This window comes from Rousettus aegyptiacus, unplaced genomic scaffold (genome assembly GCF_014176215.1).
Source record: "Rousettus aegyptiacus isolate mRouAeg1 unplaced genomic scaffold, mRouAeg1.p scaffold_m13_p_2, whole genome shotgun sequence".
NCBI classification, from domain to species: domain Eukaryota; kingdom Metazoa; phylum Chordata; class Mammalia; order Chiroptera; family Pteropodidae; genus Rousettus; species Rousettus aegyptiacus.
This window is the reverse complement of record NW_023416295.1, coordinates 129,118,962-129,189,198: the sequence shown is the minus strand read 5'-3', so window position 1 is coordinate 129,189,198 and position 70,237 is coordinate 129,118,962. Positions and strand designations below refer to the sequence as shown.

At 46.8% G+C, this 70,237-nt stretch overlaps 3 protein-coding genes and 1 pseudogene across 3 annotated transcripts; all 4 read right to left on the bottom strand.

The window, feature by feature from the left end:
• Positions 1-11,426: 11,426 nt before the first annotated feature.
• KRT5 (keratin 5) lies at positions 11,427-17,532 on the bottom strand. The gene is made up of 9 exons (XM_016142574.2): positions 16,855-17,532; positions 16,077-16,291; positions 15,246-15,306; positions 15,038-15,133; positions 14,286-14,450; positions 13,771-13,896; positions 13,356-13,576; positions 12,569-12,603; positions 11,427-12,133 (listed from the first exon to the last, which is right to left on the bottom strand). The coding sequence occupies exons 1-9, from the start codon at positions 17,449-17,451 to the stop codon at positions 11,769-11,771; spliced, it is 1,881 nt and encodes a 626-aa protein (XP_015998060.2). The 5' UTR covers positions 17,452-17,532; the 3' UTR covers positions 11,427-11,768.
• A 692-nt stretch (positions 17,533-18,224) lies between these two features.
• On the bottom strand, positions 18,225-27,903 carry LOC107509775 (annotated as a pseudogene).
• Positions 27,904-37,703: 9,800 nt separating this feature from the next.
• LOC107509783 (keratin, type II cytoskeletal 71) lies at positions 37,704-46,811 on the bottom strand. Its single transcript, XM_016142575.2, has 9 exons — positions 46,310-46,811; positions 43,313-43,527; positions 42,568-42,628; positions 41,902-41,997; positions 41,370-41,534; positions 41,066-41,191; positions 39,434-39,654; positions 38,719-38,753; positions 37,704-37,915 (listed from the first exon to the last, which is right to left on the bottom strand). Exons 1-9 carry the CDS (start codon positions 46,754-46,756, stop codon positions 37,704-37,706), a joined length of 1,578 nt encoding a protein of 525 aa, XP_015998061.1. The 5' UTR covers positions 46,757-46,811.
• Positions 46,812-58,823: 12,012 nt separating this feature from the next.
• KRT74 (keratin 74) lies at positions 58,824-66,156 on the bottom strand. Its single transcript, XM_016142576.2, has 9 exons — positions 65,633-66,156; positions 64,785-64,999; positions 64,285-64,345; positions 63,693-63,788; positions 63,061-63,225; positions 61,687-61,812; positions 59,943-60,163; positions 59,496-59,530; positions 58,824-59,026 (listed from the first exon to the last, which is right to left on the bottom strand). Exons 1-9 carry the CDS (start codon positions 66,101-66,103, stop codon positions 58,824-58,826), a joined length of 1,593 nt encoding a protein of 530 aa, XP_015998062.2. The 5' UTR covers positions 66,104-66,156.
• Positions 66,157-70,237: the final 4,081 nt, after the last annotated feature.

Below are 70,237 nucleotides of genomic sequence, written 5' to 3'. Positions count from 1 at the left end.
CCTCATCCTTCTCTGGATCCTCATCTATTTTCTGGGATGTGGGGGACAGGAGCAGGCTGCTGTCAACCAGCACAGGTGGCCAAATTGGTTCTTCCCTTAGTGTTGATTCTACCTGTTTTTAGAGTGGGGATAGACTCATCTCTGAATGAAGTATATGATTTAATTGCAGCAGGAACTTCACACTCAATCATTCAGCCTATCAGAGGACTGTTTAACTGCAATATATTATCCAATCTCGAGCTTAGCATGCATGCCAGACTGCACCAGCAATTTCCCAATACGAATATTTCTCCTATTGGTAGATTTATAACACATTCTCGTGTGTGTGTGTGTGTGTGTGTGTGTGTGTGCATACACACACACAGACGTATGTATGTATGTAAATTCCCATCACCACCTGCCAGGGAATGCTGCTCTGGGAACCAATTCCAGTGACCCTGACCATGAATGAGGTCAACTAAGAGAGCTCGTAATAGATGATGAGAGCTCCTAAGGCAGTGGAGAGGGAGCTGGGAAGAAGGAAACCCATGGCAGATCCATTTATGATTTTTTTCTTTCCTAGTCTCACCACCCTTAGAAGGTTAAATTTGTATTTTAGTCACTTGCCCTTGATTTTCTGTATCTTTCTTTGGGTGTGTGGAGGTGTCTGTCATTCCCTAACCTATGTTTAGACTGCCGCCTTGGGTTAAGCTTTACTTCTTTTTCTTCCAGATCCAGCCCTCTGCCCTCTATGCCTGCATTGTCACCCAGGAGAAGGTTATGTTCTTAGGTGGTGGGGACCTACAAATGGTTAGAGAATTGACTTATTGGATGAAATATTTCCAGTGACCCTGAATCATGTTCCATAGCAGAGCCCAGGGGAATTATATTTTCCCAGAGGAGCAGACCTTCATTCATAATAAGATTAGAACAAAGAATGATAGTTCAGGCAATTATGTGAGAGAAACTAAAGCAAGCAGTGGGAGTAATTCCAATGACACCTGGCCTCCTCCCCAGCAGGCTGCTGAACCCAGCCTCTATTCTCTGCCGAGAGAACCTCCATCCAGTCTGGTGCTGTCTCTGATTGCCAGGGAATAAAGGAGGCCTTTGTTTTAGAGCCCAGGGATTAATCTGTACTTTTTACATTTTTCCCAGCATGGCAGAAGGCAGGAGGGAACCCTAGAAGGCTGAGTCCATGGAAAATCTACCTCAAGAGGATTTGTCTTGTCTTTCTGCTTCCCTGGGTGGAGCTGGCTCATGGGAATGAAAGATGGGCTTTTGTCATCATCTGTCAAAAGCTTAAGACTAAGTGCCTAATCTTGCAAGCCTCAGCTCAGTATAAGGCTGTTCAGAGGGAATCCCACAGACCTAGTTCTGTCTCTAGGGAGTATCCATTGAAAGAGAAACATGAAGCCACACGTGTAAAGAATGTAGATTGTGGCACCAAAGTTGGAATGGAAAGCTCAGCCTTCTATGATATACATAATGGTTCTGAAAATATTGAAATGTACAAAATTGCATTATGTAATAACTAGGCTATTTATGAATATGTGGTATGCACCAAGTCGTAGCGCTTCCCTGTACATCTCAATTTTCACAGACACAGTCCACCTATTTTTTGCACAGAACACAGTGACAGTATCACATACCTGGACATGATTCCTGAGTGGCTTTGTCCACATCTGCAGGAGGTTTCTGACAGCTCCGTTTTCCAGGGAGATGAGGCTGTACCTCACTCAAGATAATTGTGTGGTCCAGAAGTCATTGAATGAATGACTTCTAGAGAATAAGATGTACAAACTTACAATTATAACATAAAAAAATCCTGGGATATAATGTATAGCATAGGGATTATAGTCAATAATATCATAATCCTGTACGGCAATGGATAATTACTAGACTCACCATGGAGATCACATCGTAAGGTATATACATGTCGAATCACTATGTTGTCATCTGAAACTAATATTGTATGTCAACTATAGTTTAACAGAGAGAGAGAGAGAGAGAGAGAGAGAGAGAGAGAGAGAGAGGAAGAGAGGAAGATGAGAGAGAGGAGGAGAGAGAAAAGGAAAGGAAAGGAAAGGAAAGGAAAGGAAAGGAAAGGAAAGGAAAGAGAAAGGGAAAGGAAAGGAAAGGAAAAAGGAAAGGAAAGGAAAAGGAAAGGAAAAGGAAAGAAAGGAAAAGGAAAGAAAAAGAAAAAGTTTGGGCCCCATGCAGAAAAGGCAGATCGGCTAATCTAGATGCCATTGCCAATTCACTTCCTTCTTCCACATAGCCACCACAGAAACTTGAAAAGTGAAATAGTCTTTCTCTTTTTAAAAAATATTTGTGTTTATTGAGCTATAATGCCTATACAGTGAAATGCACAGATCTTAAGAACAGAATTCAATCCATTTTGACACATTCATTTATTTCTATAACCCACATAATATCAAGATACAGAACACTTCCATTATTCCAGATAGTTCCTTGTGCCCTTTCCCTATAATCCCATTGCCTCATGCATTACTGTTTTGATTTTTTCACTTTAGATTAATTTATTTTAGAACTTTATATAAATGAGATCATACGACATATACTTTAAATATGTGCATGTGTGTGTGTGTATGTGTCTGGCCTTTTTCACTCAGAAAAATGTTTTTGAGATTCACAACAAATGCTTGTTGTGAATTTTGGCAGTTCATTCTTTTTCATTGCCAAGTGATGTACCATTATATAAATATACCACAGTTTCTTTATCCATTTTGATTGATGGGTTCCTAAATACTTCTAGTTTGGGCTTACCTTCTATAAAATTATTCTGAACTTAATTATGTGTCTCCATGTGGACATATGTTTTCATTTCGCTAAAAATAAATACCTAGAAATAAAATTGCTGTGTCAAGACTAAATGTATAGCTGCTCGGACACGTTGCTTGTGTTACATAATCAGAGCCACAATAAATTCCATTTTTCTCTCTATTTCTCTCTCTCTCTCTCTCTCTCTCTCTCTCACACACACACACACACACACACACACACACAACTAAATGTATATTAGTTGTACCATTTTAAAAAATAGGCTTTAATTTTTAGAGCAGTTTTAGGTTCACAGCAAAATTGAGCAAAAAGTAGAGTTCTGATATACCCCTCCCTGCCACACACAGCCTTCCCTGCTATCAACAACTTCACCAAAGTACACAGTTTTACAGTCGAGGGATCTATGCTGCTATAAACATCATGTGCAGGTTTTTGTGTAAACATAAGTTTTCAGCTCATTCAGGTAAATACAAAGGAGCACAATTGCTGGATCATATGGTAAGAGTGTGTTTAGTTTTGTAAGAAACGGCCGAACTGTCTTCAACATAACTGTACCATTTCACATTCTCACCAGCAGAGAGTTCTTGCTTTACATCCTCGCCAGCATTTGGTATTGTCATAGCTTTGGATTTTCACCATTCTAATAGGTGTTTAGTGGTATCTTGCTGTTTTAACTTGCATATCCCTAATGACATATGATACGGGAGCATCTTTTTCTGTGCTTATCTGCCATCTGTAGATCTTTTTTTTTTTTAACTGATTGATTACGATGCCCTGAACACTCAGTTCCTGGGTTTCCCCTATGCTTACTTTATACTGAAGTGTCTTTTAAGGTGTTTGGTCTATTTTCTAATTGGATTGTTAGCTTTCTTATTGAGTTTTAAGAATTCTTTTTATTTCATATAAGTCTTTTTAACTAATCTGTCTTTTGCAAATATTTTCTCTCAGTCTATAAATTGACTTCTCATTCTCTTGACAGTGTTTTTTTGCAGAGCAGAAGTTTTAAATTTTTATGAATTCTAGCTTATCAATTATTTCTTTCATGAATCATGTCTTTGGCATTGTATCTAAAAAATCATTGCTGGGGTGGCTTCATAGAGTAGTGGTTAGCACGTCTGCTTTACACACAGAAGGTCCTGGGTTCATGCTCCAGGTGGAGCCATGGACCATACCCCGGTTGCGCCAGGCCCCGAGTGCATGCCCCGAGTGTGTGAGATGCCCTGCCTTCACAGATCCAGTTCTTAAGGGGAAACAGTAAGATCCATAGCTCAGAGGTGGAAGTGAGAGAAGAGAAATTAAAAGAAGGGGGAAAGAAAATTAAATAAAAATAAAAAGTCATTGCCAAACCCAAGGCCATCTAGAGTTTCCCTTATCTTCTAGGAGTCGGATAGTTTTTCAGTTTACATTTAGGTTTATGATGAATTCTTAATTAATTTTTTGTGAAGAGTATAAGGCCTGTGATTAGATTCTTTTTTTTTTTTTTGCATGTGATGTCCAGTTGTTCCATGATCATTTATTAAAATGACTATCTTTTCTCCATTGTATCACCTTTGTTTCTTTGTCAAGGAACAAGTGACTATATTTGTGTGGGTTTACTTCTGGGCTCTCTATTCTATTACACTGGGCTCTCTATTCTATTCTTTTACCAATACCACACTGTCTTGAATACTGTAGATTTACAGTAAGTCTTGAGAATGAATAGTGTCGGTCTTCCAACTTTGTTCTCCTTCAATGCTGTATTGGCTATTCTGGGTCTTTGGTTTCTTCATAAAAACTTTATTTTGTCATATCCACAAAATAACTTGCTATGATTTTGATTGGGATTGTATTGAATCTATAGATTACATTGGCAAGAACTGACATCTTGACAGTATCAAGTCTTCCTATCCATGAATATGGAATGTCTCTCCATTTATTTAGTTCTTGGATTGTGTTCATCCAAGTTTTGTTGTTCTCCTTATATGGACTTTGCACATATTTTTGTTAGATTTATACCTAAATGTTTTGTTTTGGGTATAATGTAAATGATGTTGGGTTTTTAAATTCAAATTTCAATTGTTCATTGCTGGTATACAAGGGATCAACTTGTAGATATTAAGTTTTCATCTTGAAACCTTGCTATAATTGTGTATTATTAGTATTTTTTGTCAATTCTTTCAGATTTTCTATATAGACTATCAAGTCATCTGTGAACAAAGATAGTCTCATTTCTTTATTACCAATTTGTATATACCTTTTATTTCTTTATGTATGTGTGTATGTGTGTTTCTAATTGCATTAACAAGGAATTCTAGTACAATATTGAAAGGTAGTGGTGAGAGGGAACATCCTTGGCTCATTCCTGATCATAGCAGGAAAGCTTCGAGTTTCTCACCATTAAGTATGATGTCAGCTGTAGGTTTTTATAGATGTTTTTAAAAGAAATTCCTCTCTATTTCTAGCTTGCCGAGAGTTGTTATCATGAACAGTGTTGGATTCTTAATGCTTTTTCTGCACCTATTGATATGATCATGTGATTTTTGTTTCTATAGCCTATTGATGAATTACTTTTATTGATTTTAAATGTTGAACCAGCCTTACATACCTGGAATAAATCCCATTTTGTCATAGTGTATAATTACTTTTACACATTGTTGGATTTGATTTATTAATATTTTGTTAAGAATTTTTGCATCTATGTTCATAAGAAATATTGGTCCATAGTTTTCCTTTCTTCTAATGTCTTCATCTGGTTTTGGTATTAGGGCAATGCTGGCCACATACAATGATTTATAAATATTCTCTTTGCTTCTGTCTTCTGAAACAAATGTGGGGAATTGATGTAAATTTCTTTCTTGAATGTTTCATAGAATTCACCAATGAACCCTTCTGGGCCTGTTGATTTCTGTTTTGGAATGTTATTAATTATTGATTTAATTTCTTAATACATATAGGCTTATTGAGATTGTGTATTTCCTCTTATGTGAATTTTGGCAGATGGTGTCTTTCAAGAAATTGGTCTGTTTCATCTAGGTTATTAGATTTGTGGGCATAGTAACAGATAATATTCAGATTAGCATGGAGATAGCTCTGACTGGGAAAATATCGTAATATTCAAAAACCATTTTCAGTGTAAACATGTATGGAAATCTTGATAAGCAAAAATAAATGTTGAAGGTTCATTTAAACCTTCCCAGATATCAATGTAAGGATTATAGTTTTTCTTTTAAACAAAAATGGACTATCTTTTAAGCCCTGTTTACACCGGCTTATTCTAGAACCTAGCTAATCAGGTATTTCATAAACAGTCTTATCTGAATACAAAAAAAAAATGAAGAGCAAGGAAAACTTCCATAAGAACAACAATAACCGACTCAGTTATAATAACATTGGCAGAGACTCTCATAAATCAAGTTGCAGTCTAGCCTTATTTCATGGTTGTCTGAAGGTGGGCAAGCATCTTGCTGCTGAGCAGGTCACTAGGCAGAAGCTTGGAGCAGGGGGAGAATTTTGAGGATTAGCGTCTTCTCTACTTTTCTATCATACAGCTGCAGAGTTTGAAGTCAAGGGCGTGGTGGAAACAGAGCTTAGGAACTGCCATGACGTACAAAATCTTAAAAGTTGAGAGGGAAACTTCCAATGAGCCAGGCTAAGACTCTGGTTCTCCCAACTCATGTGAGAAGCTCCGCTTCAGCAGGTCACTTACAGGCCTCCCTCACCACCCTTGAGTGAAGGCCAGCTGAGTACTCAGTTCCATAGATGTCAACTGCATGCCAGCAGGCTTGATACTCAGAGCAGGCATTACTATCTCAGGCACTTATGAATAAGCCATCCAGAGAAAATAGAGGACACCCAGTTAAATTTGAATTTCACATAAAAAATTGTAATATTAAGTATATCCTGAATATTGCATGGAACATATCTATATTAAACAATTATTTGTTATTTATCTGAAATTCAAATTGAACTGCACGGCTTATATTTTTATTTGAAAATCTAGCAATCTTATCGATGAAGTAAATCTGCCTTCATGTTGAACTGTTACTTGGGCTGCTGCTCCATATCTCTTTTGTAAAGGGGCAGACAACAGGCAAGGACCAAACTTAACTAATCCAAACCATCCCCTTATTAACTAATCCATAGGTTATTTAAAAGTATTCTGTTTAGTTTCCAAATAACTAGAATTTTTGAGATATCTTATTGTTTTTATTTCAAATTTAGTATATCATAGTCATAGAACATAGTCTGCATAATTTTAGTCTTTAAAATTGGCTCAGTACCTGGTCTTCGTGAATTTCTCATGCACTCTTTAAAAAAATGTTGTGGACAGTGTTTTGTAATCCTTTGGATGTTCTACATGCAATTTCTTTGAAAGATATATTGTTTTATATATGTCTTTTCCTGGGTTGTGGCTTGATGTTTTGCTCTTTATGCTATTTTATGAGTAGAAGTTTATATTTTTTTAAGGTAAGCAATTTTTATGATGTTCAAGAAATTTTGCCTCCCTTCAGGTCATCATGATAGATTCCACTTTCTTCTAAATACATTATTGTTTTACCTTTCACATATAGGACTATAATAGAGCTGAAATTGATTTTTGTGTATGGTATGAATTAAGACAGTGAAACATTTGTTTTCCTATATAGATAGTCAACTTATCTGGTACCCTTTGTTGTGCAATGTTATTCTTTCTCTATTGCACTGCAATGGCACCTCATTGTTGTAAATCTAATGAGTATGTATGTGGCTTGTTTCTAGATGCTATATGTTGTTCCATTGACCCATTTATCAGTCATTTTCTTAATACCACACTCTCTTAATTACTGTATCTTTAAAATAAGTCTCAATATTTAGAACTATAAAAACTTTTTTTCTTTTTCAAGATTGTTTTGACTATTTCAGAATTTTTTTTCATTATCATAGATATTTTAGAATAAGTTTATCAATTTTCATAAAATACTAGCTGACATTTGTTTGAAATTGCTTTGAATCTATAGTTCAATTGGGGGAAATTGACATGCTTACAATACTAAGTTTACCAGTTCATGAAGACTGTAGATATCTCTTTCTTTTTAGGTTTCTTTAGTTATATTCAATAAGCTTTTGTAGTTTTCTATATATAAATCTTGCATGTCTTTGGCTACATTTGTTCCTAGGTATCAATTTTTTTTTGATGCTACTGGAAATGGTATCTTTTAAATTTCATTTTCTGATCATTTCTTGCTAGTATGTAGAAATACAATTGATTCTTATATTGATTTTCTAGTGACCTTGATAAATTCACTTACCAATTCTAATACTTTGAAGAATCTTTTGATTTTCTATGTACATAATCATGTCATATGTGAGTAACTATAGTTTACTTTCATTTTTTCTAACTATTTTGATGTTTATTTCTTTGTCTTGTCTTATTGCACTGGCAATACTCTCCAGCATAATGCTGAATAATTGTGGTTATTAGAGTTATCCTTCCTTCCTTCCTGATCTCAATGAGAAAATATTGATTATTCATTATTGATTATATATTATTAGGAAGCATATGACCATTTTGTTCTTATTATTTTATTCTGTTGAAACTGTGTATTATGTGATTGACTTTTTTAATGTTAAACGAACTTTACTGTAATGATGTTCGACAGTTGAAGACGTTTAAGCCCAACACTTCCCTCTTTTCCTTCTACCTACATCTGAGAAAACTAATAAGAAAGCCTGGGTAATCCTGTCTTTGTGACTGGTGGAAACTTCAAACCATGTGCAGGAATCCTTAGCCTGGACTCACCCCAACTACCATAAAAATTTCACTTTAGTCTCTTTTCCCTGTTTTTTTTTTTTTTTTTTTTGAGCCATATTTGGGCCAGCTCGAGAAGCCTGTTGTTCTCTCTTTAGAAAGACTTAGTATGTGAGTAATATACATTTCCATACTATCTTAGTGTGTGTGGCATCATCGGTTCCAATAGCTAAACCAAATTTTTTAAAAATTAAAAAAATTTTTATGGTGACCTTAGTTAACGAAATCTGGCAAGTTTCAGGTTGTACATTTTAGCGGTAAGACATATATATATTTACATTGTGTGTTCATAAACCAAATTTTGAATGGCGATTCATTCTGCCTCTGTAGGGTGGTCACAATAATTGGTGCTGTGATCAGGATGTCTAGATAATGACTGCCTACCGCTAGTGTCTTTCTTGCTTGCTTTGGCTTGCAACCTGGCTCTGCTGTCTGCTTGGGAGTGTATGCTTTCTGGCTAGTGGGCTATTTGAGTTGTGTTGCTGCCTGTTCTCAAGCTTGCTCCTTGAGATATTCTGCTTTGTGCTACATTACTGAGTTCTACCAAGCCTTTTGTTATAGATCTAACTGATCTATAGCAGAAGTTTCAATAACTGTCAGTAAGGGTCAGGAGTACAGGTCTAGGGCCTCCTTAAAGTGGCAGTGGGCCACGTGTCTCAGCCCAGACCTATCTGCATGTCTCATATTGAATTGTGTCTCACTTCTTCTATAAATAATGACTGACAATAAGCAGAAGAGAATGACTCCTACCCTGTGAACACTGGTGTGTGTCTCAAGCAGGTGTTTAATCCCATTCTATCAAGTGCTCAGGGGAAAGATTGATAACCTCTGCAATACATAGTCTTATTAGGTGATTGTTCATGTGGAGGAAGGGCAGTTACTAGTGGCATACTGAGGCCACACTCTTAAGGGCAGATGGTTTACCTCAACCCTACAAAATGCCTTCGCTGTTGCTGCTGCTGCCTATGCCTCTGTTGGAAAAAGAAAAAAAAAAAGATCCTCATCCTCAGGGCTGTAGGGGAAAACTTATATGACACCTTTGTGACACAGCTAAGGGGTTAATTCAATATTTACATGGGGGAGGCCCCAAACTCTGATGATACTGATTTGATATTCTCTGGAGGAAGAAATTTATAGATATGAGCAGGGTAGAGAGAATCCCTTTCTCCCACAAGTATATCCAGTAACTATAGAAAAGAAATGGGTTGTGGGAGGGAGGGAGGGAAATAGTGAGGGAAGGAGGGAGGAAAGAAGGAAGGAAGGAAGGAAGGAAGGAAGGAAGGAAGGAAGGAAGGAAGGAAGAAAGGAAGGAAGGCAGGCAGGCAATGGAAGAAAGAGAAAGAAAGGAAAGAAACTTGGAAATGGGCATGGGGGTTACAAAAAACTGAAACATAATTTTATGAATTTGAAAATCCAAAATTTACCAAGAGAATTTATACATCAAAAAAACAAAAAGGGATGTGGATTGGCTCTATCACACAGACTACAAATAAACTTTAACATCTGATGAAATACATCAAATGGCAAATCTTCATGGCCTTAATCCATGTTGGAGCTCAAATTATACTTATGCCTGAGTATGTCACTAAATTTAATCAAAGTACCCTGTAATCTTGGAGAAGTTATAAAATACAAAATAGAAACGAACAAGTGTGCCTCACCTTACTTGTCAGAACTATTGACTTACTTAAATTTCACATGATTATACCATCAATTGCCCCTGAAAAATCTTACAGTGGTCATAGACACTCTGACTCAATGAGAAACAAATTAAAATTAAGTTGCTGACACAAATTAGTTTGACAAAATGGTATTCTATGGACCTTCCCCCAGTTAAAATAGTTAATATGCCCAATATAAATTAAAATAGGCTCTTCACAGAGCGAAACTCATTATAGGGGATACATTGAGAGAAAAGATAATATACACACTGTTTCTCCATTCAACAACCTAATTTGGCCTGTTTTTAACGCTGGAAAGAACAAAGGTAGCTCACAGTGGATTACCACAACCCTAATGCCATGGTCACACTCATTAAGGTCCACTACCCAATATTATTGAAATTGCTGACCCTCTCTAATCAGTAACTGGTAAATATTTGGCTTTTATGAGTGGGGACTAAGAGCCATTTCAACAAGCTCTCAGTTGCATTTTGCCTTCTGAAAGAGCACAATACATCTTTACCCAGACACTCATGAAGTACTTCAACAGCCCTCCCATTACATAGTCTTTGCAGGCAAGATCTTGAAGGCATCTGACTTTCCCCAGGAGCACAGTTATGATATTACATTGATGAGTCCTCCCCCAAAGAAATTCACTGGACACACTCATACAGGACATACAAATATTCACAAAGGAGTTCACCTCAGTTAAGGTCCTGAAATTATTTGTTAATCCAAAAATCACTCCATCCCTGACACTGTTAAGAAACAGCTATTGACCCTCTCGGTACCTACAATACTACAACAGGCCCAATCTTTTAGGCCTTTTTGGGTTCTGAAGGCAACATACCCCTTATTTATAAATTTTACTCAAGCTGATTTATACTGTTATTTGCAAATTGGCCCACTTGAATGGGGACTTTCTCCAACAAAAGGCTCTACAATCTGTCCTAATTGCAATACAAAGAACGCTCCCATTCATGCCCTCTAGAGATTTCCTCATTTTACAGGCTTTAGCAACTTCTCTCAGCCTCCTGGGGTCTCTATCCTGACCACCTTGAATGGCCACTCTCCCTTCAAGGTCATTCCATTTTCCCTGTAAATCATCAAAGAAACCAATTACATCTGGATACACTGACCCTCAAGAGGTCTCTAGGCTGGTTGTAGGCTTTGAAAAAAGAATTCTGCACAACAGCTTATATTATAAAAGCATTTTATTGAACACACTCTGAAGGCAGTCAGAACCAGAACAAAATTTGGGATTGGGGTGGGGACCCTGTTTGATGGTTTAGATACTGAAATACTTTGGATTTTTCTCTCATCAAGGACCACGCTGTAGAGACTTAAAGGCTGATTTGAAGCAGAACATAGAATGGCGGCTTAGGAGACTAGAGACTGGGGATAGGGCCTTTCTGGAAACCAAAGACTGTGGTTCTGCAATGAGCTTGGCCTAGACTACACTCCAGTAAAAGAGAAAACTTGGCTTGGCACCCACCTAGAAAGGCAGTCGCCAGGGGCCGGGTTGCTGCCCTTGGGAGGCAATGACTTGCAGCAAGCTCTTAGCTCTTGAAGCTCTTCCGGGAAGAAGAGGTGGTGGAGACAAATTTGACGCTGGAGCTGCTGCCCCCGCCGCCAGTGCCAAAGCCCCCTCCCAGGCCTCGGCTACTGCTAGAACTGAAGCCGGAGCCCCCCACACTGAGCCCACCGCCTAGGCCGACGCCCCCACTGCTGCTGGAGTAGTAGCTGCTGCTGCCGCCACCTCCACCAAGGCCGCCGCCAAGACCTCCACCGAGGCCGCTGCCGAGGCCGCCGCCGAGGCCGCCGCCGAGGCCACCGCCAAGACCTCCACCAAGACCCCCACCGAGGCCGCCGCCGAATCCACCGCCGCCGCCGTAGGCAGAGGAAACGTTGCTTGTGACGACTGCTGCAGAAAAAGGAGGGAGAACTTGGTGAGACCAGTCTGTCAGATTGATTCTACCATCCCATTTATTTGACCTTTCTAGTGTTAATACTATATCTGGCCGCTTTTACAGAGTAACAAATGAGGCCCAGAAAAACTAAGTCATTTAGTAAAGGTTCCTAACAGAAAGTTGGTGAACATAGTAGATAAGGGATGGTGCTAAATCCTTGGGGGATAGGGCAAGGCAGGGAGGCAGGTCCCACATAAAACCTGAGCCACACTGCTTCATGTCTCAATCTGTGCCCTTTCCCCTCCACTACCTACTTCTTACTAAGTGTGTTAAAGAACCATATATAGGGGTGGGAGTGTCTGGAATCTAGAAACAGCAGAGATTCTGAATTGGTACCGAATACCACATATTATCATCATCATTGTTAATGTCTGTTTAAAGTTACTTACAGATGTTGACTGGTCCAACTCCTTCTCCACTCAATCTGAAAGGAGAAAATTAAAATAAGAGTTAAAGATGTCCCAAAAGATAGCACGAGTTTATGTGGATAAGTCCTAGAGTCACATTTAGAGCTTGATCTCTAAGCAAAGAGCCTGTGTACCCTAAAAAGCTGCTTAAATTAGAGAGATAGCTCGCTTTCTCAATGAAGAAGACCTGGTTTAGAAATAAGTATTAGAGGAAGATTATGATTCACATACTCCTCCACCCATTATATGGAAAGCATGAGTAAGAGGCTGTGGGAACTATGAACAAGTACGAAGCAGTTTTTTCCTTGTGGGAGCTTACATTCTGTGAAGGGACTTGACATGACAGAAATACTTCTGACAGAAAATAGGCAGTGGGCAGTGTCAGAAGACTGAAGAAAATGGAGTAGTTTGAGAATCCGAAAGCAGGTGAATTTAACACAGCTGAAGTAATCACAAAAGCTTCCTACAGGAAAGGTACTTGAAGAATGGGGAAGACATCTGTCGAAGTGCTTAGTTATTTGAAGGAAAGGCAGCATCCAAGAATATTAGTCAGAAAAGTGAGTTGGGACCGCACTGTGTGGGTGCGCTGTAGGCCCAGGTGTCAGATTGAAACCAGATTAATAATGGAAAATTATCATGCACACAATAATGTGTGTGTGTGTGTGTGCATGTGTGTGTGTGTGTGTTTACATCCTGTTGTGGAGAAGAAGCTCTACTTATTAAATGTGAGGCCATCTCAGGCTTGTGATGTCAGCCCTACGAAACCCACCTGCACTCCTCGCCCTCCAGCAGCTTCCTGTAGGTGGCGATCTCCACGTCCAGGGCCAGCTTGGTGTTCATGAGCTCTTGGTACTCCCTCAGCAGCCGGGCCATGTCTTGCTTGGCCTTCTGCAGGGCGTCCTCTAGCTCGGCCAGCTTGTTCCTGGCGTCCTTGAGGGCCATCTCTCCACGCTGCTCGGCATCAGCGATGGCATTCTGCAGGTTAGCACACTAGAAGGAAAAGAAACAAGAGTGGGAACACTTTAGTAGTGAGCTGGGCCTGGGCTATTTCTTTCTGAGGTTCCAGAGTTGTCCTGGTCATTGTGGATGCGGGAACCATGAAACTCTGGTACTTGTTCCAGCTCTGGGTATATATGCAAGATGGAGCTCAGGGCCCATCTTGCTTTCTTTCAGCCTCTCCCTACCTGCTTCTTGACATTGTCAATCTCGGCTCTCAGCCTCTGGATCATCCGGTTCATCTCGGAGATCTCATGCTTGGTGCTGCGGAGATCGTCGCCATGTCTGCCAGCTGTCTGCTGCAGCTCCTCATACTGGTGCCACCAGAAAAGAAGAAAGATTCCATTTATACGAGGGTGGAAACACTTTCCCAACACTCACAGGCAGGAGATACCAAGAGGTGACAAGTGCTCTGGTTATCTGGGGCCTGAGGCTGATTTTGGCTTTGTCAAGGTGGATCTGGTCTTAGATAATTTCCTTTTTAGTGCTTTGCTTTCCTAAAGACACTGGTGTGAAATTCAAAGTGAGATTCTCCTTAAGGTTCTTGAGTTTATGTGGCAAAGGCACACATGACTATCCCCATATCTCAACCCAAGAGGCCTCCACAGGTTTTAGGAGCCCCATACTTAGCATTTTGTCATGGCCTAAAATCCTAGACACATGTCCATCCCCTCACTCAGGACACATTCGCCAGGGCACCAACCTTGGTCTGGTACCAGGACTCGGCTTCTGTTCGGCTGCGGTTGGCGATATCCTCATACTGGGCCTTGACCTCAGCGATGATGCTGTCCAGGTCCAGAGAGCGGTTGTTGTCCATGGAGAGGACCACGGATGTGTCTGAGACGTGTGTTTGCATCTGGGACAGCTCCTGCAAGGAGATTTGAAGTCAGTCATCTGAGTCTGCATTATTTTATGTCAGGTCCCTTCAAATATTTCACTCGTTCTGGTATGTCAGCTTGAGGAAAAAAAACAATAGCCACCTACGTCAAACATTTAGATAAGTTAATAAGTAACCCGAACCATATTAAATCTATTTAAAAAAATTTTTTAACAACTGTGAACCTCCAGGAAATATACTATGTAATCTATCAGATGTGAATCTCCTTGAGTCATAACTTATTTCAAAAGAATCTAGTCTAGTGCTTTGCCATGCTAAGAGAAAACAGAGAGGGGAGGTCCAGGAAAGGCATGCTTGTGCCTCTAAAACTCACTCTAAACCTCACTCTGCAAAATGATCGTTGAAGAAGAGGTCTTTTGCTTTAAATTTGGCTTTTCTTTTTTTTAAAGGAATTGGCTTTATAAGTAATAAAGTGTGAGTAATACTAAAGGGATAGGAAAGACAGGGATGTGTCCACAGCTTAGAAGCCACTGGAAGTCGCTTAATCCTGGAGACCCCAATCCCTGGTGGTGACCCAGTGACCGTCTCACTGGGTCCTGAAAAAGGGCATCTCTTACCGCCTCAAAGAACATCTTCAAGAAGTTGATCTCATCCATCAGTGCATCGACCTTGGCCTCCAGCTCCACCTTGTTCATGTAGGCAGCATCCACATCCTAGAGAAACAGGGGTGGTTGGCACTGCAGGATGGTTTCCACCCTGACCTAAATGACCTGACACCGTAAGAGAGCACAGCCACAGGCGACAAGTTCCCCTCTACCCACGCACCTTCTTCAGCATCACAAATTCATTCTCAGCCGTGGTTCGCTTGTTGATTTCATCTTCATACCTGGGAGCAAAAGGGAAGTGCTTATCAGAAGATGAGGGACAGGTGAGGCCTGGGGTCTTAATTGCATAACGTCACTTGCATAAAGTCAGCCTGCTTTCCCACTGGAAAGGGGCTTCTCACAACATATAGGCAGAGAGGGGGCACTGGGAGTGTGAGCCCCTGGACAAGCTCTTTACCCGTTAGGATATTGCTTTTTCGTTAACCGGCCACCAGGTAATCATTCTTTAATTGCTATAATTTAATTGCTCCAAGAATATCCCTGTTAGAAAAGCTGTGCTATTTCTCTCCATCTGCAAACCTAGTCAATATCACTAGTGCTTTTTTCAGCTTTTACAGCCTTAAAAAAAAAATTTAAAAATTAGCAGCACTGGTTCATAAGGACTAAAGAAATTATTTGAACCATGAAACTGGGTTATGTCTTCAATTTCCGCTTTGTGGGGAATCCATCAAAAGCTCATGCTCTGTATTTTGAGGGTGCTTGGGAGGAAAGCCCAAAAGAGCAAGGATTACATTGCTGCTATTTCACCAGCCGGTAGGTACCAAGGGCGTAGGGCTTGTTGCTCTGGCCGGTGGCTAAGTGCCTCGCAGAGGAGCTGAGTTGGGGCTGGAACTTCCTAAACATAGACCTGGATTTTATTTTAGTACTTTGGGTGTTTATAGAAGGGATATGCATCTAGCCTGTGAGAAAGGCATAAGCAGTGGTCTGGTTATGAAGTACATCTGGTACCAAGAGGCCATCACCCTCCCCTGTCTACTCCACCGCAACTCACTTGTTCTTGAAGTCCTCCACCAGGTCCTGCATGTTTCTCAGCTCCGAGTCCAGGCGTCCTCTCTCCCCGAGGACACCGTCCAGCTGTCTCCTGAGGTTGTTGATGTACTGCTCAAACAAAGGCTCCAGGTTCTGCCTCACGGTCTTGGTGCCCTGCTCCTGCAGCAGGGTCCACTTGGTGTCCAGGACCTTGTTCTGCTGCTCCAGGAACCGCACCTGGAGGAAACAGAGTTTAAAAATCGAAAAACTAGATTTCATGTTTCATTGATTAATCATCAGTTTTTCTCCCACCTCATGCTGTCCCTCTAAACTTTTCTCATATGCAGTGCCTGTCCCTGGGCTCTGGAAGATCCAGAGTGAAGCACCTAATCTCACTTCTGGGGAGACAAGGCATTTATCTAGGGCACAGATAGCACTGGGTACGGCTGGGCAGAGTGAGGTCCAATGCAATAGTGGCTGCGAAGGCCTCAGACTGCTACTGCCCAATGAACTCTTCTACCTTTCTCTGTAATCGGCCCCGTTACACAAAGTACAGAATTCATCTCTTTGCCTAACAGTACTCAAGGAGCCCTTATGGGGTACTCTCTGAAAGGGAAGAACTAAGACCGTCTCTTCCAAGTCTAATTAAGAAAATGGGCCACAAATCCAGGACACAGAAACAAATAAAAACACATAACTGTAAACTATGAAGGATTGCATACCTTCATAAATTCACCCTCTTCCTACTCTAGCATTTATTCTGCACTCACAGTAGTTTTTCACAAAAGATCATGTCTCACCTTGTCGATGAAGGAGGCGAACTTGTTGTTGAGGGTCTTGATCTGCTCCCGCTCCTCAGTCCGCACCCGCTGGATGGTGGGGTCGATTTGCAGGTTCAGAGGAGTCAGGAGATTCTGGTTGACCGTGACCTCTTGGATGCCTCCAGGAGGACAGACAGGGAAGCCGGGGCCACCAAAGCCACCTCCAAAGCCAGGACCTCCACCGAGGCCAAAGCCAGAGCCACCACCGAGCCCAAAGCCACCACCAGCTCCACCACCTAAACCAAATCCACCCCCGGCTCCACCTCCGAAGCCATAGCCACCTCCAGCTCCATAGCCACCTCCAGCACCGGCACCAAATCGGTTCCTAAAGCCACCGCCGCCGGCACTGATGGAGATCCTCTTGGAGCCCCCCAGGTTGTAAAGGCTCCGACTGCCATAGCCGCCTCCTCCACCAGCACCCCCAAGGCTGATCCTGCCAAAGCCACCACCACCACCACCTCCGGACCGGGACACGGAGGTAAAACTGGTACGGGAAACAGACGGAGTAATTGCAGAGGCAGCGCTGAAGCTACGGCTGCCCCCACTCCGGAAAGACACACTCGACTGGCGAGACATGATGGCTTGATCCTTGTGGAGCAAGAGTACTAGGCACTAGGGGTTGGGAGGTGCTAGAAAGAACAGAGCTCAGCAGGAAGAAGCAGGTGGCTCTGTTACCCGGGAACCACAATCCCCTCTTTTATCTTCTAGAACGGGGTTGGGCGGGAGAGTTGTCGAGCTGTGAATGATTAAGTGGGCTGGGCACGCCTGGGGGGCAGCTGTGAGCTCACCGTCACACCTGCACAGTGGTGTGGGGTGCAAACACTTTCTTCCTGGCAGGCTCTGCTTAGTTAGGAATAACCTTGCCTTGCAGCACTGATGTCTTGGCAGCAAGTTAGTGACACTGCCAGCAAGTTTCACTTTCCCCATGGGGGCCCTGGGCTGTGAAGAGCCCGAGAAAGATGCCAGGAAGCAAAGAGGCATTTGGCTAGGGTCTCGAGGGATCCTTACACGACCAGTGATATGGCCAACCATCCTAGCACAGTGTACACTGTCCATGAGTGGGAGACAATGCGAGTCCCCACTGGTGGTAATCTGCCCTTGTGACTCTTCTAGACAGGTTGCCGCAAGAAGTTTCAGCAATTGGAAGGCAGCCGTAGCTTGATTCCTCAGCTATGTGCCAGGGGGAGAATTAGACCCATCCTTTACCAGAGAATTTCCTTTCTTGGTGGAGGCAGTTATTCCAGAGTCCAGAGAAAGTTTCTCCTGCAAGGTTTGGGCCAGAAATGCCACCAAGCCCCAAGCTCCAGACACAGTGAAAGTGGGGGGGCACCCTCAGCCTCTGGTGTACATCACTTTGCTTTCTGCAGAGGCAGTCCCCTCCTTCCACAGCTCTTCCTAATTCAGCATTTTCTATAGTATTTAACCTTTTGCCTTGCACTTCAGCTGGTACAGGACCCTGTGGGAGAGAGCAAACCCAAGAAACCCCTGGGATCCCCCATAGAAGTCCTGAGGCTCAGCCTAGCAGTCACGTCTCTCTTTAGGGGGAGCTGCCCTGCCCGCTCCCTGGCCCCCCAGGTGTGTTCCAGCAAGCTCTCAGTTATTCCACTAGGCAAGAAATGAGTCATCGTATCTGTTGATACAGGCTGAGGGCCGCCACAAACACATACCTGCAGGAGCTTCTAATCTCATCAGAAACGTGTTGAGAATCTGCCTGCCTGTTATAACGGAGAACCAACCCGCTCTGAGCAGCGGGAACTGCTGTGCTTTCTGTGGGCTCTGGCCCAAAGTCTCCTTCAGGGCCAGGGGAATGGAAAACGAAATTCTAAGTCTATGAATTGCCCTTCCAGAGAGACTAGACAGAGCAGGTTTGGAAGACCAGGAAGCTGGCATAGCAATCTGCCCCAGTTGCTTTAGGGAGGACCCTTTAAGACGCTCTGCAAAGCTTGTCCAGGTGGGCTGTGGCATCAGGCAGAGGAGAGGGAATCTCGTTAGGCTTTGGCATGTGTCCGTCTTAAACCACACCCCCTCTTTTTGGCTGCAGACCTGAATGGGGCCACCTCTCTGCCTCCCCCAAACAGAAGCAGGACTCTCAGGCAGTGCTTGGGCTATCAAGAGCGATGAGAGGGGCATCCCTGGGCTGGGGCTAGAGACAGGGGTTGAGGGGGATGGTTCTGAAGTCTCAGGGTTGAGGGGCTATGTTTTCAAGAGTAAAAGAGTGAGGACCCAACCTGAGCTCCAGGATCTCTTGTCAGGGCTTGTCCTTGGCCACAAGGAAACCACGGCTGTGGGAAAATGACTTCGAGCTGCTGAGGATCAGCCAAAATATGATTGCTCACTAGAGGCTATGACGCGAAAGCAGTGGACAGGTAAATCCAGACAGACAGATCAATGGCCGGAGCTGGCCTTACAGGTCTTAGGCAATGAGGTTTGGGTTGCCTCCCTGCCTGGAGAATTCCTGAGACTCAGGTTAATTTTACTGAGTTCACCAATTTCACACGTTGTTGCCTCTCAGGAAATAAGCATGAGTGTCTCGGGGGCCCTGAGACATATTGGGGGCCTTTTAGCCTCTGATAGAACAGATCTAAGCTTGAAGCAAGTGTCTGGGGACTTCTAGCACGAGTTCTCTTTCCACTGGTAGTTCGCCATCAGGCATGTCCCCACCACAACAGGGGTCCTGGGTATAGTCCCCACTACCTGTGGGGAAGCTCCACCCTCCCTGAGACACTGGGACATTCTCTTCTCTGCATTCCTCTTCCTCCCAGCTATGCTGTGGAAGGGGAAGGGCTTGGTGGAACAGGAATGTATTCTGGCCAGTCTGAGAATCACTAGAGTGTGCCAAGCTCAGATCCAGATGTAAGGGACCAAGGGGGCGTGAGTGGCAGGGGGTGTTTGGATGCCTGACACGGGGGGAAGCTGCACTTTATGTCTGGCTTTTTAGGAATCCTCCACCCAGCAGACAGGGCAACCCCTCCTGTAGTGCCAGACCTGGACAGCTAGAAACAATGGAGATGCTCACCTGGGGGAGCCAGGTACCAGCACCACTGCAGTGTGGAAGAGTCCCACCCCAGCCTGGAATTTCACTGTGGCAGGAAGGGAGGGATTACACGGAGTTCACTGAGCTTTTCTGTCGAGTTACCAGGACTTGGCAGGACACATTACTTAGCTTCACTGGGCATCGTTTTTCCCATCAGCATAAGACAAGTGCAGGGTTAAGTGAGCTACAGTGCCCCGCCCTGCTGGTCTCTCTGGCAGAGGGGAGACAAGGATGACTGGTCTGGCCTGCCTCACAGAAATGTACAGGGACAGAGAATATGGGCAGTGTTTCTAAACATGGATGACCATGCAGGGAGCTGACCAGTTCAGGTGTCCATGGGGCAAAGATTAGGCAAATCCTGCAATACCATCCCAGAGCTCCCTCCTCAGAGCCCCACCACAATCTGTATGTCTTTAATAGAAGAGGTGTGGAATAGAACATATTCAATAACACGCATTTTTAATAGAAAAATGTTTTGCACACGTCCTCTAGGTCTTACTAGATAGATGGTGTACTCGCCAAGGTCAGGAAACACATCTGGCTTACCTTCACATCATACACTCAGCCCAGCCTCGCACGCTGGAGGTGCTCAGCGAACACTGAATTGAATTGACAGAAATAAGGTTGTTTCTCTTACTCCTTCCCCAGATCGTTGTGTGGGGCCCTCCCCAGCCCAATGCTGTCCACCTGCTTCTGTCGCTGGGTCAATGTTCAGAGGGCAGGTCTCTTGTCCCCTTCAGCCTGGGCACCTTCTGAGGACAGAGTTCATGACTCTTTATTTCTTGTACTTCCCTCCATTCCTCTCCCCAAACCCTTGCCCTGAGAACACTCTACACTTGAACGCACAAGTAACACCCATGTCCTGGCCCAGGCACCACATCCACCTCCAGGGGAGAAAGAAAGTCGCAGTGTCTTCATCTTTGCAAACCTTCTATCTCGTGTGTTCAGCACAAATAGTGGGGAGCAATAGCTGAGGCGTGAGTCAACTATTGACTGGGCAATGGTTGGCAGCCCTACTTGTGAGCTGGAAACCAGATTCAGCAGGATCGGGTAGGGCAGGTGGAGCAGCACGAGCCTCGGCAACTCTTCACAAAGTCCTTGCCTCAGGGAGGAGTTGAGGGAAGAATTCTTCTGCCTCCAACAAAGCCAACGGGAATTCTGCCCACACTCCAGCTCTGGGTCCCAGCTTTGATCTCAGTTGGATTCTCAGGATGGTGGGGCTTAGAGGAGACTGGACCTTCTGTGGACTGGGAAGCTGGATACCCACCTCTCCCTCATGAAGCTGAGGCTGCCTAGTAATGCTGGGAATCCTACCAGCCTCTCTAGGACTTTCAGACCTAGAGACATAGAGACACAAATGTCCACAGTAAAGCAACCTCTCTCTGCCCTGGGCTTTGAAGGTGGTGCCATTATCTGTGTCGTGGGCACGGTGGGTCCCTGGAGTTGAGTTTTCCTGTGCAAGGGCCTCACACAAATTATGGGTCACAGCATAGGCACATAGGACCAAGCTCTGGGCCATGACTTAGTCTTAACCCAGCGCTTAAACTGTGGGGACCCTGGATGCATAGCCCAGCCTCTCACTATGGTTTCCACCTCCTGGTGCTGGGTGACAGGTAGTCTGCACATGCAGAAGGAAAGGGGCCTGGGCTCATCAGAGGACGCTGTGCGAGCTGGAATTTTAATTTGGAGCTGGCTAGTGTTGGGCAGGAAGGGTGGGGCAGACATGCAGGGGGCGGTGGGGAGCAGCTTTGGCCCCCACCCCTCAGATTTAGTAGGCGATTGGCACTGGTGGGGCGAGACTGCAGAAGAAAGTTCTCGGCTTCCCTCCAACAGGTCCCTGCAAGTCTGGGAAATGTTCTTCCCTCATTTGAAGGTGTTCTGCCAATGGCATACCAAAGTCTTTGAAAATCCCCCTCGGCTGATTGAAACTATGGGCTGGAAGTCAACAAATACTTTAACTAGTCAGAGGTACTAAAAAAAAGGATATACAGCAAAAACCTCTGTGTTTTTCTTTCTTAATTTTTAAATAAACATATAGGGCTTACCACACTCCAGGCTCTGTCCTACAAACTCTGAATCTTATACATCTAAAATGGTGAATAAGCAAAAAAGAACTTTCACTATTTTTTTTTTTTTTTTTTTTTTGCATTTGCTTTGGTCCTTACATATGGGTATGTATGTGCCTGGTGCTCTCGGAATTGGCAGCTTTTCTCTATAGTGGAGAGGCAGGGACATGGTTCATCTATTCCAGGCTCCTATCCTTATGGGATCGGAAACATGTGAGGGAGCGTGTTTATCCTCTTAACCTCCCCAGATTTCTTTCCTCCCTTTCTGCTCCCACTGCGGGAGCCACAGCTAGGGACGGGAAGAGGGAGGCAGGGACTGGAGCTGCGCTCTCGGAGCCTCTGCTTGGCATGCTGCGTCCTGGTCCTGAGGGGCCGGGGCAAGGTGCAGAGGACAGAGTCTGGTTTTCGTCTGGCTTTCGCTTCGGCTTTAGGTGAGCTCCAACCACATGAGGTGAGTCAGTGCAGTGATGATATGATGGGGAAGGAAAGAGCCGATGGTGCCGAGGCGGGAAAAGTTACCGCTCTCAGGGCCAGCTTTAGGAAACACACTTGGAGTTAGGAGGGTCCTGGAGGCAAACGGACACCAGTCTGGCCTCTCCCTCCCACCCCATAGGCACATAGACTGCTGGCCTTGCTCATTTTCTACTTGGACCAGCAGTCACTGTTGAGAGCTTATGAAAACAGGTTAGCTTTTCCCAAGAAAGACACAGCATCAAAGGCAACTGAAAAAAGAGAGAGCCCAGAAACACTTTTACCAATTATTTCATCATTGCTTCATTCGACATGTATATTTTGAGCAATTGTGGGGTGCCATGCATTGGGCCTCCATAGTGAATGGGGTAAGACTTTGCGGGTGATGAAGGATCTGAGCACACGGCTGGGCCTCCTCCCCGATCTCCTTGCCAGGCCCAGGACAGTGACCCACAGATTAAGCCTGGTGACTCTGAGTGCTGGCTCTGTCTCTATCTGTCTCCGTCTCTGTCTCTGTCTCTCTTTCTCTCATTCTCTCTGTCTCTCTTTCTTGGCTCCCCTGCCACAAAACATGAGGCAAAGACCAAGGTGCATTCTCAGAAAGTCTCTTTCAAATGGGTGAGACACATCTGATGATTGCTGGACAGGCAGGGCACTTCTCTGAAACTCTGGACTTTCCATAATCCCAAAACAGCTCAAAACATGACACAGGTCAGTGCCCAGGATGTGCTTTGTGGCATGATAGAAGACAACAACAATAGCCATGCTCACATAGCACTGACAATGTGCCAGGCATGGGTCTGGATGTATTAACTCATTTAATCCTCACTATTTCATGAGGTAGGTATATTATTATCCCTATTTTATAGACAAGGACACTGAGGCCCAGAGAGGTTAAGTAGCTGGTAAGTAACAGAAGCCTAGATGAACCCAGGCTAGTGTGGCTCCAAAAGCCCTTATCTTTACCTTTGCTGACACTCACATTGTTGACCCATGACCCTGATTTGACCCTGAAGAGAAAGACTTCAGCCATGGCTCTGGTCTCCAGCCACCCTGTGAGGACAGAAAACACAGAGGGCCTCAGATGTCACTTTGCAATCAGTGTGTCTTAGCATCTTCCAGCAGCCCAGAGGGGAAGAGGTTCTCTCCTCGAGTAGAGATAGGAGGATGGATTTGGGGGAGACCTCTCCACTCCCTGGACTGTCAGAACCCATGGGCTCTGGAACAAAGACCCCAGTGGATTGGGGTCATTCTCTACAATGTTCCTGGGGGTAAAGTTTGGGGATCACCTACTGCCACTCCTCTCCCTACTTCCCTGTCACCAGATGCCTCTGGGGCAGTGTCTTCCAGATGGCCAAGTACTACCTAGCAACCCCTGTATTAACACCTCGTGTGTGTTCCAGAGTCTTGGTTCGGCCTTCAGCTTTTCCTGCTAGTTCCCATCTCTCCTAGCCCGGCAACTCCCTATGGCCAAGACACCCAGATGGGGTCCCGCAGAACTTCGCTCTGGATGAGCAGAGGCCACAAACAGAAGGGAATGAAATGGGATGACCCAGCCTGAGGTTTATTTGGCATTTTTGATCCTTTGGTATGGACCAAGCTAGCCAGTGGCCTCTTAGGCATTAGACCAACTCCTTGCATGGCAAATTAACCCCCTTTCATTCAGACATGAAACCGCATTTCTTTTGGGCCTAATATCCTCCAGCTCCCTTGAGAATGGATGGCTATTGAAATGCTTACTGTGTGCAGACATTGTGCTAAGGTTTACATGCATCGTCTTATTTACTACTTACATTATCCAGTGCTCATAATGTACTATTATTATCTCTGTTTTCTGAAGCTCAGAAAGGAAGTATGTATTATCTAAGGTCACACAGCTAATAAGTGTTGAACTTGAGTTGACCCCAGGTCTGGCTGTTCCTAAAGCTAGTGATCTCAACCAGCACTCAAATGCTAGTGCTCAGGGGACCCTGAAGAGCCTAGTGCCCTGATAATCTCCATTAATGGTCCACATACCAAAGCCTCCTCAACTAAACAGACCCCCTAAATGATGTGCTCCTCTGCAAACCAGCTTTGAGACAGGTCTGCCATTCCATCACTTCTAATTAGTTTCTCAACACTACCCATGAAGAAATTCTGGAGGCACCACTAGAGCCATCAATACCATGATGTCCCCATAAGCTGGAAGTTCACAACTCTCTAAATCTCTGAGGCCACAGTGATCTCCACTTAGCCATCAGCCTTCCTAGGCAGGGTATGTGCCAAGGAGTGAACAAAAGCTCCATTCACAATGACCCTCCATGCACCCCCACCATGCCCCGCTCCCTTCTTTGGCAACCCAAGACTCCCAACTGGTTCTGAGTCTGCCCCAAGGGTTTGTCCCATCTATCAGCCTCCTCACCCTCCAGACATCCCAGGAAAGAGCAGCATGACCATCCAGGCCTAGGGAGACACTCAGTGGCTATCCATGCCTTGCAGCCAGAATATCATGACCTACCCAGGCTCTTGGTCAGTCTCCACCAGATGACCCGGGTATCTCTGATGATTGGGCTCCCTCAGTCTGGCGCCAGCCATGGCCTCCCGCAGGTTGGCACACTGCAGCAAAGAACAATAACACATTATGGTCTGCAAGACCTCAGACATAACATGGCTCCATTGTTCTGAGTCTGAAAAATGATCTCATACTAACCCTGAGAAGCGAGGTTATCTCCAGTGCCTTGGTGAAGCATGGTTCTCCTTTGTTCAAGAACAATAACTACCTATTAGTCTTATACTCACCTCCTCACTCCTCCAACCTCTAGGTCTCCCTTCCTCACCATCCCTCCTATGGTAGCAGAATAATGGTCTCCAAAGATGTCCACTCCCTAATTCCCCAAACCTGTGAATATGTTTTGCTACATACCAAAGGGAAATTAAGGCTACAGAAGGAATTAAGGTTGCTTATCAGCCAACTTTAAAACAGAGAAATTATTCTAGATGATCTAGGTAGGTCCAATGTAATTCCAAGGATCTTTAAATGTGAAAGGGGAGGGTGCAGAAGAGGAGGTCAGAGTGATGCCGCCTGAAAAGGACTTGACCAATGTTGCCAACTTCGAAGAAGAGAGGAAAGGTGCCATAAGCCAAAGAACGTGGGCAGCCTTTAGAGGCTGGAAAAGGCAAGGAAATGGATTGCCCCTAGAGCTTCCAGAAGAAAGGTAGCCTTGCCAATGCCTTGATTTTAGCCCAGTGGTATTCATTTAAAACTCTGATCTCCACATCTCTGAGACAGTAAATTTGTGTTTTTGGTCATTTGTTACAGCAGCAACAGGAAATAAATACACCACCTTTCTCCAGAGTCTGCTTTGGCCCAGGGATTCTACTCTGTATCCTCCACACCCAGGTTACCCTCTCCCAGCTCCAATATCTCTTCCCTGCCACCTTCGCCCAGCCCTGTCAGCCCCTCCTTCCTGAATTCTGCTCCTCACAACTCCCCTCCTAACACTGCCCAAAAGCTGCTCACCTTTTGTCTTACTGATGAGTCTATTCCACGTGTTGTACCACCGGTCCCTGGACTAGGTCCATAGAACAGCAGTAAACAGGCTACATTCACCAACTGCTGGGGAGCCTCTGCCAGATGCATGTTTTCCTGCTGTGAGGTCTATATGCATTCTGCATTTTTGTCCACTGGTCTCAGTTGGAGAGTGTCGACTCCGGATCGGGTTCCTGAGTCCACTTTCTTCAGTACTGACATTTCCCTCCTGACTCCTCCATGTTTCCTTGCCCCAAGGCTCAGCAGGCACTTGTCCATTATAAGCTGACAGGTGCAGGTGCTCCCTGCCTTGCCAGGTTTTGTCCTGTTTGTTTGAGGGGGTTGGTCTCTCAGCAGCTTGGTGGTCTCATTTCCTGGCCAGCTGACATTTGCCACTGCTGCCTTTGTCCACCTTGAGTGAGCCTCCATTGCCTGATGCCAGCTACAAGTCTTCACGCTGCCAAGGCCAAGAAAGGCAAGATGGCAGTTTGTAAGAAAGAGTCTCTGCTGGCTGGTGAAGAATGTGTCTGTCCTGAAATATGACATCACCATCAGTGTCTCTATGAAGACTGTTGCCTGGTGGACAAATGCTAACATTTCCTAGTGGTCTAGCTCCTTATGGGGAGGCAGTAGACACCACCCCTACCCATTATGCAGACAGTTCCAAGAGGGCTTACCTCAAACCAAATAGGCTCTGTCCATCTTCCCAAAACTGGTTGGCAAGAACAGAACCCTTCGTGTTAGAATTTTGACGGAGTTTCTACTCCTTGAGGAGAACAGGGACATGCCTAATGGGGTCATCTTATAATGACCTTATCTGGGGGCACAAGCTAAAGATAGTCCATCACCTGAAAATAGCTCTGGGCTGCTCAGGAATTCTGCCCTCTGCTTCACCCTACACCCTAATGGGCATTCTCACAATCTATGACCTCTCCACATCCCTCCCAGGAAATGAGCATGGGTAACAGCTCTCCAACAGCCCCTGATGAAAGTGGAAGGAGCAGAGCAGTAATACCTTGAGTTTGCTCCCTGAGGAAACCAATCCAGCATGGATGTTCTAATACCCAAACATCAGGTTCGGATTAACCATCTGGGCCCCACCTTGTGAGTCAGTTGGGCAGGCACCTTTGAAGATTTCCAGCACCGTTGAATACCTGCCTCAGTCTGGAACCAGGGTTTGAGTTGGGCCTCAGGCTGGGAGGCAGATTGGCCACGTTCTTTATCACTCAGATCCAGGCTGTGGTGGTTTTCCATGGACAAGAACCCTCAGATGTCTGCGGCAGGATCTGCATCCTTGAATCTCATGAGGGCTGAGGGAAGGAGCACCTTCTCTCAGGTTTCAGAGTCTTGTTCTTCCTGCTCTCATTCATCCCATTCCCAGCAACCAGAATTGGCCTTCAACTGGACTGTGAAGCATCTCCTCTTGGGCATGTGGCTGGACCCTGGGAGCATGGGCCACCAGCTACCTGGACTCAGCCTGCTTCTGAGAACACAACGGTTCTCTCTCTCCCTTCTTCCTTCTTTCAGTGGAAGGCCACGGTGCACTTGCTGGGAAGCACCAGAGGGGGATCCCTTCCCCAGTTCTACCAGAAGTCAGTGAGGAGAGCTCTCCTCTCCTCAGATCCACCAACCCATTTTCAGAGAGTTTCATTAGAAGAAAGTCCTTCTTCATTGTGAGGTGAAATTGGCCTCCCTCCAACGTTCACTTCTCTGTCATGATTCTGCTCGATGAAGTTACTCGGAAGAGAATCGATTCCTCTTTCCCCTTGGCAAATTTTTATATGTTTCAGGACATTTCTTAGTCCTGACCCTTCTCTGACTCAGAGGACACTGACTCCCAGGGAGGTAAATAATGTGTGTATATCCCAAGCTATCTACACTGCAGCAACCTGTCCCACCTTGCACTTCTCATGGCCCTCCAGAGCTGGCTGCAGACATCCCAACCCCATGCTGGGATTCTGCCTTCTCCAGCCAGTGACTCTTTGCCCCTCTCTAATATGTATACAGCTCCTTAAATATTTCCCAAACTACAGTCATTCAAGAGCCACCATCATGATTTTGCCCATGTCCACGAACCACCTGTATTGTTATTTTCTTTAATATTTTTTCTTTAAATTGACTTGTGAGTTCACCTGAAGCGTTTATTTCATAAGGCAGCTTTTGTTAACTACTGAATGACATCTTTTCTAATACACATCAATATAACACCAGGACTATAAAACAAGCTGTGACACAGCCTGAAATGATTTCATGTGTCAGCAGTGCTGGTTGTCTCTGCTTTGGGAAGAGTAGCTTTAATATGCCTACCGGGAGTAAGCTGTGTTCCAGGGCCCCTCCTTGCTCACCCGTCCTTTCTTCAAGCCTCTGCCCCAGACTCCTTCCTCACATACCTCTGATTTCCTCCTTCCAGGGCCCTGGGGGATTAAGATAGAGACTCCCTTGTTTTCTGACTCCCTGACTCCATTCTCCACCTAAAAGGCCAGGCCTTACTCTCTGTTCTCAGGCCTCATCACCCACCAAATGGAGCCCCTTCTGTGGCGCTTAGGAGTGGGTAGGGACAAGGGGCAAGGACAAGGGCAATCCCTGGACAATACCTCACAACGTACAGCTATGCACCTGGACCGACAAGCACACCTGACCCAGAGTCAGGGAGGTAGTGAGTCCATTTCTGTAATTATACCATCGAGTGTCTGGAAACCACAAATGAGCTCTTAGAACACCAAATTATAGTCCTTAGAGGGCGAGAGGGTGAGTGTAGCAAGTGGCAGATTCTGACCAAGCCGTCAAAACAACTGGGACTGTGGGCAGTTCTGCCCAGGTGTGTGTCAGGGCAGGAGAAGGGCTGAGGTGCCAGCCCCACCCCCACTATGATAGGTAGCGCCTTCTTAGAGTTGCTGAGAGAGGTCTCACTGACCTCAGGCAGGACACAGGAGAAACTCCTGAAATGTTTCTCACCTTGAGGCATTTGACCCTCCCCAGTGCACAAGGCTCATGACCATGTCCACACTGGCCACCCCTTAAGGACAGCCCTAACCATGTAGGCATTAGGGCCTTTAGGTGGCCTTGACGTTATCTGGCGGTGCTGCCAGTTCACACTTTGCCTTCCTAGACCCTAACGTTGTTCCCACACAGAGTCCCTAACTTTTCTAGAACATTTCTCCCAACACTGACGTCTCAGAGCTGGCTCCTCCAGATAAAGCCAAGCTCAAAAACAGACACAGGAGGGCACAGTGACCTTTCTTCTCCTCCTCCAGCACACGGCACACCATCAGAGTAGGAGAGAGTGTGACCTCATCAGACTCCTGGCTGGTGACCCTCAGCACGTTTCATAGTCTCTCTGGCCCTAAGTTTCCTCATTTATGTAGAATGGAGTTGCTACTAAAGTTGTTGATAAGGATTTAATAAGGAAATATTAAATTAAAAAATTAATCTAGCCCATGTTCTGGCACACAAGATGTCCGCAATAAACAATAGCTATTATCACGATTCTTACTTTATGAGCTTTTTTCTGTATTTGTTTCCCATCACCTTGATGAGCTCGGCACTGCCCCTCTGCCTGCTCCATCCTTCTGTCCTTTGACACTCAGAGTTTGGCTTAGGTGCCTAGTTCTGCTCCAGCCGGTATCCCGAGTATGGGTCCTGTGTCTAGGAGCATTTTTCTGCTTAGTCACAAGAGCCACTGCTCTGGACTCTACTTTAGTAAGCTCTGCTCTGGTCCCTTCCAGCTGTCCCTGCCCCACAGAGCTAGGAGTCTGCAGGGCCACAGGGACAAGTACATCTGGATCCACACTCTCCTTCTAGACCAGCTAAGATGACTAAGACCCCAGAATTCCCTGCCTAGTCCCTACTCTGTCCCAACCCACTTATTTTACTATTATCTAAGCTTTTGAGGTTATTTACATCTATTGAATCTATATATTGTAAATACTACACAATCATATATCATTGCACCTCTCTTTGCTATTCTGATCAGTAACATCATGTTAGTAGCTTTTAGGAGTATTTACACCAAAGAAATCACCAGAGACTGCAGATTTGATCTTAATTTATTGTTTTGTTGACTGTCTAGATTGCACTGTCATTCATGGTTGCCAAAAGCCCCATGCGGCTATTGAGCACTTAAAACGTGGATAGTCCAAATTTAGATATTTCGTAAATATAAAATGCATACTGGATTTCAAAGACTTAGTATGAAAAAGAATGCAAAATATATTGTTAATAGTTTTTATATTGATTACATGTTGACATGATAATATTTGTATATATGGCTTAAGTATAATATATTATTAGAATGAATTTCATCTGTTTTTTTTCATGTGGCTACTAGAAAATTAAAAATTCTACATATGACTCTTTGTTGGACAGCTTTAGGCTAAATTTAATTAAGTGATGGAAAAAATGTTATGCAAATTAAACTTAAAAGTATAGTATGTCTATAACCATTACATTGTGAACAGCCAAAAAACTGACAAATAATCTTCCAGTATTTAAAAATTATTATTTGATTTAGCAAAGAAGTCATTCACATCACTGAGAAATGAGTGAAGTTCCAACCCTCATCTTCACTGTTGTGTTAATATTCATGGGATGAAGGGTTGATGACATTTTGCAGAGGCAATGCCAGGTGGGATGGAGGGCGAGGGCTCTGGTCTTTCAGAGGACTATTTCACTTTCTTCTTAAATATTAGAATGAAATGTGAATGAATGTTCATGCCGGAGCTATACCTATTTGCCAGTTGTAACCACAGGCTAGCTGTGGCTATAAGAGCTTAGCAAAAATCAGTTAAAAGTATTTTATGAGACTCAGTTGGCTTTATAGAGTTTACAATAAAGAGTAGTGTATATATTTAATTATTATTTGTAAATTGTGTGCTACATGTTATATATGAGTAAAACATAATAAACTTATGTATGTACATATAAATGTGTTATACATATGTACATCTACACCTGTGCATATATAGGTATGTGTGTGTATTTATACTGTATGAACACATTTTTTTTCAGAATGCTGATTGCTAAGCATTTACCATCATACCCTGTCTCCAACCTTTCTGCTACCCCAGCCCATTTCCTGGGCCCTGGCCTTTGTGGCAGTGGCATTCTGTCCTCCTCTGCCTTTTAATTTCCAGATCTGCAGAGGCTCAGACATGTGACTAGAGGCCCCTCTGCCTCCTCCCTTTGTTCTACTCAAGTTGCCTTTTTTAAGTCTATTCACCTCTCAACTGTCTGGGCTCACATTTCAGTTTCTAGACAGCAGCACTAAAACGTTAATCATGGTTCCACAGAAATTCCATTCCTGGCTTTGGCACTGAACCAGAGCCCTGCCTGCCTGCTCTTGCCCTGGGACCCTTGCAGCTAGAAGTCAGCTTTGATATGACTACTGGCACACCTGGCCCTCAGGGTTGTCAGGTGGCCCTTTCCAGCCTCATCAAAGATAGGTCTGAATGGGGACAGAGAGGTGACTGAGCCACAGAGAGGGGTGTGGTGCAGGTGAGCGGTGTTCAGAGCTCTGTCAACTTCTTGTACCCACCAAGTCACCTTGTGGTAGTTCTATGCTGAACACCGTACATGAAAACATTGCACCTCTCAGGCTCTGCCCATCAGCGACTCCCAGAGGAAACAAAACATGGACCAAGACTATTGAGAGGCAGGGGGCGTTTGTGGGGGCGGGGGGGGGGAACTAGCAATCCTGTTTAAAGTAAACCACAAACTTGGCAACATACACGTGTCAGGAGCAAGGCATGGTTTTAGGAGGAGATTCCAGGGGTTTGGTTCAGGAGAAAGTACAGGGGCAAAAGCTCCATTATGGTGGGTAGAGATTGAGAAGGAAGCCATGGGCTCTGAAGATCTAGATTAGCTTCCTGGAGGTGGAAAAGTTTCTGAAATCTAGGCTCGAATACATTAGTCTGAAGAACAAGATGGAGGAAGGAGGTGACAAGCACTCTTGCTTCTGAAAAATCAAATTTGGATCAGAGTCTCCAGTGAACCCCTAAAAATTACCTGTGGTTTCCTAGGTAATTCTCATTGTCTCTAATAACAGTAATCATAATAATAGCAATAAAAGTTTATTATGCACCTGCCATTTTATGTCTGAACCACAACAATGCTGGGAAACAGTTGCTGTTATTATCCCTATCATTCCCATTTTTTGCAGAAGAGAAAACAGACACAAAGAAGATAATGAACTTGCTACAAGGCACAGCCCTTCCAGGTGGAGTCTGGGAACAGAGCCCTCGCCCTTCGCCCCACATGGCATTGGTTCTGCAGGATCAAAATCACTCCTTCATTTCATAGCTCATGCTATTTTTCTACAGGCTTCCCCTTTATTGTCCCTTTTGATGATTTTCTAAACATCGAGTAGTTGGCTGAGTGGTTTTATTCTCATTGTTTGGATGAGGACACTGAGATACAAAGAGGTTGCACAATAAATGAGATGCTGAGACAAGGACCGTGCTAAAGCACTTTTCATTAATCTGGAGCTAATGGAGAAAAATAAGTGTGGTTAACTTTATTTAATCTAAGGGACCGAACTTGTTTTGAGAGGGTGTTCTTCCTGCTGTTCAATTGTCCCCCTTTTGATTAATTGGTGAAGGCAGTAAATGGTAATTGTTGCTTTTTTAATGTCGCGTTTTAGCAAAATGAAAGGGTGGCAGCTCTAGCATCTGACTTGAAATCTTAATTGATTGTGGACGCTCAGCATCCCACCCTGTTAGCCTGGGGCACAGGGGCTTGCTCAGCACTCACCACACATCTCTGGCCTCAGAGGACCTATGCGACTAAGATAATAAGAAGGATGCTCTAAGGATGGTGCCAACTTTCCACTGAATTGGGGAAGATGTCCTCCATTACCCCTGACCATGGATGAAGGAGTCTCGGAGAGAACCCTCGCCCTGGGCTGACCTGCCCACTGAGAACTTGCATAGAGGACACCCCCGTCTTTCTGGCTTCAGACAGTGTACTGTCCCCACCAAACCTCTATTTCAAACCTGCCTCAGCCCGCATGAGACCCCTTCCCCTGATGTTCCGCTTGCTTGATTGGGGGAGAAATTAACAAGTATATTCCCACAATCCACTTGTCCCATCCATTCCTCAGGCAGTCAAAGCCATGATTCATCCATCTTTTATTTGTTTTCAGGATTGTCCCATGGCAACCTAAAAGGCCCTCTTACTGATTTGGCTGGATTCCAGAACATCAAAGATTTATTCAAACCAGAAAAAAATCAGGACCAAGTGAGGAGAGCTAGTTCCTAGAAGAAAAAAATTTTCTACTTGTAAATGAAAATAATCCTTGGATCATCTATGTTTCTGAATGATCTGTTTCATGGCCTTGCCTTCATTTTTGGAGGGCATTTTCTCCCTCTTCCATTAGCACTGCAATAGACAGTGATTATATTCCAGACTAGAATAGTGGGAATGAGAAATAGCTAAGGAAGAGAAAGGAAGAGACTTGAACTTACAAAATATCTTCTTTCCTTAAGCTGATGCTGTGATAAGACCACAGTTGAAGAAGGGGACATTAGAGAATTGGGATCAGGCTATATGACCTGAGAACCTTCATTCCTGAGAAGGCCAGTAGGTGAGTGAGGCAGATAAGAAACAGTCTTCATTGCTAGGTAAGCTTGATAGGAAGTCAATGCCCCACGTAACTGGAGGGGTGGCAGTCAGACATCTAAGGCCAGGTTATGAGACATGAGGGCTCTAGAGTCTCCTCAGAAGGTACTCCTAAAAACCAGACACCTCTCCAGAGGTGGCTGCAGAGATGGCTAGACTGGCCACTACACCTACGTCTAGAGAAAAGCCAGGACCCAGAAAGCCCATTTTCATGGCTGAGGGCTAACACTATCCATTTCCCTGGCTGTCTCTGGCACAGGAGACAAAGGAATCAAGGAGAGCTTAATCTAAGTGCTGCCCTAATGCTCTCATCATTGAGAGGATTGGCTTCTATGACTGACAGGTGACAATGGGACCATAAGCTCCGCAGGCAGCTTGCAGTAAGGAAACTTGAGATGTGCTCCATGGCAACCAGTAGAGGAAAAGAGAACCCAGCCCAGTGCCTAGGACTCAGAGATGTCAGGCTTCAGATGACAGCATATGATGGATAGAAGTTCCAGCAGATAATAAGCAGAGAACCCACAGGATGTCAGAGCAGAGTGGAAATGGACATCAGTTGGGTGGGCAAAGGCAGATGATTCCTATACTGGGAAGCAGGGTGGCAATGTAGAAAGAGTGGGGCTCTGGAGAGAGAGACCTCACCAAATCCTGACTCCATGTACTGGCTGTGGCTCTGGATTTAGCAAGTTTCTGTCTTAGGCATGATAACATCCGCCTCAGAGAGGTCACGCAGGTGATGTCCCAAGTCTAGGGATATTCCAGCCCACAGTAAGTGCTCCATAAACATCATTTTCCATTTCTTCTGTTCGGACCTCCGTATGGTACTTTGAGCCTGAGTGTAGGAGAAGGTCATGGAGAAGAGGCCTCCCTGACTCACATCAGGCCCCACCTGCACTCTCCTCTTCCACCCCACTGAGTACCATTGAACACTCTGAAATTGTTGGATCATATTGTTGTCCAGAATCTCCTCTGCTCCTGAGGCTACCCACGTCCATAACCTGCCCACCTTAGGGATACCACCTCCTCACTCTTGTTGGAGATCAGGGCCATCCTACCTCGAGTGTATTGGAAAGAGCTCAGAGTTTTGGGGTCCAAGCCTGGCTCTGCCCCTGATAACCCAGGTGACCTTAGGTGAGCCCTCTGCCCCTGACTGGGTCTTGGTTCCTTCACTGGTGAAATAAATAGGGCAGTTCCTGCTGCGCAGTACAGAGGTCCACGCATCAGGACATCTGGGCCATGCCAGGTGTGAAGGCAGCACTGAGCCCTCCTCCACATTTACCTTGTAGTTGCTCTCCTCCTGGAAACTGCCAGGTGTGAGAAGCAAGCAGGTGGCAGCACTGGCAAAGACAAACTTTTGTCCAGACTCATGAGTTGAATCAGAGCCCTGTACCCACTCTTCACTTAGCGCTCTAAAAGGCGGGCTATGGACTGAGTACCTTTGGGATCTTCTCTAGCCCAGAGAGGTTGTAGGGAGTCAGAGAATCTGATCCTCAGTGTTTTCATCTGTAAAATGGCAATATTACTGTTCTTTCACCCCCAGTGCTGTGCTCAGGCCATAGGTGTGAAACTACCTAGTAAACTGTAAAGCACAGGTAGGCACCAATAAGAAAGTGTCACCACTTTCTCCACTGTGGCCATTGCAGGTATTGCTAACTTATTATGCCATTTCCTGCCTCTAGATATAAACACTACCACAGGATCCTCAAGACCATACTCGAGTTCAGTGGTTCTCAGCCATAGCTCACTACAACCCTCGTGCTAAGTTTCCAAAGACACCAGTGAATGCTTGGACCCACCCCAGCAGCCTGCCCTAGTTGGTTTGGGGTAGGGGCTCAGACATCAGTATTTTTTCAGGTTCTTGGGTTATTTTTCAACCTCTGTAAAAAGCCACTGCTCTTGGCTACCAGAATTATATGATCATGTAGATGCACGTAACAGAGTGGCCACCCTACCTGCTAGTCATTGTCCTTAGTCCCTAAAATCATCCTAAAATCATCCACCAAGTCCTGCTTGGTCTGTAAGCCACATCCAGTTGAGCCTTCTCATTCCAGGACCTGATATAACTCAGGTCCCATCTCCTATGAGACACTCCACTCCATCCTCAGCACTTTGATCCGGTGCTCAAGAAAACAGACTCAGAACCCAGGATAACTCTACCCACCTAGGAGACTCCTGTGAGTCCTGGAGCACAAAGGAATGTGGGAAAGTTCTTCACTCCCTCCCCAGACCTTGGTGATAAACAGGCAGCCTCTAGAGAAGCAGCCTTCATCCCCGTACCTGAGAATCTAGCATTTCTTCTAAGCCTCTTGAGTGGAGAGTTTTTTCTCCTATCGACTTCAGCCCTTAATGTTGCAAAGGTAGCAGGAAAACAGAGGCAGCAGGTGTGTGTGGACTCTTTGTTGAGGAGATAGCAATGTCTATACTCGATTCTGGAAACACACACACACACACACACACACACACACACACACACACACCACCACCACCACCACCACCACCACACACCTTGCCTTGTTGACCAGGGAAGTAAACTTGTTGGGTCTTGATTTGCTTTCCTTCCTCCACTCACACCTGCTGCATGGTGGTGTTGACTTCCAGGTTGTGGGCAGCCAGGAGGCTCTGGCTGATGGTCACCTTTTAGGTGGTGGGGGCTTTGAGCCTGGCTCTGCAGCCTTGCCCTAAGCCTTGGCCACCACTTTGAAGTTCTACTCGCCAATGCAGCCCAACCACCCCTTCCTTCGGTCTCTCCACCTCCACCTTTGGACGCTCCCCAAACCTCCCAAGAACTTCCTGGCTGAGGTTTGCCAACTCATGCTGGTCACTGGGGAATCTGCCCATCTGTCCTCCTTACAGCCTCTTCACCATAAAAACAGAATTGGCCTCCACCACAGTGGTTCCACGGTAAACAGGTGTTTAGAGAGGTGCAAACTGTAATCCCTGAAGTTCACAACCTGCCCCGACTCCCAACTCACTCTACCCCAGTTGAGCCTCAATTTCCAAAAATTGTTCCCTAGCTTAGCTTTTCAGCAGAGAGATCCAAAATGTGTGGTTCTCATTGGCCTAACCCCTCCTAGGCATTCTCTGAAGAGACCAAACTCTGAGCAGAGAGGAAAGGGTTGAACAAATGCAGATTGTTTGCCAAGCCCTCACCTTCCCTCTAGAAAAGAGCCAGTTCTCAGAAAGAGGCCAGGATCCCTGTCTGGATCAGGACCAGTTGTGCCATTGGACAAAAACCAGGCTGCTCACATGCCCTTCCATGTTTCTTCTTTCTTCTCTCCTGTGCCTTCCCCTTCTCTCTTCCCAGTTTCTGCTCCACACTCATCTCCCTGCAGCCCCAATAGTGTTCTCAGCCCCTCTTCCACTTCTGCTCCAAGAGCTTCTTCTGTTTCTGCTCTATATGAAAATGTGAGCCACACAGGTGATATGCAGTGGTGTGCTCTGTGTGTGTCTATGGGGTGTGTGGTGCCTGCTCATGTGACATCTGAATAGAGGTCCGTGTATACACCTTGACAACTCAGAGGAACCAAGCCATCGATTTGTGCTGTTTATTTAGGATGCATTGGGAGGGCCTTTAGGAAGAAAGGAGAAGCAAACAGGCCTCCTCTTCTCTGCTTTCGGGTGCATGAGAGTGAAGAAAGAGACCTTGTGTTGTGCTTGGTCCCACTCAGAATGAGCCATGAGTCTGAGCCAGGGTGGGGTGGGGACTGGACCTCTCTTGGTTGTTTGTCCTTCAGTCCGCCTTTTCTTGAACAGAGAGCCAGTGCCTAGCATCTTCGGGAGCTGGGACAAAGACCGCAGTGTGAGAGGGGGCTTGGTCTGAGATCCAGGGGCCAGACAGAGTAATTAGTGGCTGAGCCAGAGGCTAGAGCCAGGGGCTGAGCTGGTGGCATGGCTGGGGGGCCACAGCCAAAAAGGTGAACGCCAAGCATGTGCAGAGAGGAATCTCACCAAGTTCAGTCATCCACACCTGTATAGGCTCAGGAAGACACAGGTTGGGAGAAGTGGGGTTGCCAAGGCCAGAGCCTGAGGCACAAGAGCAGGGCTGGCTGGGTGGGGATGAGGTTAACAGTGGGCTGGGGATCCAGAGCCCCTGCTGGGCATACAGGGGTGATGGGAGGGCACTGGGCAGCCCTCTCTACCGACTGGCTTTCTTGGAGGGGGCACTCAGACTGGAGCCCTTCCCCAGGGTATCCTTATAGTCGCTGGCGCTGCCCCGGCTCCGGGCCTCCCCACCACGGACACTGCACACTCCAGAGATACAGCTGCTGCTGTTGGCCACATAGCCGCCGCTGACTGAGCTGGGCCGGAAGCCATAGCCACTGCTGCCACTGGTGCTACTGATGATGGCTGCAGAGAAACAACTGATCAGCACCCCTCTGGCAGAGTTGGAGCTCTTCTTAGAGTAATGGGTTGGGTGGAGACTCCAGTCACAGCTGCCCCCACCCCACCTGCCCCCCAGGAAAAAATATCCCCAAGACAGCTCCCTCATGTTCTATCCTTGGCTTGCCCAGTTTATACCCAGTCTGGCTGATTCTTAATTCTCAGAGATCCATCTTTTTAGTCCAGGTACCAATGCACCTGCCTGTCATTCCGGACACTTGGCCCTATCCTTTCTATTAGCCTTTTTTGTGTTAAACTTCCCATATTCCAACCTCTCCCTCCTGCTAGCTGTCCCATGGATGGCATCTTTCAGAAGCTCTGGTTTAATTCTCTTAGCCCTAGTGAGAAACCCAGAGATCCACCCTTGTCAGTCTGACCTCTAAAGTTCCCCATTTACTAATTTCCTCAGCTCCTTCTAAGTCCCCAGCCCAGATCTGATCACAACTTGCAGACGTGGCTCCCCGAGCCTCACACACACCCAACCTCATTTTCTTGCAACATGTCTTTTGTTTCCCTATCCTGACGGTGACAGCCTTCCTAGCTGTCAGCCCCTAGGAACAGAAAGACATAGTGACAAGGAGGAAGGAGCCCCGGACTGGGAGTCAGGAGGTCTGGTTGCTGGCCACACCTCTGCTACTTGGCTCTGTGATCTCAGGCAAAGTTTTTCCCTCTCTGGTTCTTAGATCGCTCATCCCCACACACAGGGTCTGACAAAGGCCCTTTCTGTCTGTAGATTCTACAATTTTAGGTCCAAGCATACAAATACTTACAGATACTGACAGGGGAGGGAAATTCTCCTGACATCCTGTTCGGGAGAGAAATAAAATAAGAGCGAGCAATCACGTAACCCATAATTTATTAACCCAAGAGCCAGTGCCAGCCTGATGTGAGTTTCTGAACCCAATGGACACCTGTGGAAATTCCAAGTCTTCTTTGGCATGAGCAGAGCCTGAGAAGCTGAGGGGCTACCCTTGAATCTTTGGGGTAACCAGGTAGCAATCCAAGTCAAACAGTTGTTCGTATGAGATGCACATGTCTGGGTGGTAGGCACACTTCTCAAGGGTCAAGCTTTGGCACTGAACCAACCTTTCCTTCTCCCAAGAACATTGGGGAAGCTGGAATGGTTGCCCTGGGACATCTCTGACAAGTTCATCTTATACTCAGATAGGTAAGGAAGATGAAACAAGAAGGCCTAACACAGTAATGGAACTTGGTTTTTTTTGGGGGGGGGTGGGCAGGGGAGGGTTGCCTAGGTACACCCAGGAAAGTCGTGAAGATTGAATGAGCTATCCACTTAGCATGGTGCCTAGTACAAAGTAAGCACCTACACCTGAGTAGGGATTATTATTTACCAATATTATTCCTGTCATCCCTGCCCTTCCACTCCCCAAGAACACATCTCTTCTGGATTAGGCTGTGTTAGGCTTTCTCCTTACGTCCTCCCCAAACCCTTGGGGCTCTCCTGCCAGAGCACAGCCCCCTCACCTGCACTCCTCGCTCTCCAGCAGCTTGCGGTAGGTGGCGATCTCCATGTCCAGGGCCAGCTTCAGGCTCATGAGCTCCTGGTACTCACGCAGCATCCGGGCCAGCTCCTCCTTGCCCTGGTGCAAGGCAGCCTCCAGCTCATCCAGTTTGGCCCGGGCATCCTTCAGGGCATTGTCTCCCCGCTGCTCAGCATCAGCAATGGCCGTCTCCAGGTTGGAAGCCTAAATAAGGAATTGGAGAAGTTGGAAAACGTAAAGGGGTCATCGAAGTCACTCACATCCAAATCTCACTTGTTCTTTGAGATTCTGGGCAGAGATGCCCACCTCTACCCTTCACCCTCACTGCTGCTCCTCTTCTAAGCTAGGGACTCTTCTGTTGCTGGCAAGTCCTTCCTTAGCTCTATCTCCACTCTCTTGTGTTTAGATGGTGTCGATGTTGAAAACAGCACATCCTGCCCTCCTGAGATGATGGCCAATTCAGCACCATCTCAGTTATTGCAAAGACATTTACTTGGCCACCCTGTGCCAGGGATACAAAATGAGTATGAGTCAGACTGGCTTTCTGCTCTTGAGTTGTTTAAAGCCTAGGAGTCGAGATCATTGGAATTTGGTATTGCAGGTACAATGACAATGGCTGCCTGTGTACATGGGACCACAGATGAGAGGCATAGGAAAGGAGATTCCCCAGGATTAATTCTTATTTCCCGAGTGCTTACCATCCACCTGTCATGACACTCAGACCTTCATCCTCTTTTTGTATACCTTAGCTCCTCTAGTCTTCACAACACCCTGTGCAGTGAGGACAAGTGACTTGTCCAATGTCACAGACATGACAAGTGTTAAAGCCCATGGGAGAGTCAAAGGAGCACTGGACTAGGAACCAGGAGACCTTGGTTCATATCATAGTCTGCTGCTTGTCTGCTGTGTAACCCACTTAACCTCTCTGAGTCTCAGTTTCTTTATCTGTTAACAATAGGTGACACTTGCCTCAGAGTCTTTGTGAGAATTTAATGTGATAAAACGATAAGAACTATGACTATCATTATTATATATGTATATCTTGTCTCGCCACCTGCTAAAGCTGAGGCTATAGCCTGTATTTCTGGCAGTGACTCTGAGTAAGGCCTTAATAAATATCCACAGAAGGCACTTTAATGGGTGCCCTCTAAGGCCAGCTCTCCTCAATCATTTAATCAATAAATGTGTATTAAGCTGCTTCCAGGCACCAAGCTCTGTACTAAACACTAGGAAAACAATGGGGAACAAAGCAGACAGCTCCCTGCCTCCTTCCAGTCCAGAGGAAGAAGGGGAAGACAGGTGCAATTATAGAAGTGTGCTAAGTACGAGAAAAGCACAGGTGCCAGGAGAGCACGTTTATTGGGGCAGGTGGGGCAGAGAACTGTGGTCCTAGCCCAGCCTGAGGGACACAAGAAGGCTTCCTGGGGGAGGGAGCTCCAAAGCAGAGGTCCTTGGGGTGAGCAGGTGCTGAGATGCCCCAGGAGTGTTTGCTCTAAGTGGTCGAGGCAGTGACTTCGTTTGGCCCTTTTGGCCTTATAAGAGGCCAACTCGTCCAACTCATTTCCCCTCCAATTGTGTCTGCCCGGCCCCTGCCACAGGCAACTAGACCTCTCACCTGCTTCTTCACATTCTCAATTTCAGAGCGGATTCTCTGGATGAGCCGGGTGAGCTCCGAGATTTCGTTCTTGGTGTTCTTGAGGTCATCCCCATGCCGGCCAGCTGCCAACTGCAGTTCCTGGAACTGCAGACCCCGAAGCACAGGACCATGGATCAGCATGATGAGGGTGTTGTAGTAGTACATGATATCTTGGGTTGGTGATGTCACGGGGCCAGGGCACATTGGACACTTAACTGGACTTGGCCTCTGTTCTGGGGATAGTCAGGACCAGCCCTGGGTTGCTCTCTCCAGCCCACCTCACCTTGGTCTGGTACAGGGCCTCGGCCTCAGCCTTGCTCTTCAGGGCGATCTCCTCATACTGGGCCCGGACCTCATCAATGATGCTGTCCAAGTTCAGGTCCCGGTTGTTGTCCATGGACAGGATGACAGACATGTCACTGATGTGGGACTGGATCTGAGTAATCTCCTGCAGGGAAACAGGGAGAGTCTTGGGACTTGACTGTCGGAGACCAAAAATCTCCCTGAAGCAAGGTGAACAAATCCTTGTGATGCTAACTTCGTGGCTCTGAACTAAGGATATTGCTTTCTGGTCAGAGCGAGTTACCTCTGGGCCCCAGATGGATTCTTGCCACCATAGAGCCAGGTCCTGACCCATTTCTTTCCCACCCAGAAGACAGAGGTTGAAGAGTCTCTCGGAGCTGAGATGGGAAATGAATAGCTAACTCAGGGGTGGGGGAGGGCAGAAGTGGCCTGAGAACAACATCCTCTCCCAGCCCCCAGAATAGAGTTTTGGGGGCTGCCCTCAGAGGGGTGGAATGGAGAGAAAGACTTACGGCTTCATAGAGACACTTGAAGAACTTGATCTCCTGGTCCATGGAATCCACCTTGGCCTGTAGCTCCACCTTATTAGCATAAGCTGCATCCACATCCTGAAAGATGCCCAGCCATCCTTCAGTCACTGCCAGTGCAGCCAAGGAGGCCACAGTCGCCCTAGCCTGGGTGCCCTGCACGGGGAGTAGCTACCCTCTTCTCTTTGCGGGGCCCATGAAAAAGGAAAAGAAGAAGCAAAAGGCCCAGCCCTACCCCATCCTGAGACTCTGCTTCTTCAGCAGGAACCAGTGCCCTTCGAAGGAAGGGAGCCCCGGCCAGACTGCTGTCAGTCACCCCGGTGACACCTGAGCAGGCCGCAAGGCTGCAGGCGGTCCCTGTGTATCACCCGCTGCTATTTTTCACTATGGACAAACCCTGTCCACATTAAACACTCAGAAAGGCTGTCATCTTCCCTGTCTTTTTATTCCCCTTTCTGGATAGTTATTCTTTGGTTGGTTGGTTTGTTTTGTTTGTTTGTTTTGTTTGTTTGTTTGTTTGTTTCATGGTTCCCTGCCTTTACTTTGCTTTTTCTGAATCAGCTTACTTTCTCTGAGAGCAGATCACACGGCAGGCTCAGCATCTCCTGTTCCCAGCTCAGCCCTGGATTCAGGGCTTGCTTTCCCACTCACCTTCTTGAGCAGCACAAACTCATTCTCTGCAGCTGTCCGCTTGTTGATTTCTTCCTCGTACCTGCGGGAATCCCAGGGCTCAGTCAGTTAATACAACTGCCTGAGAAACATCATTTGCCCAGGGAAGACCCTGAGCAAGGGGGCAGTGTGCCTGTCAGAGGGCACAGGTGCTGAGGGACTGTGGAGTCCAGAGCCTGAAGGGCCACCCAGGCAAGGAAGGCTTCCTGGAGGAGGGGATGTGGTAACCAAGTTTAGAAGAAGGAGATTGTTGAAAATGAGGAAAAAGCATGTGGAGCGAATGTTCTGTGGGAAATCTCAGATGAAGCAAGAAGCAACCTCCTCCCTTAAAATTTGAATAAAGCTTTACAAATGAATTTCCCCAGTTACAACTCATAGAACTTCTGGGAAGTAGATGGATGTAAACCCCCTTTCACCAATGAGGACACTTGGGAAAACAAGAGAGGTTACCCAGAGTTTCCCTCACCCTAGAGCCAGAGATAATCCTCTCATTGTCCAGCTAACTGAACATTTGTTCTAAGTGCCAGACCAGAGGCTGGAGGGCCAGAGAGGAAGTTTCAGAGTTTTGTTGGGGTAATTTTGCTTAGTATGATGAAGAACACTGCCCCCACCCATATCCAAAAGCTTTAAGCTGGGTAGCTTCTGAGGCCCTGAAGGGCCACTCCTGCAGGATGAGGTCAGAGGGATAGAGCAGTTGTCAAGGTACAGGAGTCCCCTCCTCGCTCACCTCTTCTTGTAGTCCTCCACCACATCCCGAACGTTCCTCAGCTCCGAGTCTAGCCTCACCCTGTCCCCGGACAGCGTCTCCAGCTGCTTCCGCAGGGTGCTGATGTAGCCCTCGAGGATGGGCTCCAGGTTGTTCTTGCAGTTGTTCAGGTCCAGCTGCTGCAGCAGCTCCCACTTGGTCTCTAGCACCTGGTTCTGCTGCTCTAAGAACCGTACCTGGAACCCAAAGCCCAGAAACTGTTGAGCCCCCACAAAAATAGTCACACTGTCACTCACAGGGCACTGTGCAAAGCGCTCTACCTGCGTTCTTTTCCTTTACCCTCCCACAACAGCTGCATGAGGTGGGCGAATTGTTAACTCTATTTAATGGAGAGGAAACTGAGGCATAGAGAAGTTTAGCCTCTTTCCAAGGTCTGACGGTTTAATAGGTGGTGTAGCCCAGAAATGAACCAGACATGGGTCCCCATAACCTGTGCATCCAGTCACTCAGAACCACCATGACCAAATCAGCACAGGGCAGGGTGCGCTCGAAGATGCCAGGACAGAGTTAGGCTGGATCTATCTTTGGGAAGTTTGACCACTCTGAAGAAGAGGTCTTCTATTCATTGTGTAACACATCAAGCTCAATGAGGCTCAGTGGGCTAAGAGCTTCCGCTGTTCTAAATTCCAGCAAGGCCCCAACTCTACTTTGCTCATGGCCTCTTCCTTTTTCACTAGTCCTGCTTCTCAGAACCATCTTCCCTAGGGCAAGCATGGCCCACTGTGCGAGCTACCTGTGCCACTGTGACCTCACTGGGCCAGGAAACTGACCAGAGGGGATAGATCTGCACATACTTTAAATGTGACTTCCCTTAATCTGCATAAGCACAATTACTGTTTAAATAAGATTGTGTTCCCTAAAATCAGAAACATAAACATTGGAAAACTCTGGGATTCAGTGCTCAGATGGGATTAGCCACCAAACACCTTGCCTCCAACAGATCTGCCAGCGTTTGGTTTGGTTTAACCAGTCCTGACTTTTTTCATGTATAGTCAGAAAGCTCAACAAACATTAACCAAAGAGTAAGCCCTACACTCAGGACACCACAGTATATATCTAGACCACACACTGGACATATCTGGATCGCTGTTGGATGTACCCACCTTCTCTGGCTGCCTGGGTTATGAGTAGAGACTAAAATGGTTTGGGAACTCTGTAGGCTTTTCCCTCACTCTAGTCAGACCACCTTTGTCCACAGAGGTGACCATCATCGTGTTCATCTTCCTTTTCATGTCTCTAGACTTCATCCTTTAATAGCGTTTATCCAGTCCAGCCAAAGATCAACCCACTCTCATCCTCCAGCCCCAAACCTCAGAATACCTTGACCTTCATATGTGAAATGGCTTAGAGCAGTGGTCCCCAATCTTTTTGGCACAAGGGAACTGTGCTCCTATGAGAATCTGATGCCTGATGATCTGAGGTGGAGCTGACTGAGGTGATGATGTGAGCGCTGGGGAGCGGCTGCAAATACAGATGAAGCTTCCCTCGCTCGCCTGCCTGCCGCTCAGTTCCTGCTGCAGCCTGGTTCCTAACAGGCCACAGACCAGTACCGGTCCATGGGCCAGGGGTTGAGAACCCCTGGCTTGGAAGAGTAAGAAGCCACAGAGACGGTGCTGGTTCCCGAGGTGAGCAGAGGTCGTAGGGAATCCTCCTCCAAGCAGTAGAGAGTTGCATTGAGCGGGAGTGGGGGGCCAGGTTCTGAGGGCTGCTGACCATCTCACCCATTGGCATTGTCCTGGGCCGACCTGTCCTTGGTGCCTGACTGCCACAGAGCCAACAGAGCCTGGATCTGGAGGCAGGAGGCTGAGCATACAACCTCACCTTCCCTCTCCTCAGATGACCCTGGGCGTGGCCTTCACCTCCACGCTTTCACCAACTCATAAAATAGGAGCAACAATTTCTTATCCACTGAAAGTCAGGGCCTATGTGGACTGAATGATCTTGTGAGGTCTCTTCCAGACCTTTGCTTCCTCCCCTTTTCAGCATCCCTCCCCTAACCCTCCTGAAATAAAAATGATGGTAAAAACCACCACTACAGGGGAGTACTCAGTATGTATCAGACGTTGTGCCAAGATCTTCACATACATTTCCTTTTACAAACCTAACAACGAACCCAAGAGGGAGGTTTTTATCTCCATTGTAGACACGAGAAAACAGAGGCACAGACAGGATAAATGATTCCTCAAGCCCACGGGTGGTGAGTGATGGGCCAGGGTGGAAGCCAGGTCTGACTTCAGAGCATCGTGGAGCCCTCTTCTCTACTGCACTATCGTGCTTCTTGAGAGAGAGTCCTCAGCCAACTGAAACAGATGCCCTTGGCAAAGCCACCTGGGGAATAACCAGCACTAATGCTCCTGAATCAATAATAGAATGACTAGTGGACGAGATCGGCTGGCAATGGATGTGCAGAGGACAGCTTCCCACATGGGCCTGGGCTGAGTAATGGCAGTGAGCTGGCCCTTGAGAGTAAGAAGCAGGACCCTTTCCTTAGGAGCTCCTGCCACAAACCCTGATAAACTATGCCAGTAGAAATTGACCTGCCTCTGTTTTCTCTAGGGAAAGACTACACAGAGAATCTTACACTCGTCCCCCTAAAGATAGAAAATATCTGATTTGTCCACAGAAAGTGCCTCTCCAAATCTAACCTCAATCCCCACTGCTATAACAAAAGCTTACTTTTTTTTTTTTTTTTCAGGCTTGGCAACCCTTGGTTGACCTCACAGATTGCAAGGTCCTTGTCAGTTTACAATCCCTTTATTGTTTTAGTTTTTACACCTACAGCACCTGGCCTTCTTAGGTGGTCTTCCTTCCAAGTACTAACCAGGCCCAACCTTGCTTAGCTTCCAGTTGTGAGACAGGATCAGGCTAGTTCAGGGTAGCATGGCCATAGACCCAAAAGCTTACTTTCTAAGAGACAAGAAGGCTGTTCTTAAGTTTCCCAATTCCTAGCAGACCCACCTTGTCGATGAAGGAGGCAAACTTGTTGTTCAGAGCCTTGATCTGCTCCCGCTCCTGGGCACGTACTTTCTGGATCTCAGGGTCCAGCTCCACGTTGAGGGGAGCCAAGAGGCTCTCATTGACAGTGACCTGGTGAATGCCTCCAGGTGGGCACACAGTCGGACATATAGGTCCCAGAGCTACACTGCCAAACATGCTGCCAGCAAAACCGCTGGCCCGGCCCCGGCCAAATCCATAACCTCCACTCTTCCCGCTGCCACTGGCCACGTTGAAAGAGATGGTCCGGGCACCTCCCAGGCTGTAGAGGCTCCGACTGCCGAAGCCCCCGCTGAGCCCTTTGCCCCCTGCCCGGAAGGAGGATGAGCTGCCCCCTGCAATCACGGCCGAGCAGCCACTGAAGCCCCCCTTGGCGGCAGCTCCAGACTTGCAGGTGAATTGCCGGCTCATGCTGCTGGTGGAGGTGGAGTTCAGACACGAAGGCAAAATCCCAGAGGGGTTCCACAGGTTGCTGTGAGGACTGCCAGGTGCCCTTCTTTATATGTACTTGGCACTGGGGCTCATGGATGGGCAGTCAAGGGCTTAATTCGTGGGTTTGGCTTGCCTGGGAGCAAGAAGTCATTTTCTCTATGCTGAGCTAGAGACCAAGCCCTCCCCACCTCTGAAACAACATGAAACCTTCAAAGTGCTGGGCTTGCAAGCCTTGCTCATGTAATTTGGGTCTTATCTAATTAACCCGCTGTTATAGGGTAATTTGCCCCAGGCCCAGCCTCTCCAGGGGGATGTCACTGGCCCTTCACCATCTCTATCCTGATTTATCTGCTCTGGATTGTGGGATTCTTCTTGGGGACTCAGGGAACAGTAGTGAATGGACTGTTCTGCACAGAGCAGGCCAGTGAGTAGAACATGTGGGAGCTCCAACCATAGTTATGTCCTCCTCTTTTCAGGAAAGGGGGGCATATCATTCAGTCATGCACCCCTCCCCTAGACCTCCTGGAGGCACTTCCCACCCCCACTGATGGCTTCTTCTCCTAACAAACAGAAGACAGCAGCTCTCGCTGCTGGGCTATTAGGGGTGGAGTGACCCTCTCCCCAGCACGAGACATTAGCAGCCCAGGGCAGAGCCCAGAGCCAATCATGAACACAGGGGCGCTGTGTGCTTCTACAAGTTACCCAGAAAAAGGGTCTCCACATTTCACCTCTCTCAAACTCCCAGAATAAGGCAGGCTAGAGGCTGAGCAAGGGACAATTAATGTCCAGTCCTTCAAGCACCGAACAGAAAGAGGAAGAGAAAAGGAAGATGGAGTTGGGGCAGGTGACTGAGAAATTCAGGAAGTCACCTGGGAGAAATGATGGGACAACAGAGAGAGGCTCACCCAGGGCCTGGATGTTTCAAGGAAAAACTTCTGGGGTGGGGGCAGGGAGACAGAAGTCTATTTCATCATTCTGTCTTTCTTCTAATGTGTGTCTCTGCTAATAAGACTAGGGGTGACTTGAGGACAGGCGCCATCTGTTTAGAGTTCAAACAAAGAAAGTGCTATCAAGGTGAGACTGATTGATCTCCTGTTGTATCTCTCCAGACCCATGGGAGCCAAGAATGCAGGCTAGCTAGTGCCCTCCCCAGGAGTGCAGGCCTCCCCAAGAGGGTGGCCCAATGAGCATGGTGCCATCCTGCTCAAAATGGTCCCGTGGTCCCCATGATCCCTGTTCCAGATTCTACCCGTTGTCCCCTTCATGCCAAATCCCTGGCTCCTGCGACGCATCCTGGTCCTCCCTTATTACTGTCATTGCTGCTGTGGCCCCTGTTCCTCTCATAGCTGACACTGCCCCTGGATTGTTCATGCCCAGAGATCACTGTGAGGCCCCATGGGTGGGCTGTGGCTCTTTACCTGGGTGTGGCCAAAACAGGAGAAGAATTGGAGCAGGACTGGAATAGGGCTCTCTCTCTCTCACTTTGTTTACAGGGTTGACCTGGATTCCATTCCTGCCTCCTCCTCAGCACCCTTTCCTACCCTCCCTTCTGCCATTTTGTCTTCATGGCTCTTATAAGCATATTCCCAGTATTTCTCTTTCCCTCCCTCTCTCTTCCCCTCCTCTCCATTTTCTATCTATCCTTCCCCCTCTCTTTTACCATCTCTTGTTCTATTGCTTCCTAACTTGCCCTCTTCCCAAGGATCTTCCTGGGTCAACATAGGCCAGCTCTGAGCTCCCCTTTGTCCCTCAGCCCTAAGCATATCTTCTGCCTGTGCTAGAAGGACAGCAGCTTTGTGGACAGCTTCTATGAGGTTCCTCTGAAGGCTGTGTCACATGTCATCTCAATTTTCCTTTGTAAAGAGAGTAGAAAGTTCTACAAATTAAATACAAGCTAGTACACTCCTCCTTCCCTTTCTCCCTACAGTAAACCTCTGTTGAACACCTATTGTGTATCAGAAATTGGGCTCAGTGCTTGGACACAGGAGCATGTGGTATAACCTAAAGGCATTTCACAGCTCTTGGAACCCAGTCCTCATATAGTGTGGTCCTCTTCCATGGCTTTGCTGGCTGTATGTTTCTCTGACATGCATGACAGTTTCCCAGCCCAGCCTTCAGCATCCCGCAGCTACTGCCCTGCCCTTGCTTTGTCCCATAACCTTCCTCACTGCTCCTTGCTCCAGCCAAAGACACTTCATCCACAGACCTCATCTTCAAATACCTCCAAAATTTTGCCAGACTATTTCTACCCAGCCTGGAACAACTTCTCTCCCTATCTCTTCTGATCCAAATCCTTCTGCTCTTTCAAACCCCTGCCCAAAACCATGAATTTAGCCCCTTCTTGTTTCCTCCGTGCTCTGGATTTCTCTGTCCATGGACACTTGTGTGTAGGCTGTAGTGTTCCTTAGGGCCTGGGGCCTGAACGAGTATTCTGTGTCCCCCCACTGACTGCTCCCTCTGTGCCTTCCTCGAGGCCCGGCACCAGCCTCTGGACATCCCTCCCAGATGTGGGAAGACTGGAGCAGCAACTAAATGGCAGGGATGGTGCATCTTCCGGGAGCTGCTGGGCTGGCATCCACCTAGAATGGCACCAGGTAGGAGGGTCTAAATTCTCCTCCACCACCTAGTGGTATCGTTTCGCTTAACTTCTCAAGGCCTCAGCTTCCTGGCTATAAATGAGATAATCAACTCCTCATGGGATAGTCGCGCAATTACATGTGTTAATCCATGTAAAGCATTTGGTAAGTGCCTGGTACATAGTCAATGTTCAATGAATGTTAGCAATTACTAAAAATAGAGATTAAATTAGAATTTAGGAATTGGCCTTTCTTTGCCTCTCCTCCTTTCCTCTCTTCTTCCTGTCCTCTGAGGGAGGATGTCTGGATACGCACATTCCCATAAAGTGTCATCTGCTGATGGACACAAGGAGACAATCTCTGATCATGGAAAATTTGCCATTAGAAATGATAATAATGATAAAGACACTGTCTAACAAGCTCTGACCAAGTACAAAACTCAGAAGGAAGCACTTTTCCAACATTAGGTCTCTTGGTTTGATCCATTTATCAGATGTTTACTGAGTACTTATCAAATGCTGAGGGGGGCAGTACAAAGTATCCTCTCCTCAAAGAACTTAGTTTCTGAATCCCTCCAAACGCAGGTGTCCCTGGGAAAAACATCTCATCAAGCTATTAACAAGTCATTAACACCTTAGTGTGAATTAGTTAATCAGATACTGGCCATTAGGTATGAAACACCCAATGTTGTTGATGAGGATGATGATAGAACAGGAAGATGAGTTCTGGGCCACCCACAGGAAGGGTGGGCCCAGGTGGGGCTCCTGGGCTTTTCGCTGGAGGAAAAAAAAAGGGAGGGACTGAAGGAAACCAAGACTGGGCCTCAGTTCACCAAGGTTGCCAAGGCTCTTCCTCAGCCTTAATTGAGATCTGGGAAGACTCAGGGGCAGAAAGAGACAGGCCCTCTGTTTTGGGAGTCCTCTTAGGCCAGTGGGGGAGACAGGATGTGATCTACCATATTTAGCTTCATTGCCGCTTCATGCCCTTCTGTAGGCTCTCCCAGCTTTCTCAGTGGGAATTAAATTCTGAGTGATGCTTGGGCAGGTGTGGACGCCTCTGAGCCACAGTTACATTCACCCGTGAAATGATGAAAGGAAGTGTGTCAAATCAGAGAATCAAGTCTCCAAGCTACCAGGGACATCTAGCTCAGATATTCAAGGAAAATTTAAATTGTATATTAAACAAATTACATTCATATGTATCTTGGTTTTATAGCCAAATGTTTTATTTGGTTCACATGAATTTGTAGCTTTCTTCATATTTTTGTTTCTTTGTCTAAAGATAATCAGTTTGACATGTTTGTTGTGATCCCTTGGCTCCAGTCAGGACCCACTGGCTCCCCTCTCAGTGTTCTGGGGTCTGATAAACCTCCAGAGAAGGTGTCAGAAAGAGAAGGGCAAGAAAATCTAGTACAATCCAGAACGATAATTGCTCAATGAGAGGAAAAGGGAATGAATGTACAGAGGAGAGGCAAGACCTGGGAACCCTGAATCCACAAGGAATACCTGGAGGACAAGATTTGGATTCAAGTCTTTTAAGGGAAGAAGGCTTGAGTGGACTGGCAGTGAGGAAATGCAAAACCAGCCCAGACTGGCAAGAGGAAGGATATTGAGGAAAGGACCCTCCAAGCTGGAGCAATCACAGAAGTGAAGGTCAGCCATGGGTAGAGAGACCCTAGTCCCAAGCTTGTGTATGGGATAGAGCGAGTGCTAGGGAGCCACTGAGGGCTCTTGAGCCAGGCAGAGCCTGAGCCATACATGTTTCAGGAAACAGAATCTAGCTGCTGTGTGGGTAGGAGAAGTGGGGGTTGGGAAAGCCTGGAGGCACTGAACGAGAGGCAGGTAGTTCTCTCAGCAAATAATTGTCTCAAAAATTAGAGAGAATGAGCTGGGCTATTTGGATGACATCAGCTCAAGTCCTGCCAGTCCTCCTTAGCAGATGAACCCGGAAAATTAACATGTTGTCTGTGAACCCCTGCAACTTCCCCTCCTCGCACCTGCACATCCTCCTGTAGTTTCAAGCAGGCAGGCCACTCAGCCCCAAGCCAGCTGGATGGAGCACACTCACTGGGGTATCTAGGAGCAGGACAGGTGTTCAGCAGTTTTGTACCTCACAAGGCCAAAGGTGAGCTCATCCCCAGAGGAGCTGGACTATGAAGGACAGAGTAGGACTCTCCTGCCAGGCCCTCAGCTCTCTCCCATCCTTCAGCATGGCTGCCAGAGAGGTAACTTCCAGAGCAGTCCAACCCCCCTTGCTTCCTCCTCACTCAGCTCTGTGGCTAGAAACACCTCCTTTGGACTTTGCTGGCCATCTCCTTCCTCCAGCCCTACCCCAAGTGTCTAGCAAAGTGTGTGCACTTGAAGCTCTGAGGACCCAGGTTCTGGTCCTGCCATGTGACCATGGGCAGGTCGCTCAACTTCCTGAACCTCTGTTTCCACATCTCTAAAAAAGAGGAGACTATTACCTGTTCCACCTACTCACTGAGGTAGATGGCAGGCACCTCGTAAATAATAATAATGATGATAATAATAATAATAGCTAACACACAGTATAAGCTCTGCCGGGCTCTGAGCACTTCACATATATTAACTCATTTAATTCTCACCAACAGCTACATGAAGCAGGTACTGTTATTACCCCAATTTTACAGATGCAGATCTGAGGCCCAGGAAGTTACGTAACTTCCTCCAGTTTGCACAGCTAGTGAGTAGCTGAGCTAGGATTTGAGCCAGGGTTCAACCCGGGCAGCTTGCTTGAGGTCTGCACTCTGAGCTTCTATGCTATCCTGGCTTTCTTGTGCACAAATATGTGGTGCAGGTGCCTGCCCTATTCCAGGTACGCATGCCCAACTCTAGCCTCCAACAAGCTCTGGGTCCTCTTTTCTTCTGTCCCTCCTACATCTGCACCACTGTGTGAAAACCTGAGCTCCCATTTCCTATCCTGCATGGGCCCTGCCATGCCATGAGTGCCCATGGCCCCACTCTCCCATTTGCTCTCCTCCCTCAGGAAGTCACCTGCCCTCTTTTGCCTCAGCTCCTTTCTATCTATCACCACTGCCGTAGCCCCGGCTGCACCCCATCCTCTCTCTCTCTAGAATTTGGGCAGTAACCTCTTGAGCAGTCCTTCCCAGCTCTGCCCATCTGACCCATTCAATCCATCTTGCAAGTCCACTTCTGACTTCTCCCACACTCTCTTCTTCCTGTTACAGACCCTCTAGCCAGCCAGATCTGACCCCTCACTCCCCTTCTCAGCCTTCTTTGCTCTTTTGAAGAAGATTAATATTCATTTCAGGACTTGGGTAAAGATGGGGTGGGTGTGCTTATGAGACAATTGCATGTTTCTCACACAAATCATGCTTTTCCTTGATGTCATGCTCTGGGCTGTTCTCCCAGCCTCCCGCTCACCAGGGCAGGCTCGTCCTGTCCTTTAAGACAAACCAAGACACACGTTCTCTAAAAAGCCTCCCCCAAGCCCTCCTCGATTTCCACACCCACTCTGTCCGGGTATGCTGCACCTTGTTGCATACAACCCTATTGCCCGGGCGTTGTCTGCATCCCTCCAGCCTAACATATCTAGGAGGCCCCTCCAAGGCCAGTACTCTCCGCTCCTGTGGCTGTGGGCTCTAGGGCTTGTGGCGCAAATTGTGAATGCTGCTTGCCAGTTGGCAGATGTCCTCCAATATGTCAGAGGACATGTGTGTGGGTGGATGTGAACATGGATGTGAGCATAACAGTGTCTAGCCAGTATGGACTGGCATGGCTGTCCCAGTTGTCTGTGGCTGACAGCTACTGTGGTGGGTTAGTGCCTGATTGTACCAGCTGTTAAATATTTTCAGTATGTTTTGTAGACGTGAGCCTGTGAGCCAACGAGCACGTGTCCGTGTGTGTGTACACAGGTTTCTGATGGCCGTCCACCTGACAATGGGCCCCATCTTGAATTAGCTATTGCTTGCAGATCTTTATATCTCCATTCTTCTCCACTAGTAGCACACAAGCGAGAGCCGATTGTCTCATTTTCACTTTATCTTTCTTCAATAATAGCCATGAGGGGATGTGGTAACTCACAGCTGGCAACCAATTAAGGGAATTAAATGCGTTCATTCAACATCCCTGAGACCATGAAAGCAGGAGAGGTTCTGACCAGTTAGGCCTGAAAGAACATTCCTTCCTCGGTGTTCTCTTCTAGGCTGGAGGGATGCACACAAAGTGACTTCTCAAGGTCACAGAGCATCTATTTTAATGAGACTTTCTCTCTACCAGTGAACATGTATGAATCAGTTAAAGCTTTGCTACATCAAGTTTGGAACCTTGGGAGAAGATAATCTGTAAAGATCAGAAAGTGAGAAGGTCAGAGACAGAGGGAAAGACACAGCGAGGAATGAGCAGCAGGAAAGAGAGGACAAGGTTCTAGGAGACAGGACACAGACGTTCTAACCGCTGTCTTCTATTGCAATCAGTGATTCATTTGCCAATTACTGAGCAACCTCTCTGTGCCAGGCGTTTGCCACATACCCCCAATCCCCCGGGCTTGCCCTTAATTAATCAAATGGAGGGTAAGTTATCTCTTCCTCCTACTAGCCCAGACTGCTTTCCCTATCTTTATTCCAGGTTGCTATTAGCCATATGCTGGGAAAGGCTGGAGGCCAAGTCCAGGAACACGGTCTCTCTGTCCTCCTTTCTGCTATCCTCTGCCCAAAATTTTATTCTTTATTTGCATGAGAGTCACATAAATTAACATTAGCCGTTTTAAAGTAAATGATTCAGCAGCATTTAGTATATTCACAGTGTTGTGCAACCACCATCTCTATTTAGTTCCAAACATTTTCATCAACTTAAAATGAAATGTGGTCCCCATTGGCCGGAACTTCCCATTCTCCCTACCCTCATCCCTGCAACCACCAAATCTCTCTGGATTTACTCATTCTGGACAATTTAAGTGAATAGAATCATACAATATGTGGCCTTTTGTGTCTGGCCTCTTTCACTTAGCATAATGTTTTTAAAGTTTACCACACTATATCATGTATCAGTACTTAATTCCTTTTTATGAATGAATAACATCCCATTGTAAAGTATATGCCAAAAACTTTTTATTCATTTACTCATTGATGAACATTTGGGATATGTCTTAGTCCTTTAAGTCAGCTATAACAAATACCATAGGCTAGTAGCTTATAAACAACAGAAATTTATTCCTCACAGTTTTAGAGGTTGGGAAGTCCAAGGTCAAGGCAGCAGTATGGTTGGATTCTAGAGAGGGCCCTCTTCCTTGTTCATAGCCAGTGGCTTCTCACTATGTCCTAATGTGGTGGAAATTGCTAGGGAGCTCCGTGGGGTCTCTTTTATTAGAACTAATAATCCCATTCACGAGCGCTCCACCTTCATAACATAGGCTCCTCCCAAAGGCCCCACTTCCTAACACCATCATCTTTGGGGGTTAAGATTCCTACAGATGAATTTTAGGAAGACAGAAACATTCAGACCATAGCAGGCTGCCTCTACTTTTGGCTATTGTGAGTAGTGCTACTATGAACATGCTTGTACATGTGTTTGTTTACGTACCTATTTTTCAAATTCTTTTGGATATATTTATCTAGGAGTTCAATTTCTCTGTCATATGATAGTCCAATATTTAATTTTATGGAGAACTGCCTAAGGGTTTTCTACAATGACTGAACCATTTTACATTCCTACTAGCAACGTATAAATGTTCCAATTTCTCCATATCCTCACCAACACTATTTATTTTCCATTATTTTTTATTATAACCATCCTAAGGGGTGTGAAATTGTTCCTCATTGTGGTTTGGATTTGGATTTGCATTTCCCTGATGACTAATCATGTTGAACATCTTTTCATGTGCTAGTCGGCCATATGTATATTTTCTTTGAAGAGAGGTCTATTGAAGTCTTTTCTCATTTTTTAATTGGGTTGTTTGTCTTTTGTTGTTATATATTTTTGATACTAGGCCCTTATTAGATAAATGAAATGCAAATATTTTCTCATTCTGCAGGTTGTCTTTTCACTTTCTTAATAATGTCCTTTGATGTACAGAAGTTTTTATTTTGATGAAGTTCAATATATCTATTTTCTCTTTATTGCTTAAACTTTTGGTGTCATATCTAAAAATCCTTTGCCAAATCCAAGGTCATGAAGATTTACTCCTATATTTTCTTCTAAGTGTTTTATGATTTTAGCTCTTATATTTAGGTTGTTGATCCATTTTGAGTTCATTTTTGTATATGCTGTGAACAGGAGTCCAATTTCATTCTTTTCCATGTGGATATCCAACTGTCCCAGCACCATAGTTGAAGAAACTATTCTTTCCTCCATCAAATGGTCTTGGCAGTTTGTCAAAATGGCTATAGATAGATGTATGGGTTTTACCCCAAACAAACCTTTTAAACATCTTTGTGCTGAATGGAAAAGTCCTAAGAGCATTATCCTCTGGGCGTCTCTGTTAGGTAAAGCTCCCTTAAGTGTCTACCAACTGCTAAGCCCAGCAAAAAATAAGGCCAGTCCTGGCCCTTGGTGACCCCATGTCTGATGGTGATGGGATAAGCCACACAGAGAGATTGTCTCAACCACATGTGGAACTATCACAGTGGAAGTGAGAAATGGGCACCGCAAGATCCTAGACGAAAGGCACTCTGTCCAACCTGGGGGTTCAGAAAGGCTTCCAGGAGTGGGTACATGAGCAAAATCTCGAAGAAGCAGTAAAAATTTTCCAGTAATGAAAGACATGAATGACGATCCATGCACAGGGACTACGTGAGCATGAGCATCACCAAGTCCCTTCAGCAGAGGACTCTGCAGGGCAAGCGAACCAGATACTTACCCTCCTAGACAGTGAGTGGGACTCCCTCATTCCCCTGGGCTGCTCTCCAATCAAAACTCATGCATGCACCTGTTCCTTCTTGTCTCTTTGCCTGGAACTGAAGCCTATGGAACTGAAGTTGGTCACCACTGGTCCTGCCTCCATACTTTCCCCTCTCGAGCTTCACAAGATTCTCCGAACTAAGTTCTAAAGCAAGAGCACAGTACCCTCTGTACTCTTCTCAGGATCTTAAGCAGCAGTTGACAAAGAATCTATCCATTTCTCAGACAGATAAGCTATAGCCACGGGGGCTGCCCCTTTGCCCTCCTTTACACCCCAACACAGAACATGTTATCTCTGTCCCCCAGGGTCACATCCACTTAGCCCCTGGGTCCTTCACCATACCCCTAGGGCCGGGCACAGCACTTGGGCCTCACAGCCCAGTGATCAGGAGCGTGCCTGCCCTGTGATTCCATGGATGGCTCAGAGATTCCTCTAAAGGCTATTTCAGAATGTGGGTCCCATCCATCACTTCACTGCAGCCCATCTTACTGGGCCATCTGGAATTTGGTCTTTTGGGGAAAGACAGAGTATCAGCACTGGGAAAGGCCTTAGGGGTATCTGGTCCTGGGGTTCATGAACCAGGGAGGCTGTGGATGGGCTTCGGGGGTCTCAGAACTTCGGAGCACTCAGACGTAATTCCGCACATTTTTCAAGGGGAAAGGCCCCTAGATTTCATCAAATTTCAAAGGGGCTCATGACACACAAGGTAAAGAATCACTAGTTTAGCCTAAGTGTACTGGTGACTCAGCACTATTCCCAGTCCCCGCAGTGACAACAGCAGCGACATCAAAGGAAGGCATTTGGGCAGAAAGGCCACCAGACTCCTGGGCTCTTGTGTTTACCAAGGCTCATTGCACCCTGACACACACAGGAGAAGGCCTCCTTAATACATGAAAGGCACAGTAAGGTCAAGGAAGGTGGTAGCTTGGGACGAGAGGCCCCACCATTACAAGGCCCTGTCCCTGTTGACCTGAAGACTGTAGGGGCAATGACTCTATACACACCTATAACACAAAATGGATCAGAAAGCTGACTAAAAGACCAAATTCTGCTGGGCGAAGTCCAGGGACTTGGAAACTCATCCAGGCCCACTACTGACTTCAGAAAATCAGAGTCCTCTCGCTTCCCTACCAAAAACAAGCACATGAAACCTGCACCTAAACCTACTGTGATGGTGTGATTTAAGATCTCTCTCCAGAAATCTATGTGCCCATCTTTCTGGTTATTTGATTAAACTCTCCTCCTTCAGGAAGCCTTCCTTGCTTAGCTTCTCCATTTCGGTCACTTCACAACATTGCTGCACTGGGCTGCCCGGTCCTGACTTGTATGAGTGTGTGGCTCTACATGTGTGTTCATCTCTCCTATCAGCCTGAGATTATCCCATAGAACAGCCTGCTTCGGTCTGCCTCCAGCCTCCCAAAAGGTTCGTACCTTTGTGAGGTGGGACACATTATCATTAGGAGTGGGCAAATTGGAAAGACTGATACACTGGCAAGAGTGTACATCTGACATTACTCAAGGGGAGTTTATTAAATATACAGCAGAAATTCAGAGTCCTTGATTGAAGCAAAGGAAGAACTGGGTGTTGGCATTCTTAGGAATATTTACATCAAGGTCTATGACTTCTGGGCTGGGAGGTACCGCCAGAAACAGATCAAGTTTTCCTCACTGAACACAGCTCATGGCAACAGGAATCAAGAGACAGAAACTAGTCCAGGACACGGCCTCAGAGAGAAGAGCAAAGATAAATCACATACCCACAGTTCTTAACAAAAGGCAATGTAATTATGCTGCCCTCATCAAAAGAACCATGAAATTGACACGACCTTTATTAAAGAGGCAGTGACACACCATGGAAGGAACACAGGCTTTGGGGTTAGCCAGTTCTGGGCTTGTCTCCTAACCCTGGCACTTAGTGGGTGATGGGAATGGGGCGGGGGGAGCAAATTATGCAGCCTCTCAGAGGATGGGGCTTTTCGTCTTTCCCAAGGATGCTGATTGCATATACCTTGTAGCATGGGTGAGAATTAGAGGCAATGCCTGTAGGCAGCCTGGCATATAGTAGGTGCTTGACATATGGTAGTAGATATTACTGCTAATAAATGCGGTGGTGGCAACACAGGTGACAGAAGACCCTTCATTCTCCTTCACTTGGTTTCGTGAATGTGGGTACAGCTGCTGGTCTGAGAGTACACACACCTTCTCCTAAATACTGGAGTCATTCTAGAGAAAACTTTCCCTCTCCCCTCCTTTTCTTTCTCCTCTCTTTCCCCCTCTCCTCCCTCCCTCCTCTCCTCTCTTTTTCTAGATGATCATAGCTTCCCAGAGCCAAGAAGACAATTGTAGCTTGCGCCCCCTAAGCCCCCTGTCCATTGAAGGGAAAATGAAAAGTCACAAAGTCCACAGGGGACCTGAAGAAACGAGGAGATGACAGTTCTAATCGGAACTTGACAGTAAGATAAGTCACAGTGCAGATGGCCAAGGGTACTGGGACTCTGAGTCGAAGATTGGGGTGTGGCAGACATCTTCAGGCAGGGGGAGAACAAGGGCATCTCTTATCTCAGGTGCTGAGGTGAGTGGGGTCGTGTGGCTTATCGGGTAGCTTTCCTGGCTGGTGCACTGACTGAGGTGCTCTTGCCTTGAGAGTCCTTGGGGTCTCCTACTTGTACCCCTTTGGTTCTGGTGTGCTCACTTCGGGTGCTGCCAGAGCTCCCTGCAATACCACTGGCCCCAAGGGCAGTACTCACAGAGGAGCCAGGATGGTAGTTGCTTGCACTGCTGCTGCTGATGACAGCTGAGGAGGAAAGGCCAAGAGCAGGGAAGAGGGACAGCAGGGTAAGTCAGCAAGTGAGACATCTCTCTTAATCCCACAGCAATCCTCAGCATCAAGAAATACCACAAAGATGAATGGGGACCTGATTGCGTACCCAGCTTTGTGTGAGATGAGGACAACACAGAACAGACATGCTCTTGGAGATTCTAAGATCACTTGGCTCCCAAGGCTATATTCCCAACCTTTCTCTTGATAACAGTGCCCCAGGGGAGAGCCAGAAAGGGCATGGGGTGGGCATACTTTAGTCACTGTTTCCACGGGACGAAATGGGGAATAGGTTCCCTATGAAGCCAGAGAACCTTCACAAGACAGTAACAATGGTTCTGGATGGCATGAGACATTTAGTGGAGGAACACTGCTTTATCCTGGGGTCCCCTGCTTTCCCATCCAGCCAGAACCCCTACCCAACTCGTCTCTCAGAGATACTCACAGATGCTCACGGAGGATGGATTTTCACCAGACATCCTGAAGGACAGAAAGTTAAAGGAGAAAACCTCAGGGTAGTGTTTAGATTCAGCTAAGCCTTGATGGGCTCCTACGTCTATATGAATATTGTTTTAATTCACTTTTATAACAACCCGTGAGATGATAATGGAGCTTATAATCCCCATTTTACAGATAAGAACATAGAGACACAGAAATATTAAATGATTTAACTGAACCATACAGCTAGTATGTGGCAAAGCTGGTAATTAAGAGGTCTGTCTGACCCCACTGGCTCTTTCGCACAGCACTACCCAGCCACCTGTGCTTCATGACTCACGTCTGATCTTTCCTTGCACAAAGCTCCCAAATGCCCCCTCATCCCAGCAGGGAGCCACCCACAGCCCTTTCTTCCTTGGCACCACGACATTCCTCCATTCCCCAGTCCCCTTACCAGCACTCCTCGCCCTCCAGCAGCTTGCGGTAGGTGGCGATCTCCATGTCCAGGGCCAGCTTCAGGCTCATGAGCTCCTGGTACTCGCGCAGCATCCGGGCCAGTTCCTCCTTGCCCTGGTGCAGGGCAGCCTCCAGCTCATCCAGCTTGGCCTGGGCGTCTTTCAGGGTATTGTCTCCCCGATGCTCAGCATCGGCAATGGCTGTTTCTAGGTTGGCACACTGAAAAGGAAAAACGGGGAGATCATCAGAACACAAAATAAATTTTAGATCTTAAAGGTTGAGTAGCACAACCCTTTCACTTTCCAGAGGATGCCCAAGGTGACAGCAAGTAATAGCTGCAGAGCCAACACCAGACCCTGGCTCTTTTTCTATTGCAGACAGGTATTTATAGGAGTTGTCATGAAGAGCTTGCAAAAGGAATGGAAGCAGAGACTTCGATGTTTGCAAAGTTGTCTAGTGTCTGGGGTTGGAGGTCACCAATGGCTGCAGTTTCCGAGTAAGCCAGATCCAGAAGAACTCTACTGAGACTCCAGCCAGAACGTCTCCAAGGATCAAATAGCATGCCATGTGTCACTGTGATCAGATTCCTGCCTGCAGGAAGTGTCCCAGCAGGAACCCTTCCCACACAGTGCCAAGAGTGTTTCAGCACTCTGCAGGAAGTGTCTGTTTAGATGCTCCCCAAGTCTGGCCTGAATGGGTAAAGGAGCCTTCCCTTAGGACAGGGAGTTAAGAGCCTGCAATTAGACCCGTGACCTCGGAAACTGGGCTCTGATGAACATCTTGCAGCCCTTTAATCACAAGTACTACTGGGGAGGAAAGGTCCTCGTGGAGTCTGTGAATCAGCCTTATGTGTAGTCACAAGGCTGTCCCTGTGTTCCCCACATTGACTGGCGTGGACAGTTGTGGGGCACAGGGAGGAGAGCAGACCCAACTTTCAGGATGGCGATCCTGTCACTAGCAGTTGACTTGGTTCTTTGGATAGGACACAGGAGGGATTCCCCATCCCCTTAAAATCATTTCCCCACTGATATGGCGTTTAAGGTTTTGCTGCTTCCATGTAAGACAGGATCCCCCCTGGTGAAGTGGAAATGGTACCACGGCACAGGGCAAGGGACCCAGAAGGGCTTCATCTGCTGTCATCCTCACTCAGTCACCAGGACCACCTCCCACCCTGAGGCAGGAACTTAACATGGCCACAGAGAGGTCTGGATGTGAACCCCACACATCCCACATGTGCTGAGTGTCTAGTGGGAAGAGGATGCATGGGGCCTGTCCTCAGAAGGGCACACCCGAAGGGGACGTGAGGCGGGCTTGTTGCACACAGAAGAAGTCTGATAAAGAGGGAAAAAAGAAAGAGAAAACCTGAATTTTAATCCTGATTCTGTTTAAAAAAAAAAAAAAAAAAAAAAAACAGCTGGAGACTCTGGGAAAGTCACTTCCTCTCTCCAGCCCAATTTCCTTATTTAAACTGTGGAGTCAGATGAAATAAGCTTGAGGTCCCTCCCAATGCTGAGCAGGATCCCTGCTCTGACCTCGTAGGTACCCCGGGGCAGGGTGGGAAAGAGGGACTATGGATGGCCCAGGGGGTCCCCAGCCCAGGCAGCAAGGCAGTGGGGAATTTGCTTTATACTAAAGGGCTCCAGTTTCTTCATCACAGAGGGTGAAATTCACACACACACACACACACACACACACACACACACACACACACACACGGTGTTCTCTGAAGTGTTCCTGCTCACTTGCTTCCTCACGTTCCCAGTCTCACATCGGATCCTCTGGATGAGCCGGTTCAGCTCTGACATCTCGTTCTTGGTCTGTCTGAGGTTGTCACCATGCCGGCTGGCTGCCAGTTGCAGCTCCTGGATCTGGTTTCCCACAGAGAGGAAGTTGTTGATGAGCCAGAACTGTCCAGCTAGCTCCTCGTTCAAGGGAGGGGAAAGGTCCTAAGCAATAACTTCCATAGCGGCAACGAGCCAGGAGGGTAGCTCCAGAGCAGGAGGTGATGGAGCTAAGACCTGGGCATCTTTTCAGATGTTTGGTGGTGATTCTGACAAAAAGTCCACCCACTACTCTAAGCAGAACCTATTTGCTGGGCCTATCCTTCTTTCTTATCACCCTGTTTGCAGTCTCTCCTGGGCTGAATAAAGGAAAGAAGCAATTCACATTTATTAGGTATTTTCTAAATGTAAGAAGAGCTCTGACCCTCTCCACTCATTTATCATCTCTTTATAGAGGCATCTTTTAAAGGTCAGGTTCTGCTCAGGTACTGGGGATACATCCATGGAAAGGGTGGGTGTGGTTCCTGCCCCTCATGAGACATATGCTCTCCTTTCATATGGTCTGCCCTTTCATAGGGACAGACAGAGGGCCAGGAAAGCCAAGGGCAGCACGTACTCTTGGGGCGGTGGGATTTTTGGCTCGTGGCTTGTAACTCAAATCTTCCCCTCTCCCCTTGGCCAGTCCTTCTGAGAAGAAGGACTGACACAGCCATGGATAGGGGCAAGGAGCCCGTGATCCTTGCCATTGGTCAGCCTTGATCAGCGTAAAAAGAAGTGCTAAAGCAGGCAGGAGTGGAGTCCTGGTGGCCCCCAGGTAAAGGGTCTTCTCAGTGACAGCCCTGAAGCATAGCTCCCCTTACCCACAAGGCTCCTAGAATTCTACTTCCTCCTCATGGAAGTCCTCCCACGCTGATCAGAAAAGAGCTCCTGGCTTCCTCTCCTTTTCCATCATCCCTGTCCCCAGCCCACCCATAGCCATTCTCCTCCATGTCTGTTACTCTTCTTCTGCCACATGGCAACACATCCCAGCCCCTGGAAGCGCATTTGTTTTACAACAAGGAGACCTCACTTTTTTCTTTCACCAGAGGATTGCCTGTTTTTCTCTGTTGGATATGCCTATCCATACCAGTTTTGTGATTTATCTTTCATAATGGTCTCTGCCGAGAATTCTTTTCAGGTAGAATAGCTTTAATTCATTGGTTATAATCGCTCTTTTATTTGGCACCTCTACAAAGGTATCTTTCACATTCACTGGTGGAGGTGTATTTTTCTAGGAAAGGAGGGGATGGTGGAGAAGGGACATTCCCCGCCCCCACACACACTCCCAATGCCCACCTTGCTCTGGTATAGGGCCTCGGCCTCAGCCTTGCTCTTCAGGGCTATCTTTTCATACTGGGCGCGGACCTCGGCGATGATGCTGTCCAGATCCAGGTCCCGATTGTTGTCCATGGACAGGATGACAGAGGTCTCACTGGCATGGGTCTGGATCTGAGCCATCTCCTGAGTTGTGAGGTGAGAACAGAGTCAGGGTCCCTTGGCCTTTCTCCTCTGCCCATCAGTCATCCAGGCCTGTAGCCCCTGGCAGAATGACCCAAAATGGTGGGAAGAGGTGCCTGCTGGAGAAGTGTCTATTAGAGCCAAGGGAGAAGGCTCAAAGCAGCAGACAGTGGAAGGCATTTCCTCCCACACATAGAATGAAGAATCTGTGCTTTAGTAGGACTTCGTGGGGTCATTCTTTCCTGCTGACAGGCAAGGTCACTATCTTGGCTCGAATTGGGTTGTCTCCTATGTATATGGCCTCTTGGGACTAAGATCCTACACTTCCATGGTCTCCTAGTGCAAGGTTTTGCACCTTTCCATCAAAACGGCCTTCCTTCTGCTTATCCTAAATTCCTCCTGTTGGAATCTCCTTGGCAAAGCCCTCAGCTGGAAAGAAGCAGGATGGAGAGGAGAAGGGGTGTCCTCACCGCATCGTACAGACACTTCAGGAACTTGATGTCTTTATCCAGAGAGTCCACTTTGGCCTGGAGCTCCACCTTGACTGTGTAGGCCGCATCCGCATCCTGCCAAGGGAAATCCACAGTCATCAATCGATACAACCCTCATCCCATCAGCCGCCTTGTCCCTGGCCCAAAGCCATCTGATTTCTTATGTTTTGCCCACAAAGGGAAGCATATTGATGAGTAAACTCATTTAAAATTGCTTTTCTCTCAGACTCAATGAATCTTTGGGAATATGGAAGCAAGAATGAGGCCCGCTCTTCCTCTGTTACACCTGAAGAAAACAAAGCCCAGAAAGGTAGAGAGAGTTTCTTCAAGTCACACAGTAAGGCTGAGCTGGACCAGAATTTCCCAATTCCCAAACTAGAAATCTCTTTCTGTCTCTGTCCATTTCCTGTGTGTATGTTCTGCCTCTCCAATATGTTGGAGGCCAGAATGGACTCCATCCTCATTCAGGCACCAGCCCCTCCCAAGGAGGCCTGGGCTGAAGTCCTGCACAAAGCTGTTTAGGATGAGGGTGCAAGAGAGCTGAAAATCCATAGGCTCTTCCCTCCCTTACCTTTTTGAGCACCACAAACTCATTCTCAGCTGCTGTGCGTCGATTAATCTCCACCTCATACCTGTGGGCAAGGAGAGAAGATATCAGAGGCCTCAGTTCCCTCGGCTAAGTAACCTCCTCTTCCCACTGTCTGGGCAAATGCTCAGAACATAAAGTTCCTAGCAGTGAGCACTGCAGAGGTTACTGGGGACAGTACTATGTCTCTGAGTTACCTCACTTACATTTCACTCACTGGATTCTAGGAAAATACTCAGGTACCTGTTAAGCTCCCAAACCAGTCACTGAACCAGGTAGTGGATCAATGAGCATTGGAACTCTTTTCCATCCACCAGGTAAGAAGCTCTCATTAAACAGGGTGAGTCTTTCCCCCATAACCGGAGAAGGGGTGTGAGCCCCTGACCCTGGTGCTAGCTCTCTCCCTTCCTAAAGTGGCACAAAAATTGGGTGAACCCAGGAGCCTCTGGGAGCATGACCCATGACCTTTGGTGGGCCCTGCTCACCTCTTCTTGTAGTCCTCCACCAGGTCGCGCATGCTCCTCAGCTCCGAGTCCAGCCTCACTCTGTCCCCGGACAGTGTCTCTAGTTTTTTCCGCAGGGTGCTAATGTAGCCCTCGAAGATGGGCTCCAGGTTCTTCTTGCAGCTGTTCAGGTCCAGCTGCTGCAGCAGCTCCCACTTGGTCTCCAGCACCTGGTTCTGCTGCTCCAGGAACCGCACCTGGAACCACAATGGATACTATCATGTCCCATGAATATAAGCCATTGACTCCCCAGGTTATATAGATATTCCTAAAGCCATTTGGCTCAAGTCTTGACTCCCCAGTCATGAAATTCCGTGCAAACTAGGCCCCTTACAAGGGCTCAGACTATAGCCTTCTAGACAAAACCAACCACTGAAAACTCACTGAAGAAGGAGACTCCCCAGCTTTCTTCTGTTGCCTGAGCCAGTTCCCAGGACATATTCTTCCTGTATCACATAAGTGTTTCTTCTGTACCATGATTTTTTCCCTCTGAATTGTGCTAATTCTATTAGCCCATTGCTTTCTTTAAAAAGCTGGAAGTTCATCCAGCTGTCCTTAGAAACCCATCACATCTTTCTCAAGGTTTTTAAATGGTTACCCTTTGCACAATTTCCCACCCTTGTCTGTAAAATCTCCAAAGAAAGCAACATGTTCATTTATTCCTTTGTAGAACCTGGCTTACAATTCTATTCTCCTCTTCATTATGATCAGAGAGCCTTTCCTGAGGTCTAGCTGCAACTTTTCCATCTACGATACTTTGTCCACTCTCAAGAAGCTGGGAATCACTCATATCTCACTGGACTGTCTTATCCTCCTCTTATAAGACCCACCTTGTCAATGAAAGAGGCGAACTTGTTGTTCAGAGCCTTGATCTGTTCCCGCTCCTGGGCACGTATTTTCTGGATCTCAGGATTCAGTTCCACGTTGAGGGGGGCCAGGAGGCTCTTGTTGATGGTGACCTGATGGATGCCTCCAGGTGGGCACATGGATGGGCACACAGGCCCCAGGGCCACACTGCCAAACATGCTGCCAGCAAAGCCAGTGGCCCGGCCCCCTCCGTACCCAGTGGCAGGCCGAAAGCTGTAACCTCCAGTCCGAATACTACCACCAGCCATGTTGAGGGAAATACACCGACCCCCTCTAAGACTGTAGAGGCTCTGACTGCTGAAGCCAGCCCCAGCTCCTTTGCCATCCACACGGTGAGAAGCCACACTGCCCACAGCCTTCCTCAGCGCCACTGCTGAATGCCCACTGAAGCCCCCTTTGTTACCACCAGACTTGATGTTCAGTTGCAGGCTCATGGCGGGAAAGAGGGAATTGACAGAGCTGGAGAAAAGCAGTCGCCAACAGATAGAGAACAATGATGGGGCACCCAGAACACTGGCTCCTTTTATCCTGTCAAGTTCTGGACACCGGAAAAGGGCGTCTCTCCACTCTCTCCTTTCCTCCTGCTGAAGGCCCAGGGGCCATAGGCAATTTGTGGAACAGAGATCTCCAAGCCCTTTGTAGCAACAAAGTACCTCTGATATTGAGTGGAATATGCTGCCTTTGCAGATTGGAGGGGTCTAATCAGGCATTTATCTGTGCTCCTAATTAGGGACCTGGCATGTTATCCCCTTCAGAGATCGCCTAGCTTTATTTTTCCAGGGCTGCCTCTTTCTAGCTTATCTATCAGCAAGGAACAAGAGAAATGCCTAGCTTTATCCAAGAGGGCTCATCAGTTCCTGGTCTTATTGAGAAGCTGGGGCGTTCGTGCCAGAGGAGTATCAGGAGCTGCTCTCTGGGTCACTCTAAGGACCACAGCTGTCCAGCAATGGAACAGACCCCAGGAGGATAGTGGAAATGACTGCATGGCCCTCCAGCAGGGTTACTGTCTGGAGCTTTTTGTATGGGGCAGGCCCAGGTAGTGGTGACTTCAATGTTGCCTTTTCAAGTGAGATCTCTTTCCGGCAGCCGGCAGTTCCTGCAGCTGAGTTTTCCCTCCTGGACAAGGTGATCTGTTTCATCCTACAAGGTCAGGCCATGGAGCAGCCTCAGGAGCTGGAACATTAGCCCTTTTATCCCTGCAGAGAAGGTCTGCCCCCACACTCCCTGGGGCTCACTCCTGGGTTCAGGGTGGGCTGTTCTGCTGGTTTCCTATTACTTCAGGAGCCACTCACTCTTGGAACAGAGAGAACAGTCTTTTTAGCTCAGGTTGTCCTGGGGCAGGGGGTGGAGGGTGAAATACTAAAAAATTATTTCAAAGACAGGCACCTGGTAGCTGCTTTAATGCAGGACTCTGACCACTTCTATAACTAAATTGGGAAGCCTTGATCTATTTGGATCAGCTACAGAGTAGTAGACACCTGCTCTGGCTGCTAGAGAAGGGAAAGGGGAAGGTGGTGAGCGGGATGAGTGTAGGCCTGGGACGCTGCCTCAGATGGCTTTCTCCTTCACAGTGAATTCCTCTCAGCCTCTGAGGCAGTGGTGGAGGCTTATTCTCCAGGGACACTATCTCCTGACCTTCCTGGCAGGGCCTGGCCTTAAAGCATTAGAAGTGGGTTCTTTGCTCTCCTGAAGCAGATTGCAAGTGCTGATGTTTTGAATGTCAACAAATGGTCTAAGTCCTTTAACCAGAGTAACCAGTGTATGACTCCAGCCCTCAAGAAGCCTGCAGACCAATGAGAGGAATCTACGCAAAGAACTTAATATGGGGCCAAAGCTCCAGAATAACAAAAGAGCATTTCGAACAGAGATTAGAGCAATGCTGGGGAGGGAAGCTGATTTAGATTAGGGGTTTTAAGGCCCTCCAGAAGGCCAGGCTTATAGCCGCAACAGTTGAAGAAACTGAGGTTTAGCAATGTTAAGGAACTTGCCCAAGGTTAGTCCGTTAATAAACCGGGGCCAGAACTGGAATTCAGGTGTGTCTGGTTTCAAAGTCCTTGTTCCTAAACATCTCCATCATATAATGTCAGAGATGAGAGTCAGAACCAACAATGCATAGACTTTCTGATGCGTGAGGCAGGCATGGCAGGCATGGCCTCTGATTCTCTCATGCTGGTGTTTCTCATATGTTACTAAAACAGATTGATGACTCAAGAAGAATGGGAGGTTGCCCCTGAACTGGGACTTATCTAAGGTGGTTGCTCTGGAGTAGACATCACTCTAGGGTTCAGAGAAAAAGTCAGCTTGAGTGAGATGAGCAGAAGGAGGAAAAGACTCACTTTCACACAGGGCTATTTTATTCTAGACTCCTCCCATCCCCAGGAGTTGGGCCTTCCCCGAGGGTCTCTCACTGGGTAATACACATGGGTCTGGTGAACTGAGTCTCCTGGGCCAAGTTTGTACCTCTGCTGTCTGGCCGAATATGAGCTCCAATATGTTAGGGGAGCTAGATCTCAACTGGGGGCCTTAACAAAAGAACATTTACAAAGTAGGAGAGGTATGAGGCTGGATCTTCAAGGCTAGAGACGACTTAGGGTCAATAAAAACGGAGTTTCCGGTGCCCAGGGAAAATGCTGCAGAATGAACGGAGCGCATCGGCAGGGAACGGCCAGGACGAGGGCTGAGGTCCTGGCACCTTTCGTGTTCATTCCCCACACACTCAGTGAGCACCTCTCTGTGCAGGCCCTGAGCTGAGGGCTGGTCAGTAAGGCTCTAGTGAAGGTGATAATGGTGACGATGGCAACGGCAGTGATGGCCGTGACACAGAAGAAAGAGGAGGAAGCTGAGGGAGACGTCCTGACAGAAGCATTGTGACTGTGGACACACGCAGGTGCTCCTCCCATCTGGTTCCTACGGGTTTTAATTGCAGAGACTTTTCTTTGGCCTACACAGTAGAATCTCTGACAGTTCCAATTTTCACAGTGTGAGCCACTCTTTAATTAAACATCACACTCCACTCGAATCCTCACTGCCTGGGAGCATCTCAGAGAGTAGGTGATCCCAGGCAGTGGGGATTCAAATGAAGTCTTTGAGTTGATAGGACTAATGAGTGTCCCAAGGCCTGAAGAGATTGTCTTATTCAATAAGTATAAACTGAGTGCCTCCTGCGTATACTCCTCAATGCTAGACACTGAAAGAGGGAGACATCTAAGATACTTTCCTTTCTAAGAAATTGAGATTGAACTAGATGAGACAAAATATAAGCCCATTAAAGTTGTCTTGCTCTTGTTATTGCGGTAGCTTAACTCCCCATGACAGTATTCAGTAATGTGCTACAATGAGTGACTCAGGTAAGCTGTTATTGAAATTTTAATTTTTTTAAAATCAGAATAAAATACACCGGGCTCTCTAAGGTGGAGGTTGAGAACTGGAAGGTGAGCCAGACTGGATAGGTGCACAGTGCATCGGAAAGGCAGTGTGCAGCCCAAGCTGGTTGTAGGAGAAGGTTTGACTTGGAGAGCAGAAAGTAATGTGAGAAAGATGGTGGCCAAAGCAATTTCCTTCTCCCTGCAGTCAGTGTGGAATCGTGTGAGGGTCCTGAGGAGCAGAAACATTGCAAGGGGAAGAAAACAGTGTTTTAAATTCAAGAACAGGCTCCATGTTACCCAAGGAGAACTGCGAGAGACAGAACCCCAGAGAGCCCCGAAGGACCTGAGTCCCGTCATCTTGGTTAAGGATAAAAGTCCAGCTTCACAGAACACACCACACTGGAGGAAAGTAGAAAGCAGTGCCACAAATAATCCCAAATGAACATATCCAAAGTCACGTCTGCTTGGATGGAGAATGGATCCTTAAGGTCATTTTACTCTATTCTATTGGCCTTTTGACTACTCCTGAGCACAGTCATAGGAAACAACATTCTGTAGATCAAGGTCATTAATGGAGAGAGGAAGAAACTTGAAGGATTCTCGAGCTAACTTTGGGGTGACAAGACTTCGGGACAAACTATAGCACCTTAGAACTGGAAGACTTGAAAATGAGCTCTCTATTTGAAATGAGCTCGGTGAAGAAAACTAATGCTCTCTGCTTGTCCGAACCAGTTCGAAAGGAGCCGTTTTTCCATCCTCATCCAAACTTAGCAAGCCGAAACAATAGTTCATCTGCTTTTCTCTCATTCCCTCCACACCCTCTTAATGCCCTTCACCTTCCTGACATGAAATTCTCTGGGTCCTGGTGAATCCAGTCCCACGGCAAATGGGATACGCACCTGAGGGGTACGGTAGAGCCGATTCTGCAGTCTGGAATTCTAGACATGGTGCTGGGGGCAAGGTGGGAGAGGACATGGAGAGGTTGAGGCAGAAAGTCATGTGTTAGTAGCAAAGAGAAGGGGCAACTCTGGGCACAGAAGATGAGGAAAGTACCCTAGACATGACGATTGGGAGTAGCTAAAGACAATTTTGTAGGATAACGAACTATCCCAGTTTCCCGGGGCTGACGGATTTTCCAAAACAGAGGGCTTCCAGGGCTACTACCTGGACAGTTCTGGGAAATCTGGGTGGTTGATGACCCAA

Coding starts and splice junctions, on each gene's coding strand:
- LOC107509783 (XM_016142575.2), bottom strand. CDS start 46,756: ATGAGCCGGCAATTCACCTGCAAGTCTGGAGCTGCCGCCAAGGGGGGC. Junction 42,629..43,312: donor GTGGAGGACTACAAGAAGAG/GTGAGCGAGGAG, acceptor GGATTCCCGCAG/GTACGAGGAAGAAATCAACA. Junction 38,754..39,433: donor CTGGAGAGCGAGGAGTGCAG/GTGAGGGGGCTG, acceptor TCTCCCGAACAG/GATGTCAGGAGAATTTCCCT.
- KRT74 (XM_016142576.2), bottom strand. CDS start 66,103: ATGAGCCTGCAACTGAACATCAAGTCTGGTGGTAACAAAGGGGGCTTC. Junction 63,789..64,284: donor AGTTTGTGGTGCTCAAAAAG/GTAAGGGAGGGA, acceptor TTCCCTTGGCAG/GATGCGGATGCGGCCTACAC. Junction 61,813..63,060: donor AGGCCCTATACCAGAGCAAG/GTGGGCATTGGG, acceptor GTGGGAAACCAG/ATCCAGGAGCTGCAACTGGC.
- KRT5 (XM_016142574.2), bottom strand. CDS start 17,451: ATGTCTCGCCAGTCGAGTGTGTCTTTCCGGAGTGGGGGCAGCCGTAGC. Junction 15,307..16,076: donor GTGGAGGACTTCAAGAACAA/GTGAGTTGCGGT, acceptor TTTTGCTCCCAG/GTATGAAGATGAAATCAACA. Junction 12,604..13,355: donor CTGGAGGGCGAGGAGTGCAG/GTGGGTTTCGTA, acceptor TTCTCCTTTCAG/ATTGAGTGGAGAAGGAGTTG.